General features: G+C 48.4%; 1 protein-coding gene and 1 long non-coding RNA gene across 6 annotated transcripts; both read right to left on the minus strand.

The window, feature by feature from the left end:
- Positions 1–1,524: 1,524 nt before the first annotated feature.
- On the minus strand, positions 1,525–60,418 carry LOC149352528 (lewis-type alpha-(1,3)-fucosyltransferase-like). Of its 5 annotated transcripts, XR_016290804.1 has the most exons (6): positions 60,286–60,405; positions 26,183–26,372; positions 25,096–25,221; positions 4,387–4,447; positions 2,482–2,980; positions 1,525–2,388 (listed from the first exon to the last, which is right to left on the minus strand). XR_016290804.1 is itself a non-coding variant. In XM_089581707.1 (3 exons), exons 2-3 carry the CDS (start codon positions 40,127–40,129, stop codon positions 37,028–37,030), a joined length of 1,209 nt encoding a protein of 402 aa, XP_089437833.1. In that variant the 5' UTR covers positions 40,130–40,149; positions 60,286–60,418; the 3' UTR covers positions 34,429–37,027. The 5 variants fall into 5 exon arrangements, 4 of the variants coding, with proteins under 4 accessions (XP_089437833.1, XP_089437834.1, XP_089437835.1 ...); XM_089581707.1 differs by lacking the exons at positions 1,525–2,388; positions 2,482–2,980; positions 4,387–4,447; positions 25,096–25,221; positions 26,183–26,372 and adding exons at positions 34,429–38,078; positions 39,972–40,149 and having other exon boundaries at positions 60,286–60,418; XM_089581708.1 differs by lacking the exons at positions 1,525–2,388; positions 2,482–2,980; positions 4,387–4,447; ... (1 more) ...; positions 26,183–26,372; positions 60,286–60,405 and adding exons at positions 34,429–38,078; positions 39,972–40,149; positions 46,405–46,478.
- LOC149352529 (uncharacterized) lies at positions 9,045–19,972 on the minus strand. The gene is made up of 2 exons (XR_016290803.1): positions 10,844–19,972; positions 9,045–10,750 (listed from the first exon to the last, which is right to left on the minus strand). It is a non-coding gene; the product is annotated as an uncharacterized LOC149352529 (long non-coding RNA).
- Positions 60,419–70,195: the final 9,777 nt, after the last annotated feature.

The following is a 70,195-nucleotide window of genomic DNA, read 5'->3' on the forward strand; positions in this document are numbered from 1 at the left end:
AATGCCTCCCTGGGTCAGTGGACGCCTGAATTGTGCTTATAGGTACGTGGGGTGAGGAGGGAGAGATGTTGTCTGTAGGCATTGACAAAGTTGTGCCAGAACGCGGCGCTGAAGCCATAGGTCGTCGGTGTTCATTGTCTTCATGGCGTTGGCGTGGTCCACGTTTTACACTCCGATCATTTTAAGGAAAAGAAGCGAGTGCGCGCGGCGAGGCACGCCAGCTGTGCTCAATGACGTCACTTGCTCCTCGCGCATGCGCAGCACGGCTCTTCAGGAGCCACGCGAAACTGCTTAACTTCGCTCAGTGTACCTCAGGCTACAAAAAAATTTTAAGAGAAAAAGAAAGATGTAAAAAAAAATTCAAAAAAGAAAAGACGGAACAAAAGGCACATCACAATAAAAGTTACAGACACAGCCAGACAGCCAAAGCACAGCCTGAAGTCTGTGAAATAAATAAAAAAACAAGAAAACTAAATTCACAGTATACTCATGGTCACAGTAACAGTCAAAACAAAGCACCGAGTGCCAGCCACGACGAAAATCAGAGAAGTAAAAGCATAATCAAAACGAAACAAGAGAAAACCAAAGTCACACCATAGTCAAGGACACAGTCACATACAGTCGAAGCACAGTATACAGGCCAATGCTAAAGCGCCTATGACCAAAAAAGAAACACGCAGCCCTCCTTTGTGCTGAGCGTGGGAAAGAGAAATTAGAGGAAAGATAGAAATCAGTGTCAATAATGAGGAATTGGGTTACTTATGAGGTGAGCCAGTTGAAGGAGAAGAGCACAAGCACCAGGGCATCGAAATTAATATTTCTCACGTAACCGTTAACGTTCAAGGCAAGAGTTATGATATAACATCTATATCGTTCGCATTTATTTTTCACCAGAAAAGCAATCAAAAAGTGTTGTACAAATAAAATGTTAATAGAAAATTGTTTCTATTTTTTCTTTTGCTTTTTAATATACGGAAATCGGACACTCAGAAGGCATAGTTGAGTTTCTTGCTGCATTGGGCACAAAATACTTCGCAGACGACCAACAATACAAGGCACATACACTTTGCACATGCTAGTGCTTTGAGTGTGTGTACCTTGTTTTTGCCTCTGAAGGAATGGTGCACACCCGCAATGGGGGACTGGCCAGAGTTGTGGGCACCTTGATCGTATCTGTCCGTGTCTTGGTCGCGCTACTTGATTTACTTTGCACGAAGTGGCCCCGCCGAAGCAGAATGGAGGTACGAGGTGGTGTAGCGCGTACAACAAGACTACACGTACACCAAGGGACGAGGTCCACCTTTGAAGCTGTTCAGATAACCGGGCAAGTGGTGCGACGAAGGAGCAGACAATTTTATTGTCTCCGGAACTTTTTCTTTCATTTTCAGAGCAACAATGCAAAGATGATATACTATGACTTCGCTTGTTTCTTAATGCTGTGCCTTGAGAGAACACCCGTGCCCGCACGAATACATGGGGGCAGGGGTGACTGGAGAATAGGGAGAAGTCGCTTCGTAGACAGGATAGTTTTGTTGCATTTTATTGACACAAAATGTGAAAATACATCGTAGAGAACACGGAAGAAATTCGAAAACACAAAGTTAGACGCTAGTTGCTACGCTATAGTTGCTACACCGTGAAGCCCCGAGAAGCAGTGACAAAAAAAAAAAGTGGGAAGAGCGTGTACAGCAACGCCTGAGGCATGCAGGCAGTGAGAAAAAAAAATGTCCATAAAGCCTTAGAGAAACGATGCAAGACCAAAAAAAGTCATTAAGATAAGTGCGACGAAATGCTCATATGATCGAGCCTGGAAGTGGTGCAGCTGTCACCGATAACCACGAACAAAAGCACAAGTCCACCTGGAAGGAAAAGGCAAGCAAGAAGATGATTAAAGGTGCGGCGAGACACACTGTACCCTTCGCCTTGCTTACAGGCTGCTCCTTCACGGCCACGGCATTGTCCTTGCTGACACCACACACCGGCTGTCTTGAGCACAAAGGTCGCACTTATCAAAACTGTGCATAAGGAAATGCTTGATAACTCGTACACATAATCCCACCTCGGCATGCTTCCCGCGCAATGTTCGAGGAGGGAGAAAAAAAAGTCATACAAAAAGCGAAAAAATCGGAGTTCAACACACACGCGCTCCGAAAGCGTGTTTCCAGAAGTCTGGCGGCAGTATTCCGTCGTGGTTGCTGCGTCCTGCCCTCGTGCAGGCCGCTTCGGCGTAGCCGTGCTGTGAGGAGTGCTACCTCCCAGCTCTGCGCTGGAGCATCGCAGCACAGCTTGCAGCAACTGCGGTAGCCGCGGCTGGTCCGTCGCTGCCGCTTCCCTGACCAGCGTTCAAGAGCTAGGCGTGTGTAGCTGCTCGCTCCGTGCCTGGCAGCTCTGGATTGGACAACGAGGAGAATGCGTGAGCGGAGGCGAGGTTGACGAAAACGACGCGTCTGTTGCGCGCTCTAGTATTAATTCCCGGCTTACCAGAGGGTCCACTCCGCGACCGGGGTCAGATGCAGCAGGACCTCCATGGTGGTCGAGCGGGCGTCGGCCGGCACTTGGGGGAGGGCGCCGTCGACGCTCCGAGTGTGCACCGCTGCCTTTTCTCCCGGTTCGCGATGTAGCCGCCTTTTCCTCGGTGTTCCCCATAAGGGTGCTGCTGCTGGCGCAGGATGGGGCCTGGACGGGCTCGCGCAAGCAGATGAACAGCCGAGCTCCGCGGGGATCCACTGCCGGCCCAGGTAGCCGTTGACGTTGACCTGGGCCCTAGCGGTGGACAGCACGCTGCCCTGTCCGACGATGGCGGCCAGCCGAGGCGCACCCCGGAGCCGCGCCGAAGGCCGGCGGCGGAGGTGGTGTCGCCCCCACCTCCGCCGGCCCGGCTTCGAGTGCGGCGTCAGCGCCTCTGCGGATCGGCGGTGCGCGTGACCGCGATCAATGGCAACTTCTTTGTCGGCTCTACCAGTGTCGGCGCCAGTGTTGACTGAAAATGTAACAACGACAGTTTTGATCAGTGGGAATATAAATGAGTATAGGAGTGATCTCTTCGAGCGTGCTTGGGTTTCCATAATAGGTTTGGCGAGTTAACGGCGAACTCTAGGCTGAAATACGGGACAGGGGAAAAATATGGACAGACGAAAAGTTCATTCGAAGTAACGTTCTCACGGAATGAGATGGAACTGCCGAATGCTGTCACCTTTACGTCGCATTTAATAGTGCGTCGTCACATCGTAGTGATTCGCAAGCAATTCACGCACTCTCGGATCATGTCTGCTTTGAGATGGGGAACAACTATCGTGCAAGAGACTGACTTTAAACTGTCCACTTCATGCAGCAAATCCTGTGATACTGCGGCCTTGAAGCGCTTCCGAAAGGGAATAGTCTTAATCAGTTTGGGTATTTACCTGTGAGCTGCAGCAACCCTTACGCTTCTATCGTCTTGATCTTGTGCTCTGGAATCATCCGTTTCTTATTTGTTTGGTTACGAAATATTTTAGTATAAGTGATCATGAAGTTAATCCCGCCACTATTAATTTTTGGGAAACCAGAAAAATTAAAGTACGCATGCACTAAACATCTTTGCCTAACGTAAAATTGACTTGAATCTAATTACAAATGACATTCACTATTAGCAGAGCATAAATGGTACTCCATGTTTACGTGAATTAATAACCTATGGGTAGGGGTATGCGAATATACAGAAAATTTCTAATAGCAAAGTAGAATATTCTCTTATTCGATCTGAACGAATCAAATAGTGTATTTTCAAGATTATTTTAACCGGATCGAATATGTTTTCAAGTTTTCGAAGCATTTTCAAATATTGGCAGGAGGTTCGAAAGAGGCCCGGCGAATTTTTCTTCGACGAATGTTTCAAAAACCTCCGGCGCCGACGTTGCCAACCATCCTTCCGCGAAAAGTATGACGGAGGTGAAGATTTTGGTTTTTTATTTATGGCGTTTTTACGTCTCATAGTGACTCAGGTTATGAGGGACGCCGTAGTGAAGGACTCCGGAAATTTCTACCACCTGAGGTTCGTTAACGTGCACTGACAGCGCACAGTACACTGGCCTCTATAATTTCGCCACCATTGAAATTCGATCGACGCGGCCGGGATCGTACCCGCGTCTTTCCGCTGAGCAGCCGATCACCGTAACCGCTGAGACACAGCGGTGACGCAGGTGAAGGATTCAGCTACGCGAGGCAGTACATTTGTGTGGTGGTGTTCATGAGGCTCGCACATCGCCTCCAAGACTGGACGACGCGATAGGACTGCGGAAAAATTCTGGAAAACCCTGCCTTGACGCTCGACATGGGAGGCCACGGCTCATACATAGGTGCCACCAGTCTCATTTCCTACGGTTTGTTTTTAGTGCCGCCGGGTACCACCGGTTTTCTAGTAGGTACAAGGCTTCCTCCGGCTTGTGCTCGGCTCTTCTGGGGTGAAATGCTTGGAAAAAGAAATCATCATCATCATCAGCTTTACTACGTCTACCGCAGGGCAAAGGCCGCTCATATGTCTCCTCAATTAACCCGGTCTATTGCCAGTTGCGGCCACCGTGTCCCCGCAAGCTCCTTTATCTAATACGCCAACCTACCTTTCTGCCCCCCCCCCCCCCCCCCCCCCCCCCTGCTTCGCTTGCCTTCTCTAGGAATCCACTCCCTTACACCTAAGGACCATGGGAAAAGTCTCTTTGACCAAGCCAAGCAAAATGGCAATTTTCCTGGACAGATAACTTGATTACCTTGAAGTTAATAGAGAGATTTTTGTGTTCCGATCTGTTTTTGGAGATTAGTGTTTCTTATTAGTGTTGGGTATTTTGCCAGCTATAGATCTAACATAACTTTGAAACTTATAGCACGTGCAGTAGTGCCACAAAATTCGCTCAATGTTTCGCACAGTTGGTCGTTTTGGACGAATATTCGCATAAGCAGTGAATATCCGCGCTAATATTTGGTTAGTATTGGATTCAGTCCGATCACTATTCGAATGGTATTTGAACCAATTTTGAGCTAGACTATTTGCATTCGATCTGGATAGGAAAAAGTACTGTTCGCACACCCCTCCATCTGAGGTGGCTGATTTTGTTAATAAGGGACATGTAGGGATGGGAAAATTGATGATCTGCGCGATCGCAAATCGCGGAAGGAATAGCTGGTTTGCTTGAGGCGCGGCTCCAGCAACTCTGCTGTCGTTGTTTTAACTAAATGAAGGTTAGACTAATTTTTTTGCATCCCTTGAAAAAAAAAAAAGTTAATTGGCACATGCTGTATGGAAATAATGTGCCATCAAACAAGAAACGTTCGGTTGCCATTTCCTCTATAACAAATAACATACTACTGTCCCTGATGACGCTGATAAAGCGATGCTTATTAAGACATATTTCAAAGGAATAATTCCAGAACGCTACAAAACAACCTTCTCCTTATTATCCAGTTCCTTTTTCCACAAACGTTCGGTACTGTTATTTAGGAAAGATGACTGTTTTCTTAATTAAAGGCCTTCTGAAAGGGGCTGACAGTAAAGTTCCGGTATGTCTGGGAGGTTAAAGGATGCCACCTCGAAAATATCTATCCTGCAGCAAAAAGTTCTTTAAAGCGTTTTCTAGCAGCTGAGTTATATCCAGTTATACTTTGAATTAAAGCGTTTTCGCGCCTTTCTCTTTCCACTCGTTACTATTTGACCGCTGAAAGGTAGACTGTCCTCCGCCGACCCAAGCCACTCGGCGCAGCCGCGGGCTGCTGAAACGCACGGGAATTCACAGGAGAGGGAGCGTGGCCAGAGCTTCTTGTACCGCCGGTGCGACACTGGTGGCTGGCATCGGCCATGGTAACTACGTGACGTCTGAAAGAACAACCAATAGCCATCTCTCAGCTGACATATGTAGGTGCATGAAACGGAAGAGGGGGCGAGTATGAAAACGTCGTCGGAAAGGGTTCGGGAACTATCGCACGCGATAAGGGGCTCTCTGCAGCGTGTATTATTGTATTACTATTGTAGTATTTGCCTCAGCTGTATTCACAACAACACACTGTGGAGATTGGGCGAGTTTATGTATTCTCCTCAGAGTGTGTTTGAGGCCCTTAGAACGATTGAATCGGTCTGGAATGCAACAACCAGGAGCTATGTCTAACCGTGATTAAAAAAAATTGCCTGGTCTTTAAGGCTCTTCCTCGTATGGCGTAGAGGATTTTACATTTATTTTTGCCGTATCAGCTGAAGGGAAGGTATGGAATACATCCTTTATGTCCCACATAATGCTGTGATATTTTCACCCTATTTCTGAATCTTTCCCGCTTCCTCCCATAGAGTCGAGTCTTTTTTTATTCGGACTCGCCCGATCTCCAACGAGTAGCGGTCCTAAGGGGGGGTGTCGCCTGCGCCCTCCCCCCCCGCCCCCCCCCCCACCCCATATCCTTTGCACATCTTCCCGAACGTCCGTTTTCGGGCACTCACAGGGCGACATATGATTTTTGACGTAGAACTGGAAAGCTTTTGCGTCTGTGATGAGTGTAGTAGTCCCCTACTTTGTACGTTCACCGTGTTAGCGACTGTCTTATTTCAAACAATTCTACAATATACAGGTTATACGAGTAAAGTTCTTAGTTATTTAGTTATTGCCGAGGTATCAGGGTCCTGCCGTGCCCGCATCGTTGTCCTGCCTTAGCGCCGGCGCGGCGACGGCGGCGGGGGCGGCGGTGCCATTCAGCTGCGGTTGGGGCGGCCAGCAACCTCGTCGAGGCAGAAGGGAGCAACCCTTTCGTGTCTTTCTCCCACCATGGGCGAGCAGGCGGACTTGACTTCCCGCTTGCTCTTTGCCTGGTAGTGCTCGCGTGACATGAACGCTCCGTGGGTGCTACCTCGGACGGTCGCGGTCGGGCGCCCCAGCCAGGCCGCTCGTGCAGTGTGCCGCGCTCGCGGTCAGTTTGAGAGAGGACGCTACGTATACAATTTGTCGTTATCTGTAAATGATTGTGCACAGTGGCCGCTCGCGCGCTCGTATTTTCGGACAGAACCTGGACATTTGCGCGCGAGTGCCGCGAACTTGATTACTTTTTGTATTGTATAAGTAGTGTACAAAGCTCTTCCTTGTCCTTTGTTCCTAACGGTCCCCACTACACTTGTCCTCGCTATCCTCCCTTTCCCTTTCACCTCCGGCGGCTGCAGCTCGCTTGCTTAAGATATTAGATAGTGATTTCCGCGGTCGGCAACAACCTTTTCTCTCACCTTCTTTATTTTTTCTTTCAAAATAAACTATTACCACCTACTCCACCATGAAACACAGCGACAACAGCAAGGGGATCATCCCTTTTTGGTTTGACAAGGCGCGCCGACCAGCCGCCTTGCCCGGAGAGGACCAAGGGCGGAACAAAGCCCCTTCTCCAAACTGAGTAATGAAGGCCGCCAACCGCACCCGTGAAAAGCCCGGGCAGGTGCTTTGACCTTGCTGGACCCACCGTGACGGAATATCTCATCCGGCGACCTTTTAACCTTTTATTGCTCCTCTCAGAAAAGGCAAAAAAAAGCATAAAAGAAAGACAGAGGGTGCCCGGAGCGACAAAGCTTTGCCAGGCTTGACGCCAATTCAAGATAAATGAAAAAGAAGTAAATGCTCTAAAGAAAAAATAATTTGGCAGTGGCTTAGCTCTGCTATGCCAGTATATACGTAGCGTGAGGTGAGGGCGAGGTGTCCACATCTCGGTGGACACCTGAACCAGAGGGAACGCGCATAACTGCCCTCTAGGAACTGTGGACACCTCAACCGTCCTTTAAGCTAAGTGCCGGTAGTGACAGGTGTGCGCTGCATATGTTGGCATTGACAACGTTGTGCCAGAAACGAGGCGCTGAAGCCATAGGCCGTCGGCGTTTGTTGTGTTCATTGGCGTTTCCGTTGACAACGTTTTACACTCAGCTCATTTTAAGGAAAGGAAGTGCGCATAATGCCTCCCTGGGTCAGTGGACGCCTGAATCGTGCTTATAGGTACGTGGGGTGAGGAGAGAAAGATGTTGGCTGTAGGCATTGACAAAGTTGTGCCAGAAACGCGGCGCTGAAGCCATAGGTCGTCGGTGTTCATTGTGTTCATGGCGTTGGCGTTGTCAACGTTTTACACTCCGATCATTTTAAGGAAAGGAAGTGCGCATAATGCCTCCCTGGGTCAGTGGACGCCTGAATCGAGCTTATAGGTACGTGGGGTGAGGAGAGAAAGATGTTGGCTGTAGGCATTGACAAAGTTGTGCCAGAAACGCGGCGCTGAAGCCATAGGTCGTCGGTGTTCATTGTGTTCATGGCGTTGGCGTTGTCAACGTTTTAGACTACGATCATTTTAAGGAAAGGAAGTGCGCATAATGCCTCCCTGGGTCAGTGGACGCCTGAATCGTGCTTATAGGTACGTGGGGTGAGGAGAGAGAGAGATGTTGGCTGTAGGCATTGACAAAGTTGTGCCAGAAACGCGGCGCTGAAGCCATAGGTCGTCGGTGTTCATTGTGTTCATGGCGTTGGCGTTGTCAACGTTTTACACTCCGATCATTTTAAGGAAAAGAAGGCGAGTGCGCGCGGCGAGGCACGCCAGCTGTGCGTAGTGACGTCACTTGTTCCTCGCGCATGCGCAGCACGGCTCTCTAGGAGCCACGCGGAACTGCTTATCTTCGCTCAGTGTACCTCAGGCTACACAAAAAATTTTAAGAGAAAAAGACAGCTGTAAAAAAACAAAAAAATCAAAAAAGAAAAGACGGAACAAAAGGCACATCACAATCAAAGTTACAGACACAGCCAGACAGCCAAAGCACAGCGTGAAGTCCATGAAAGAAATAAAAAAAAAACAAGAAAACGAAATTCACAGTATACTCATGGTCACAGTAACAGTCAAAACAAAGCACCGAGTGCCAGCCACAACGAAAATCAGAGAAGTAAAAGCATAATCAAAACGAAACAAGAGAAAACCAAAGTCACAACATAGTCAAGGACACAGTCACATACAGTCGAAGCACAGTATACAGGCCACTGCTAAAGCGCCTGTGCCCAAAAAAGAAACAGGCAGCCCTCCTTTGTGCTGAGCGTGGGAAAGAGAAATTAGAGGAAAGATAGAAATCAGCGTGATAAATGTGGAATTGGGTTACTTATGAGGTGAGCCAGTTGAAGGAGAAGAGCACATGCAGCAGGGCATCGAAATTAATATTGCTCACGTAAAAGTTAACGTTCAAGGCAAGAGTTATGATATAACATCTATATCGTTCGCATTTATTTTTCACCAGAAAAACACTCAAAAAGTGTTGTACAAATAAAATGTTAATAGAAAATTGTTTCTATTTTTTCTTTTGCTTTTTAATATACGGAAATCGGACACTCAGCAGGCATAGTTGAGTTTCTTGCTGCATTGGGCACAAAATACTTCGCAGACGACCAACAATAGAAGGCACACACACTTTGCACATGCTAGTGCTTTGAGTGTGTGTACCTTGTTTTTGCCTCAAAGGAATGGTGCACACCCGCAATGGGGGACTGGCCAGAGTTGTGGGCACCTTGATCGTATCTGTCGGCGTCTTGGTCGCGCTACTTGATTTACTTTGCACGAAGTGGCCCCGCCGAAGCAGAATGGAGGTACGAGGTGGTGTAGCGCGTACAACAACACTACACATACACCAAGGGACGAGGTCCACCTTTGAAGCTGTTCAGATAACCGGGCAAGTGGTGCGACGAAGGAGCAGACAATTTTATTGTCTCCGGAACTTTTTCTTTTATTTTCAGAGCAACAATGCAAAGATGATGTACTATGACTTCGCTTGTTTCTTAATGCTGTGCCTTGAGAGAACACCCGTGCCCGCACGAATACATGGGGGCAGGGGTGACTGGAGAATAGGGAGAAGTCGCTTCGTAGACAACATGGTTTTCTTGCATTTTATTGGCACAAAATGTGAAAATACATCATAGAGAACACGGAAGAAATTCGAAAACACAAAGTTAGACGCTAGTTGCTACGCTATAGTTGCTACACCGTGAAGCCCCGAGAAGCAGTGACAAAAAAAAAAGTGGGAAGAGCGTGTACAGCAACGCCTGAGGCATGCAGGCAGTGAGAAAAAAAAATGTCCATAAAGCCTTAGAGAAACGATGCAAGTCCAAAAAAAGTCATTAAGATAAGTGCGACGAAATTCTCATATGATCGAGAATGGAAGTGGTGCAGCTGTCGCCGAAAACCACGAACAAAAGCACAAGTCCACCTGGAAGGAAAAGGCAAGCAAGAAATGAATAAAGGTGCGGCGAGACACACTGTACCCTTCGCCTTGCTTACAGGCTGCTCCTTCACGGCCACGGCATTGTCCTTGCTGACACCACACACCGTCTGTCTTGAGCACAAAGGTCGCGCTTATCAAAACAGTGCATAAGCAAATGCTTGATAACTCGTACACATAATCCCACCTCGGCATGCTTCCCGCGCAATGTTCGAGGAGGGAGAAAAAAATGTCACACATAAAGCGAAAAAGTCGGAGTTCAACACACACGCGCTCTGAAAGCGTGTTTCAACTGAATCCACAAGTCTGGCGGCAGTATTCCGCCGTGGTTGCTGCGTCCTGCCCTCGTGCAGGCCGCTTCGGCGTAGCCGTGCTGTGAGGAGTGCTACCTCCCAGCTCTGCGCTGGAGCATCACAGCACAGCTTGCAGCAGCTGCGGTAGCCGCGGCTGGTCCATCGCTGCCGCTTCCCTGACCAGCGTTCGAGAGCTAGGCGTGTGTAGCTTCTCGCTCCGTGCCTGGCAGTTCTGGATTGGAGAACGAGGAGAATGCGTGGGCGGAGGCGAGGTTGACGAAAACGACGCGTCTGTTGCGCGCTCTAGTATTAATTCCCGGTTTACCAGAGGGTCCACTCTGCGACCGGGGGCAGAGACAGCAGGACCTCCATGGTGTACGAGCGGGCGTCGGCCGGCGCTGGGGGGAGGGCGCCGTCGACGCTCCTGGTGTGCACCGCTGCCTCTGCTCCCGGTAGGCGATGTAGCCGCCTTTTCCTCCGCGTCCTCCATGAGGGTGCTGCTGCTGGCGCAGGATGGGGCCTGGACGGGCTCGCGCAAGCAGATGAACAGCCGAGCTCCGCGGTGATCCACTGCCGACCCAGGTAGCCGTTGACGTTGACCTGCGCCCGCGCGGTGGACAGCACGCTGCCCTCTCCGACGATGGCGGCCAGCCGAGGCGCACACCGGCGCCGCACCGGCGCCGCACCGAAGGCCTGCGGCGGAGGTGGTGTCGCCCCCACCTCCGCCGGCCCGGCTTCGAGTGCGGCGTCAGCGCCTCTGCGGATCGGCGATGCACGCGACCGAGATCTCCGGCAACTTCTTTGTCGGCGCTTCCAGTGTCACTGGCGACGCATGTCTGCTAAAGGCTCTCGGAGAAATGGATTTCATATCATACCACGCTGGATAACATGTCACATATCACGCTGGATTGAATTAATTTTCATGAAATAGTTGCCCGCGTAGTGATATTTTCCAGAGGAATAGCGTTCCATGATCTTGATAATTCGATAGTCGGATCAGAAATTTCCCACCGTTGAAGATATGCTAGGGCTCGGTCCCTCGCGAAAGCTTGCACCGACGTGCAGTTCCTTTTTTGCTTGACTATGCTCAGAAGAAAAAGGATGAATGTAACACTGAGTGAGATGCTGATTTGCCCTATCAGTTCTCTTGTTTTGTCATCTTTTTTAGTCCTTTTGACTTCCAAAGGACGTTATGGTATTGATTTACTGTACTATTATTGAGTCTAGTGGCGGATCGATTGCCTCAAGATGCCTTTGCTCACCTCTGGCGTGCAGTTGTGTGCCAATGTTGGCCGAAAAAGTAACGACGACAGTTTTGTTTAGTGGGAATATAAATGATCATAGGAGTGATCTCTTGGAGTGGAGTGGGGTTTCCTATAATGGGCTTGGTGAATTAACAGTGAGCTGCAGCGCCGAAATACGGCACAGGAGAAAAATATGGAGAGACGAATGAACTGAAAGTTCATTCGAAGTAGCGTTCTCACGGAATGAGATGGAACTGCCGAATGCTGTGACCTTTACATCACATTTTATTGTGCGTCGTCACATCGTAGTGATTCGCAAGCACTTCACGCACTCTCGGATCATATCGGCTTTGAGATGGGGAACAACTATCGTGTAAGAGACTGACTTTAAACTGTCCACTTCATGCAGCAAATCCTGTGTTACTGTGGCCTTGAAGCGCTTCCGAAAGGGAATAGTCTTAATCAGTTTGGGTATTTACCTGTGAGGTGCAGCAGCCCTTACGCTACGATCGTGTTGGTGTTGTGCTTTGCAATAATCCACCTCTTATTAGTTTTATTACGCAAATTTTTGGTTAACCTCCCTGCCTTTCCTCTTCTATATCCTCCTCCTCCTGTTATATTTTGTGAATCCAGAAAAATTAAAGAACGCATTTATTTAAGGTCTTTCTCTAATGTAAAAACAACTTCAATCGAATTACAAATTATCTTCACTTTGAGCAGAGCATAAAGGGTACTTTATATTTATGGCAATTAATAATGTCTGGGTACAGGTATTCGAATATTTGAAAATTTCGAATCTCGCATCGACTATCATTGTATTAGATTTCAACGAGTCAAATAGCGTATTTTCATGGTTATTTATGCGGATATAACATGTTCTCAAATTTTGTGTGGGCCTGCCAGAACGTGGTTTGAAAGCCCGAATCTTCCCTCACAACCTGGGCGACCTTCTAGAAGCAGCTCCTGGGTACGTTTACTATACGTAAGGAAAGAGCGGAGGTCCTGCTGCAGTCAAGAATTCAACGCCGAAAGGAGACCGTGACTGCGCACGTGGAAGATATAAAACGCCTTTTCAGGCGTGCGCCAACCCTGACATGAATGAAGGAAAAAAGCTCTCTTCCCTGATACGTGGCGTGAAGGAGCAACTGTTAGCCGGCCTGATCCGGGATCCTCCAAAAACCGTCGCCGAATTTGTAGCTGAAGCTTCAACCATCGAAAAGACCCTTGACGGCTGGACCCGTCACTACAACCGACCACTTTAAGTGCTGTCGGCAAGCCCTCTAGAAGGTACCTCTGCAAGCGAGGATAACCTTCGCGATCTAATACGCGAAATTGTTCGCGAAGAACTTCGCCGACTGCTGCCATCACAAACACAGCCGACGCAGGAGACTCAGGTGGCATCGCTCATGGACATTATCCGTGAAGAAGTACATCATGCACTTGGCTTCCTGTCACCAACAACATCTACGGAAGCTACAGCCATGACCTACGCTGCAGCACTACGCAGTCCTCCGCGTCGACGAGACTCCCCAAGCCCTCTTCGACGGGCACCAGCTCTACAAGAACGACGGCCCCTAGCTCCCGCACGCCCACATTACGAGCGACGCAACAGCTTCAGGAAATGCGACGAGTGGCGGACTTCCGACAACCGCCCACTCTGTTTCCATTGTGGCCACGCCGGGCACATACTTCGCCACTGCCCGTACAGACGCATCGGCCTGCGAGGTTTCGCCATCGACGCCCCACGACTGCTCTCTGGCCAGCCACCGCGGGAAATCGACGACTACCTGCGCAGAGTGGAGTGCATGTGTTCAAGCCGCCTTTCCCGCTCCCCGTCGCCGTCCACCGCACGTTTTGCATCACCGGGCCGCACCTAGCTACGCCGCCCGGCTGTCCGAAGAAGGTCCCCTAGCCCCCGTAGGAGAAACGAAACAAAGCAACCTGTGGAGGTAAGGTTGCTTGCCTAGGGAACGGCAAGCGACCACGCCGTATCCAGCGACCCCGCCGTATGAAGATGCCGCATCCACTACGCAGACGCCGCATACAACGACAACCTCGACCACGACGCGAACCACCTTCGAAACGCCGCCGCCATCAAGAAAAGCCTCTACCACACTCCCCACCTACGATTCACATACCCGACGAAGCCGTGACCCGACACCAAGGACGACATGCAGCTCCAGAGCCAGGACATCCGACTTAGAAGTGGTTATTGACGGCCGGTAAGTCACCGCTCTAGTCGACACAGGAGATTATTCGGTGATGAATGGACCATTCGCTGCGCAGCTGAGAAAAGTAACGACCGCTTGGGACGGCCCATAAATTCGCGCCACAGGGGGCCACCTCATCACGCCATTAGTACGATGCACAGCGCGAGTGACTCTCAAGGGACATACCTATCCCGCGACCTTCGTAGTGATCTTGGGCATGGTGATCTTGGTCATGGATTCCCTTATTGAGCATCAGGCGATCATCGACTTGCGATCAAAGCTGATCACACTTTCCACGGACGAGGCCATCCCGTCGATGAGAACTCCGGAACATCACGTTGCACTTAGTGTCCTGGAGGAACAAGTCAGTGTCCCACCCCGCTCAAGCGTCATCATCACCGTAGGCGCCACGGAAGCGACTAACACTGAAGCCATTATCGAGGGGAACATGCAGTTGCTTCTTGATCGAGGAATCGGCATCGCAAGAGGCACCACACATTTCCGCAAAGGACAAGCCGAAGTACGGCTGACTAACATCAGCGAAGTATACCGGCACGTTAACAGAGGAACGACGATTGCATCCCTCGACGAAATATCCGACGTACGAGACTTCTTCGCCCTCTCCGACCCATCCGTAGAAGATTCGCCTGACCAAGAGGACTCGCCTACTTTCGACATAAACCCAGCCCTGCCCCGGAACAGACAAGACCAGATCCGCAATCTCCTTCGAAGCTACAGCGAGTGCTTCTCGTCATCGCCGAAGGTCCGACAAAAGCTGATTGCCAAGCATCGCATTATAACCGGCCAGCACGCCCGACCTCTCCGCCAGAGCCCCTACCAAGTGTCGCCGCGAGAACGACAAGCCATCCGGGACCAAGTGGAAGAAATGCTGCGCGACGACGTTATTCAGCCTTCAAAGAGCCCCTGGGCGGCACCAGTTGTTCTTGTGAGAAAGAAAGACGGTGCACTTCGGTTCTGCGTTGATTACCGGCGCTTGAACAACATCACAAAGAAGGACGTCTGCCCCCTTCCCCGCATCGACGACACACTGGACCGGCTCTGCAACGCCAAGTATTTCTCATCGATAGACCTAAAGAGCGGCTACTGGCAAATTGAGCTCGATGAAAGAGATCGCGAGAAGACCGCATTCGTCACCCCAGATGGCCACTTCGAGTTCAAGGTGATGCCATTTGGTCTCTGTTCCGCACCAGCGACATTTCAGCGAGTAATGGATACAGTCCTGGCAGGCCTGAAGTGGCAGATTTGTCTGGTTTATTTAGATGACGTCGTTGTCTTCGCCTCTAACTTTGAGGAGCACCTAAAAAGGCTTCGAACAGTACTAGACGCAATCAAATCGACCGGCCTAATGTTGAAAGCAGAGAAGTGCCACTTTGCCTATGAAGAGCTGCTTTTTCTAGGCCACATTGTAAGCAAGGAGGGAGTACGGCCAGACCCGCAGAAAACAGCTGCTATCGTAATGTTTCCGCCACCAGCTGATAAGAAAGGTGTGCGCATATTCCTCGGACTGTGCGCGTATTACCGACGATTTGTCAAAAACTTCTCGCGCATCGCCGAGCCACTGACCCACCTGACAAAGACAGACGTGCCATTTAAAAGGGAAGCGCCTCAAGTGGAAGCCTTCAAGGAACTTCAGCGTCGTTTACAGTCCCCACCGATCCTCACGCACTTGGATGAAAATACCGAGACTGAAATTGATACCGACGCAAATAGTGTGGGCCTATAGGCGCTGTCCTCGTTAAAAAAAACTGACGGAGTGGAGAAGGTCATCGCATACGCTAGCCGTTCCCTGTCCAAAGCCGAGGCTAATTATTCGACAACCGAGAAGGAGTGCCTTGCCAACATCTGGACTACGTCGAAATTCCGCGCCTACCTGTACGGACGACCATTCAAGGTGGTCCGCGATCACCACGCGGTGTGCTGGCTTGCCAGTGTGAATGACCCCTCCGGCCGCCTCGCTCGATGGAGCCTACGCCTCCAGGAGTTTGACGTCATCGTCGTTTACAAGCCCGGACGCAAGCACTCTGACGCCGACTGCTTGTCACGAGCCCCTGTAGATGCAACGCCGCCGGACGACACGTACGACGATGAGGACGCCTTCCTGGGGCCCATCAGCTCGAGCTCTTTTGCACAACAGCAACGCTCGGACCCCGACCTAAAATACCTCATCGAGTACTTGGAAGGCAAGGTTTCTTCACCCCCGTCTCGTTCAAGAGAGGAGTGTCTTCGTTCTGTTTACAGAACGATGTCCTCGTGAAGAAGAACTTTGCAGCGAACAAGACAGCCTACCTCCTTGTTGTACCTACAAGTCGGCGCGGAGAAGTTCTTCAGGCCTCACGCGACGAGCGGACAGCTGTACATCTCGGGTTTTCTCGCACACTCCGCCGCATTCAAGACAAGTATTACTGGCCCCGACTGTCTGCCGATGTCACACATTGTGTGAAAACCTGCCGAGATTGTCAGCGACGAAAGACCCCTCCAACCCGACCAGCAGGATTTGTGAATCCCATTGAACCACCCTCAAGGCCCTTTCAGCAGATCGACATGGACTTGCTTGGCCCTTTCCCGAAGTCAACATCTGGAAATAAGTGTATCATTATAGCGACTGACTACCTGACCCGCTACGCCGAGGCAAAAGCCCTACCGAACGGAACAGCAGCAGAAGTCGCCAAATTTTTCGTGGAGTGCATTCTTCTGCGGCGCGGCGCCCCCGATGTGCTCATCACGGACAGAGGAACCGCATTCACGGCGGAACTGACTCAAGCCATCCTGCGTTACAGCCAAACCAGCCACCGGAGGACAACTGCATACCATCCGCAGATTAACGGACTGACCGAGCGCCTGAACAAAACCATCGCTGATATGCTCGTCATGTATGTCGATGCCTAACACAAGACCTGGGAAGTTATCCTGCCTTACATCATCTTCGCATACAACACGGCAGTACAGGAGACCACCCAGATGACGCATTTTAGGCTCGTCCATGGAAGGGAGGCCACGACCACGCTAGACGCCATGTTGCCTAATGTTACCGAAGAAGATAACGTCGACCTCGCCGCCTACCTTCAACGCGCAGAAGCCCGAAGACTTACCAGATTACGGAAGATCAGCATCGCACCGACGCCAGACACTACAACCTACGAAGACACAACGCGGAATACAAGCCAGGAGACCGAGTCTGGGTTTGGACGCCCATTCGCCGCCGCGGATTGAGTGAAAAACTTTTGCGCCGCTATTTCGCCCCTTACAAGGTTCTTCGTCGGCTAGGTGAACTGGACTATGAAGTCGCCACTGACGAAATGACTGCATCCCAGCGACTCCGCGTACGACCGTAAGTTGTCCATGTCGCCCGTCTAAAGCCCTATTATGCGCGCTAAAGCGCGTTGTGTCTACACCCTTGGTGTTTATTTTTACGCATTCCGTTTTAGTTGTTTGCGACCGCATTATGTACTAAAGCATCGGGTCGATGCTTCTTTGAGAGGGGAGCAATGCCGCGAATGTTTGTAGTGTTTGTTTATTCATTCTTCAAAGCTGCCGGCGCCCTGCTTTATCTCTTTGTTTATGACGCAAGACGTGCCTAGATTTATCTCGATTGATCACATCCAGGCGGAGCCGACTCTGCGTTGTTCCAGAGTGGTCTTGTAACTTTCCAAGCTTTATCTCGAAAGTTCGCTATCAGCTTTAAACAGAGTATGGCCGAGAGCGGCCGGCATTCCGTTCGATGACCGCTGAGCACGCTTGTTGCTACGCCGCCGCCGAGTGATTCAGTTCTTTGCGGGAGCAAGTCAGCCCAAATAAAGAGTTTCGTTTCGAAGACATTCTCGCTGTTTTTCTGTTCGCCGGACTGCAGTCGCCACTACGTGACAATAGCCACGCCTGCATGCCGAAGGCGTGATTAGAGAAGTGCAGTGAAAAAATTGGCAGTGGCTTAGCTCTGGTTAAGCCGGGATATACAAGCGAAAAGCTGCAGTTATGCTTTGTTTGACGTCATGGCTGCCGCAGTTCGCTCACAATGTACTGGGAGCACCACGGTAACGGTGTAGGCAAACGCGTTATATAGCCTTCCTTCCGGATGCGTAGTAACTGTGGTAAACCCGCGGCTGCAAGTAGCGTCATACGAGGAAGCCGAGCGCGCGCCGATGCACACTCGGTAAACACGCGCAGACCGCGTGAAGGACGGCGAAGGTCGACCGGAGAAGCCGCGCTCGGCGGCGGCTCCGCCGACCACGTGCGCCTCTCCAGTTACGTCGCGCGGCGAACTCGCGCATGCGCCGCTGTGGCTAAAATTGATCACGGCGCACGCCAGACACGGTGTTGACTAGCCTAGTGAAGCTTTTCGCTTCAAAAAAAAAAAATGTTCAGAAGGCCTTATAGAGCGTTTACAGCGCGCAGTTCTTCCATTTGAGACCAGATGGCGCCACGGCTGCACTCGGAACACGGCGTCATTACTTGCCTCGTAAGTCGCCGGCGTGTATGCCTCGACGCAGCAGTGGAAATGTGGAAAGAGAAAATACATGCTCTGTTGTGGATTGCAAGAATTGCGACAGACAGTTAAAGGGGCGGGATGCGATCGTCTGCGAGCTTCACCGAACCGAACTGCACAAGAACGTACTGCCCCTAGCTGTACGCGCCCGTTGGACATCCACCCTTTCCGAACGGGCGGACGCAACACACACGTTCGCCAGCGCTAGACAGTGAATATAGAAGGAAAGGTCTCGATCTTGGAAAATCTGCCAGGGTAAGCGCGCAACATAGCCGCATGAACAAGCTGTCCCGCCACCGAAACGCCACAAAAAAAAAAACAAAAAACGACACGCTCCTATACCGCTAGTGCATATTGTGGAGCGCATAGCCGTGCGAGCGGACAACGCTTACCGTCAGTTCGTCTATTACACACCGTCTTGGTGCTACTGTTGAACTTCGCTCCAAGTAGCGCGGTTTTTGTGGACCACAATCGGAATAAAGCATTTGTGTTACGGCTGCTGTGTTCTGCGGTTGTCACTTCCTCGCGGTCCTTGCGAGACAGTCACTAGAAGTGACTCCGGCTGATTACTTACAACCAGCGAGACCTCGAGCATTTTCATGTCCGCATATCGAGCATGGAGCGTACCACAATTTTATACTATGTGAGGCTGACATAATTGTGAACTTCTTGTAGTGAACGCTCTGCCATGCGCGCGTAACAATTATATCGCGGAATCCTTGTAAACGATTGCATGCAAACTTGTGAAGGTTGCTTGATGCATGGTACTACTTACATGATTGGGTAACATTTGTTTGTTTATTTATTTTTGTCGCCTTCCTTTCTTTAGCAAACCAACAGAAAATATTTTAGGCTTCCTAAGCACCTTTAACAAGTTGTAAACAAATGAGTACGATGTGCATGTGAGCGTTTTAGAGCAGTCTCCGCATGCATGTACACAATACGACAACGACTTGCGCAGTCGCAGGGTCATTAAACCTTGCTGTTTTAGATAATAACAATAAAAAAAAATAGTAAGCAAAACCTTCACCGGCATTCAGGCGATCCACCCCTTGCCTCCAACAGGCGGAGAGCTCAGCGGCTCTTCGCGACATGAAGCCCGATCACGTTTTCACGCCTAAAGTGATCAAATTAGGGTTTTCACATGTCCTTCGAAGCTTCGGACCAACCACAGTGTCGTCTTCCCACTCCTTTACAACCGTATCAGCCGGAACACTGCCTGTCGGAACCGAAACATCAGACGCAGCAGCCGTCGCGACGAGGCGCGCGCCGAGCGGTCAGGAGGCGAGTACGGTGGGCGGAGTCGACCAACGCGGGGAGTGCCTTTCACCCAGTCCCGTGGCGGCTTGCCGCTCTGCCATCGGCGGAGTAATACGTAGTAGTCCGTAGAAGCAAATAGTCCGCGCGTATTTTTATTTCTTAGGGCTTATTTTGCGGTTATATTATCTACAAATGAAACTATTTATTCACGGAAACCTAAAAAACAAAATGAAGCGAAAGCAAAGCCTCCACGGAGATGGCTGAAGGGCACTCCACGCGTTGGTCGACTCCGCCCACCGTACGAGGCAGAATTCAATAAAAAAAGGCGGGAACCGGACGTTAATTCGATATAATTAGGGAAATCGGCCACACAGGGTAATAAGTCGCAGTTTCTAAGATTGCTGGGAACGTGAGTTCCCGCGGCAAAAAGACGTGTTCAGATTCCTCTTCAGTGCACCTTTAAGCGCGACGAAAAGCCCATGTGATAGAGCCTGGAAGAGGTGCAGCTGTCGCCGAAAACCGCGAACAAATGCACAAGTGCACCTGGATGGAAAAGGCAAGAATGCAGAAGACGAATGAACGTGCGGCGAGACACTCTGCAGCCTTCGACTTGCTTACAGGCTGTATTTTCACGGTCACGGCATTGTATTTGCTCACACCAAACACAGGCTGCCTTGAACACAAAGGTCGCGCTTATCACCACAGCGCATATGGCCATCCCTGATCATTGTTTCACATAATCCTATCTCCGCATGTGTCCCGAGCAATGTTCGAGAAGCGAAAAAAATATCACACAAAAGTTTTCGGTCTATGCATAGCGCAGAAAGCGTAGTCCAACACACAGGCGTACTGTAAGGTTAAGGTGCAAGTGCATTCAGAAGATTTGGAGCTACGTTGCGTCGTGGGCCCAACGTCCTTCCCTTGTACAACGCAGCTCCGCTGGAGCCGTGCTGCGCGGCGTTGTACCTCCCACCTTTGCGTTGTAGCATCGCAGCTCACCTGGCAGCAGCTGCATCCGCAGCGGCTGGCCGCTTTCCTGACCAGCTCTCAGGTGGTATGCGTGAGGCGTTGTTCGCTCCGTATCTTGAAGTTCTTGTGCATGCAACACGGAGTACGCGCGTCGGTGGAGGCGATCTGACGGAAACGGTGCGTCTGTTACACGCTCAGGTAACCACTGCCGCCTCACCAGTCGGTACACTCCTCGACCGGGCGAGGTGAGAGGGAGCGGGCGTCGGCCACCGCTGGGAGGAGGCAGCCGCCGAAGCTCTGGCTGTTCACCGCTGCCTTTTCCCCCCGGACGCGATGCAGCCGCCTTTTCCGTAGTGTTCTGCATCAGGGATGGCTGCTGCTTGTGGTGCACGATCGGGCGTGGACGGGCTGTCGCAAGCCCGGATGGGCAACTGTGCTCCATGGTGATCGACTGCCGGCTCAAGTAGCTGTTGACGTTGACCTGCGACCGCGCCGCGGAATCCACGCTGCTCACGCACCCTAAGTGGGAAGCTTTAGCTCACCATGGCGAAGGCTGCCAGCGCCGCCCCGAACGCCAAGGGGGGGGGGGGGGTGCTGAATAATACCGGCGCCGAATAATACTCTTATACACACAGCAGAGCACCTATTAGCGCGTGCGAAAGTTGGAGAGCCCTTGCCGGTGACTTTTTCATACTCGCGACCTCCTCCGTTTCACGCTCCTGTGCATGTCGGTTAAGAGACCTGGCTATTCGATACTTTCAGACGTCACGCAGCTATGGCCGCGGCCACTCGGCCGCGTCGCTCCGGTGGATCAGGAAGCTCCGTCCTGCAGGAATTCCTCGGGCGAATTTCTCAGTGCTTTGTGCCGGCTTGTCAACAATGACGAACCACTACGCGGCCCATGTAACACGAACCATCAAGAGCCAGTGGGGTGTAGTGTTACGATGTGCCACTATCATGAGGGAAAACATATGTCGGGCAAACGGGCCGCTGTCTAAACACTAGACTACGCGAGCACGCCAGATTGCTAAGAACAGGCACAGGCTGCAATCTAGTCGTATAGTGCAAGAACTGCCCTTTAAAAAATTGCACCCCTTTCCTGGACAGCACGCACCTTCCTAAAGAAATACAGAACTAAAAAAGCAAGGGCAGCCTTCAAAGAGCTAATCATTCAGCGGAGAGGCCAGAGTGGCGCCAGCAAGCCTTCCGTTAGTCTGCTTGACAAAGAAATAATTTCTCTCTTTTGACTGTGCAAAGCACCTGCACTAATTGCACCTTCTGCATCGGCGTTATCTATAATTTGTGTTTTTTTTTTATTTAGATGTTTTTCCGGCTGTCTATTTTGCTTCTGAAGGAATAAAAACTAGTTGTTATTCAGCGCGTTGTGCTGTCGTGTTCCTTCTGGCCCCGTGTTTCTGCGCTGTTTTGCCTGCTTTACCCCCTGAAGAGCCCGAGAATCTCGACTGGTCGCGATTCAAGCTTGGCTTAGTACTCACTCAAGGACAACTATTTTCTATTAAGCACCTACCGTGTCGATACCGCTTTTGTATTGCATTCACACTTGTTGAGGTTAGAGAAACGCCTTTGGTCCATCACCGGATTAATACCGCGGTGACCGTAGACCGAACCACATAATCCTTCGATTTATATCACCTGCCAAAAGGCGAGAAATTCAAGCTCACGTGAATGACATGCTGGAGCAAGGCGTTGTTGTCCCTTCGGCAAGTCTTCTCCTGGTGTGTCAGCGACCAACAGAGAGTTGACATTATTTTTTTGCGTGGACTACAGGAACCTGAACAACGTCACGAAGAGCGACGTTTATCCTTTACCAATACTAGAAGATGTCCTTGACAAGCTTTAGGGATCCCAATTTTTACTGCGTTGCACATGAGATCTGCCTACTGGCAAGTTTCATTATACAATGATTATGCCAAACAAAACTGCCTTCGTCATACCAGACGGCCGCTGCCATTTCACCCGCCTCCCTTTCGGTTCGTGCAACCGCCGTCCACGTTCCAAAGACTCATGTAGCCAGTATTCAGGCATATGAAGTCGTCAGTCACTCTCGCTTACCTAGAGAACATAGTCATCTACAGCCATGATCTCAGTGGGCACATCCACCGCCTTGACAGTGTTCTGAGTCCCTTATAGGACGTCATCTTCCAGTTGAAACCCAGCAAATGTTTCGGGCTTCAGCAAGGTAGTGACCTAGGACAGGTTGTCAGTAAGGACGGCATACGACACAACCCAGAAAGAAAAACGCACCCTTGAAGCCTATGCAACCCCTACTTGCTCCAAAAAATTGCGCAGCCTCAGGGCTTAGCGTACGACTTGGAAACATACGTTCCTCGTTTCGTTGCGCAGGTTGCTCCACTATGTGCTCTCCGGAAGAAAGCTCATTCCTGGAGTGTAGCTTGGTATTGACGGTATTGACTTGAAGGCTGTGCGCCTCCACCACTTTTGCGGCTCAGAGCCACCAGAGTGGGCTTTCTTGCCCCATTCAGGGATGGGAAGTTCTCAACAAAGGTGGAAATGATGAAGTCATGGACTGTGTTTACAATACACACAGTGCGAGTATTTACTCACTGCTCCATCTCCAGCTGCTTTGTGATGGCCCCGCGAAAATCCCCGGGGCCCGATATTTCATGATGTCATTGCATTGAAATTCGCTAATTGAGCACCGTTTTGAGATACGAAGTTCACTGTTGTGGTTCCGTATAGGTTTTAGCAACGAATGAGGACACCAGTTATTCTTTCTAGATTACAAATTGCTTTTAAACAGCTACATTGTTGTGAAACACAGTCCATCTCTCAGTTTACGACTAGGTACTTCGCAGTCTTGGGAAGGACTTTGCGCGAAAAAAAAAAAAAAGGAACACGGGTACGCAATTCGCGTCGTTGTTGATGCCCTGCAGGAAATGTGACTCTTCATCATCCTACAGCACGTGGCGACAGAAACACGCACTGATGTCTTGTTCATGACTGCTGCTCGCAATTAATGCATCATTTAGAGCTACCGGTAACAGCTACAGGCATATCGCATTTATGATGCCTCTTTTAGCGGTTTCGTGATCGCTCTCGTTGCTCTAGCCGCGCATTCGCGTCACCGTTGCTCCAAAAGTGGGAATAATTCGGTGCGTACGACGGCAGCTCTACTGTTCCGACAGAGGCTTGTTCTCCGTCATTACAGTATCGCCGAACTTGACTAGAGAGTGCATAGCAGGGTACGCCCAGGTATGAGTCCGGCCAGAAAGCCTGAAATAAAGGTAGGTCGGAATGCCCGTGACAGTCAACGACTAAAACTCTCATTTTTGAATTCACTGTGTATGTGCCGCCACCTACGGAGAACTGGGGATGCGGACGAAACGCGCAGAGCAAGCGATTTCCGCGAGATGGCGGCACACCAATCGGCCGAAGTAGTAGCACTCTCTAACGAGCCTTGGGACCCACGTTCACTGTACCCATGCCTGGGACCCTGGTATTCCTCCACTTCGCACTTGACCCCAATGACGGCGATATTTCGTTGTACTATGAGTTGAGGGGGCAGTAGAGACCGGACTGCTTATAGTAGGGATTCATTGCATTTATTCTGTACTGGGCTGCTGACACCATCTTTCCTCCATGGCTGACACACTACGTAACAGGCGTCGGCTGGACGCCATTGAACGGAATATTATGCGCTCTAACAGCGACATGTGTTAAAGGGGCCCAGAAACACAATCTTAGTTAACTGTTTTGCCTGTTGATTGCATACAGTGAGTTATAATGGTGCTATTAGCGTCGGTAACACCGCGTATATTCCGTTTTTTAATATTTTAATGTCCCCCCAAAAACAACTTCATGGCTCTGATGGTGTCGCCACACAGTGGCGGGTTTTTAGCAGCGGATATGACATCACCTGGCGCGAGCTTGATGACCGGACAAACAGTAAATATACTGCAAATTGTGTGAATAAATAGAGAAACATTTTGTCACCTGTCTGCGTTTTATATTATATCAACAAAGACAATTTGTTTGTCTTAGATAAAAGCCCTGCAAGGCAAGTAAAATAAAAATACACCACCAGGGGCGCTCTGGCATGGAAACAACTAGGGTGTACGGCGCAGCGCTGGGCATCGAGGCACCCTAGAAACAACGCTGCCAGTCTCACAGAGAGCAGGCAACCATGGAGTACAAACTTCCGCGACGTGCTCTGGCTGGCTGTTTTGATTGGTTGCGCCACGTGCCGTCATTGGGAGAGCGAAATAGGAGTGGGAAGCCCCGCCAAAATCGAGTTGAGGGCAGCGTTTTTTTGCTTGTATTTTCAAATTTCTTCATTGAATAACTCCCGTTCCTGTGCACCGATTCCTGTAATTCTTTTTGAGTCAGCATCTGTGTGACATAAAGAACCCACCTGAAGTATAGCCGGTATTCCCCCAGGCAGTGTTTCGCAGCCCCTTTAAGTGCCTGTTCCTTGGGCTTCGCGTCGGTGTAGTAGTAGCAGCAGTAGAAGTAGTCGACATAACCGGAGGGTGGTTACCTTGGAAGAAGGGTATGGTGAGAGCGCAAGAATGCACAACCGGTGGGTGACTGCCATGTGTGTGTGTATATGTGTGTATATATATATATATATATATATATATATATATATATATATATATATATATATATATATATATATATATATATATCTGCATGTCGCTCTCAGATTCTTTACCAAATTATATCGTTAAATGAAAATTCCTAAAGAGCTGTCGCTGCATAAGGCGTCACAAAGTGGTAACCGTCCTGTGTTTATCTTGTTCCTCCCCACTCCCAACATTCTTCCTTCCGTTTGCTCATGGGCTTATGCGAATGAAGTTTTTCTTACGCAAACTCACATGCACGGCTGAGGGGCACGATACCCACCCGCCACGAGCACTTTGTGCAGCCGGCGTCAACAGAGCTGCACAGCGTCCCAGAGGTATCACTATGGGGAGACGGGACACAACTTTTCATACTGTATTTCTTTCTAACATCAATCACTCTTTGTATGCATAACTACAAGTTTTGTATAAACATCATTCACAGCACTAACTAGCTTCTCATGGATTATATATCTGCTGGTTTGCTTTCTTTGCTTTATTTTCTTTCACGTTCGCAGTAACAGGAGGCCACGGTGGTGCAGCCATGAGCTTTAGGACCTTCTTTATTTTCACTTATGCAGCAAATTTCGATGCAAAATTAAGCACTTTGATGTATTGACTGAAGGACCGATAACCCATATGAGTAGAACTTTGGCTTCATTGTGAATAGCGGAAACCAGGGCGGTGGCCCGCGGCGCACACCCCTTCCCTTGAGGAGCACTGCATCCTATCGTATTTGCAGCTCAAAGTTGTTACGGTACACGTGGCATATCTAGCCTCCGTAAATAAAACATGATTAAGGAAACCATGTTTCCATTCATGGGTGACGATGCGCAGAAAATACTATATCATATTTTAATCAAAGCAGATACCCACCATTTCAGGCAAAGCGTAGCACAAGACTCTGCACTAGACAATGAGCGGCGATGATGGCCCCCTTCGTCTATTCGTCTACCTCTTCGTAGGCGGTGCAGGCGCCTTTCCTTGGTGATCGCGTGGTTGTATATGCCCGCCCGCACGGTGTGCGGTCGGCATGAACCCCGCCGACGTGGCATAACAGCTAGCGCTGTAAAAAAAATAAGCCCGAATGAAGAAACAAGCGCTAATATATGACTAATAAGAGCACCTGTGTCGAATAAGACTCTCGTGATTAGGTTACTGCCGGATTTTTAAAGGAGATTATGAGGTGACAGCTAACTAGACGAACAACTGGCATAATTCGGTGGTCATGAAGAAGTGTAGAGGCATCACGTGGAGCTGAAGGTTACAATGACAAGTATCAAAGCTTGCGGTACTCCTTTGTTAGGAAACCTAAAGTTGGAAGGTAGGCCAGAGATACACACAGCTGGTTGCCTGTCTAATAAGAAATTCCTGATCAGCGGTAAAGCTTTGTCCGCGATGTCTCAGCTTCAAGCCTGGCGAATTTTTTTTTCCTTAGTCGAGCCAAATGCTTTTGTTATGTCAATTATTACTCCTCCAGCAAAGCAACCTTGGTCAAGGGCGGTTTTAATCTTGTCAGTGAAGGCTACCAAAGCTAGATTAGTGAGTAACCAGCAAGAAAAACAAACTGGTGTTTAGACACAACATATTTTCTTAAGTTGTTTGTTAGGTGTCTCGAACATTTTTCCATAACCTTGCAAAAAAAGGATAAAATTGCTAGTGAGCGATAATTAGGTAAAAGAGATCGGTCCCCCTTCGTAAAAACTAAGATAGATTCGTTTTGAGATGAGACGGAAATAACCCGGTCATAAAAATTAGGTTAATAATTGCATGAGACGTTGAGCAGTGAGGTGTGCGGTTCACATTAAGTGAAGGAATGTTATCCAGGCCAGCGCTAGTTATTTTTAGTTCATGAATGAGAGCAAACACATCATCATTTGTTGCTGGAAATGAGAAAAAACGACTAGGATGACTGATTATAATATTGCTCTGGAATGACATCACGGCTGGATACGTTGGCACAGCAAAAAAATCGCGAAATGAGTTTGCAATGCCCGATGGGTGATTACAAAGCCCAATACACGATTTGCGCAGGTTCATGCTGGAGGCTCAAGTGCAGTTATGCTTAAGAATGAATTCGCTGTTTGCCATTTATTCTTAATATTACTGCCGTTTCGAATGAATTTAGATGCGTAATATTCTTTTGCCTATTTTAGTACACTGCTCAGCACATGTATGGAGCGTATCGCGATTGAAGTTTGGTATAAATGAACGGTGCTTTAAGTTTTTTATGAATATTTTCGTTCTTTCTCATGCTTGTGCGCAATGCTGTCGTCATTCGAAGGTTATGTGAAGCAGATAATGTCTTTTTACATCTAGCAGTGGTAGATTAATCATTTATACGTTTTTTATGTACGGTTGTCAAAAGCATCGGATGGATCAGGTAGCAGTTTCGCTGTTGACCAGTCTAGTTTAGCTATACGTGGGATACATTTATCCTTAATAATAACAGATTTTATGAAAGATTAAACAAGTTTAACCGACAAGTTGTCATGGCTGAAAAAAAACTGGGATAATGGTCAGTTGTTGAATATTCGTGGACCCCACAATCCTCAGATAAAAAAGAAATTTGGCAGAATATGGTCTTTGAATCTGCTCGTAGCTCCAGGTACACATCTAGTAGTTACGCCGATTGGTGATTTGAAACCGTAACCAAGAAAACAATTCGAGTATTCAGTGCAAACAGGACTACTTTAATTAAAAGGCTGATGTCGATGACTCCTATTAAAACATTTTTATTTTTCATATGTAAGCTTGTTCAGACTGAAAACTAAGAGAAAAAAATAAATTCTTTTATTGGTGAAAATGGCGAGATATAGATAGAGCCTAGAACTTCGTTAGTGTTCTCATTAGGCAGCTGTTTTATTTCTATCCAAACTGACTCGCAGTTTTCAACTCAAAGATTCAGGTCCTTCCTTCGCTCGTAAATTATGATTCGTGAAATTAAAATCGCAGCACCACCACGATTACTGGATAACCAATGGAAATATTCTGGCATATATGAAGGGATGCAGAAATTTTTATCGGTCGGACAGAGCCCTGTTTCCGTCATGTAGATAAAAGAAAAATGATTGTTAGCAGACGTCAGGAGTACATAAATTTCATCATAATGTTTTTTAGACTTGTAATTCCTGGTAAACAATGCAACGAAAAAATATTTAACCTTTGTTGCAGTAAAGAGCGAAGGAATAATGTGGGTACGGTTAAAGATCAGTTAGGTGTTGCCACGAAGGTGATGAAATTATTGGAAAAGTGACTGGTCGCCCTCAGAGGTGATGCGGTGGACCCGACTATCGTTATTATGACTGGGTTTACACTGTCAATTTTCAGTCCATAAGAACTGCCACCCTCTTTCCTTTTCCAATATGACAGCACATTGCCAAACAGCTTCTCGTTATCAGGCGTCCAGTGGTCGTTTGCTAGCAGCGTTGTATTCTTTTCCAGTGAAGTCAAGATTCTCAGTATTTAGCCTGGCCTTGCGTGCGTTTGTCGCGAATTCTTGTTTCTTTGGCTTTGACAAGAAATGTGCGATCACATTGTTGTTTTATCTAACATTGTTGGCACACGATTGGCAACTTCAATGTCAGAGTGAGTGATCGGGCAATCAGTTTTATCACCGATTGCTTTCATAATGGCCTTTAGGGAGATGACGAATAGCTCCAAGAGAGGTTTGACTTGTGTTAAAGTTGCGGGGTGCGTGAGCAATTTGACGGGTAAAAGGTCTCGCTTAGGTATTTTCATTCAAAATCTATGGAAATGCGAGTGTGCACATAATGCTACTACTACTACTACTACCACCAATGATAAATTCGCACACGACGGCCTGTTCATCTTCTAGCTTTCACAAGCGGGCGCCGCGTGTTCTCTTACTGGGCATGTTGCCTCGGGATTAATTTAGACCACCTGGTGTTGCTTAACACGCACTGACGTCGCACTAGAGTCCCTGGATAAGTTTTCAGAGTACCGCGTTTCTTTTCACCGCGCCCCTCGGCTTGAAAGAGATATGGCCGCCGCTGCCCAATGTTCCCATAACAGCAAACACTACGCTTTGCAAGGACTTTCCATAAAACGGCGGGCTTCCAAAGCCGCTGGGCTTCCCTCTAGGACCCCATACATGCGCAAGATGCTGCTTCAACGGGTTAAAAATAATAATTCCTTCCCATTTATTCTGAGTGTCCGTTCACGTTCTTTCCGAAATTAGCAGTACCATACGCAGACGTTTAATTTGTCACTTATTATAGCGAATTTGTGAAGGCGGATACACAGGGAACATGGATGTGATTGCTTGCTGGGAACATCAGTCAGGACCAGCCAAAAAGACTCCAAATCTGGTGGCGAGGAGAAGAGGTTCGTGATATTTTGAAAACTTAACCAGGGACTCTGCATCACACAGCCCACGGGCGCCCCCTATCCAAACGCAGCCACCGTGGCCGGGATTCGATCCCACGACATTGGGATCGCAGTCGAACATCATAGCTACTAAGCCACCGAGCAGGTCATCAAGATTCACTAATAAGGGTGAACTGAAAACAGTGTATAACCACATGCGTCGACGTCTATGGTCTCGTAGTAGCTTCAAACGTTTTTATTAACAGGAAGGAGCCAAGTGGGGTATCCGGGTGCGCGAGTGACTTGTAACGACTCGCAGAACCGTGCGTATGCCACAAAGTGTTCCGACGCAGAATTAGGCGTGTCACTTTTCGCGCACCAACGCACTCCATCGGCGATGCCGTGTCTATGTTACCGGTCGTTTCACCTGCGGCAGCTGTTAGGAGCAACCCAAGCAGGCATCCATAGAGCGAACGCAAACTTGGCCTTTTTTGCGTAATTGAATGCGTGTGTTGCGCTTTTGAAACCGAGACCATTTTTCGTATCTCTGCATCTGCTCAAAGCACGCTCTAATAAACGATTGCTGACTATCCCCGAAAATGACTCCCCTATATAGAATTAGTTATTTAGGCTGGAGGCACCAGACAAGCGGAAGCACAAACAGGCACCACGGTAGATCCTGCCGACAGCGAAGGCGCGACATGCCCACACCATTTAAATCGTGGAGGAAAAAAACTGAGGAGGGAGCGTCCGGCGACAACCTTGAAGCCTCGTCTTAACAAGTAAAGGTATAGCAAAAAAAAAGACAGTGTGCCCCCCCCCCCCCCCCCCCCCCCCCCCGTGATCGCACCACGTGATAGCGTGCGGTAAAGTCTAGCCCCGCTGCGCGCGCGCATGCGCCGATTAGCGCGGCAGACTAACTGTAGATCAACTTCCTTGCTGTAGACGCCCGCGCCGCGGGTCGCGCATACGCGCGCACTAAAACATACCGGAATCAAAACATAAAGGACCGGCTCGGAGAGCGAAAAACTGAGGGAGAAAACGACTTCAAAACACTCGGCTTGGGAACGCTGGCCGCGTGACGTCATGCTCCCTCCTTAGTTTTTTTTCCTCCATGATTTTAATAGGCCTAATAAAACGCGAAATGTAGTGTCTTGCAGCAGAGCTCAAGTTATGAAGGACGTCACATATGGAGAGAGAAGAGAGTGAACTCCATGGCGACAAAGTTCGGGCGGCGATACGTCGCGTGACTGCTGCATATCAGAATGTGCGCGTGCTGCGACCTGATTACGTGGCTGAAATCAACATGGAGCTCCATCTAGAGATTGACTTCCGCCCTCTAATAAGGTTCTGTAACGGACAGCCTGAAATATTGGTACACGTGTGTTTCGTTGTTCGTGCTCGGAAAAGAAAAAAAAAATTATTGCAAGCACAGCAACGAATGCGCCCCAAGCACCGAGCACTGCAGAGGGACTCTGTTTAGCTCCTGTGAGCTCTGTCCGCTGCTTGAGCACGCTTTAAACGATGGCTCAATAAATGTGAAAAATGAGGTGCCCGTTTGATTCTTGCAATACTTTAGTTTGAACCGGTTGGTTGTAATGAGACATATTTGCACAAACGGCCAACTGCCGCGACGACACGAGGATGAAAACACAGACAGGACTGGCGCCAATCCTGTCTGTGTGTTCGTCCTCGTGTCTTCGCGCCAGTTGGCATTAATTCATTTGTCTTTGATTCTTGTTCGCAATGGAAATATAACACGATCATCAGGTCATTTTTGTTTTCGACGCCACTTTAGAAGAGCGAAAATCGGTGGCGGGCATATCTCCGTCCATAAAACTAGCTCGAAGACTGCCTGTTGCGCTTGACACGACGAGAATAAGGTCGAGGATTGGCTTTTTGACTTGTACGAAAAAAAGATGCCATGAATAATGACGAATTTCTTTGTCACGCTGTATGTAATTCATGAATTAGATCAACTAGTCTGTCACTGTCGATAAAAACTTGGGCAAGTCAGCGACGAAGAATACTGAAAAATGTTTAGTTGCACCAGTGCACGCCGTCTTGCCTAGCGCTTGCGGCTAGTTTGCGAAGCAGTGCTGCTATCTCGCTCACTCTCTCCGCACTGCATACCTCGCGTGCAAGGAGCGAGCTTCCCGCAGCTGGTTCACGTTAATTCATAGCCACCTCAACTCCACATGCACCTGCATACCGCTGAAAGTAGCGCGTTGCTTGGATCGGAAACTTGTACTGCAAGCGCCTCGAACGTGGTCCGCGTTCATGTCAGCTGTGGAGTAACGTGGCGTTTATTTTTAGAGGCTGCCTCACTTTATCCTCCTGCTTTACTATTCGACATCTCCTGGGTATCGCGTGTCAGGCTGAATACAATGAGCATGAGCCTGCAAATGTCGAGGATAGGACTGGTTTATGCAGATACATCGGGCTTTTAGGGCTTCAGAATAACCAGGAAGCAGTCGATAAAAACGCAAAATTCTGGTGATGGGATGATCTTGGAGGGCGGCTTGAAGTGCCCGGCCGAAGTGGGCCAAGAAGAGATCGCTCAAGACCGAGGCCAAACATTATCCAACGCAAACGCCCTCTCTCTGCACGTAGACACCTCCGTTGAAGCTAAAAAACCGGGGACCCAGGTAGAAAGTCAAGTTCTGGGAAGCTGCTCACGCTGGCGCAACAGGAATTCTGGAACTTTTGGGCTCTAACAAGTCCACGCAAACGCTGACTGTATCACAGATAAGGTGTAATGGCAGCGACTAGTACAGCTCCTTGGTATCAAGAGAGGAGGCGTGAAGCCTTCCTGGACTCCTGGTTTCTTCCAGAAGCTCTGGAACAACCTGCGGACTTCTAGCAAGAAAGGGATCATCCACTTGCAAAAGAAAAAGCAAGTTCTGCAGGAATCTGCCGAGGTGGTGCTATTGTGCGCTTTGTTTCGAGACGATGATCCTAAACGGGCAACCATACTGCTGTGTCTTCACTGCAAGAAAGATTAGTAAGCATAGATCTTGGCTGTCCTTCACGGCGGAGGCCAATTTTGTCAAACGTTTAGAATCGCACATCTGGATAGCATTCTTTTTAATTTCGCTGGTCTTACTCCTTCTGTGATGCGAAAATGGTCAAAAATTGTTTGTTGCTACTTTAATTTGTAGTCTTCCGCAAAGAGGAAAGCGAACCCAGGACCTTCGGATTGTAAGATGGGCACGCAGCTCATTGGCCACCATGGAACTCTCATTGAAGCTGAATAAAGATGGACCTACTAAGTGAGTTGTGGTCTGAGTTGGTGCGGTTTCTTAGAGGCATGTACTAATAAGCACATGAGTAATTATGAGCATGCTAATTTGGAATAAGGTAATTATGCACAATTAAAATGGAATGTTGTGATGGTTCATTGTACTCGAACATTCCGATGCGTGTGTGTACGTGATATATGTGCCAGATGTTATTAATGTATTCCTTATTTTGTGTGTATGGCAACTGGCGCGAAATTTAATTGGGATGCGTAGTGTATATGCTGTGGTGATTGATTAGACTGAATTAAGGAATTACGTTACTGCGAAGCCTAAGCGTCCCTCAAGTTTTTCGCAATTTTTTAAGCGGAAAGATTTGATCGGCTCTATTGACCTGCTTTATTGTCTTTGCTGACCTGATCTGCTTTATTGGCCTCCACACTCCGAAGCCTCCGCCCAGCAGATGCCAACGCCGCAGCGGAATGAAAAAGTGACGGGGAAATCAAATTCAAATTAGAAATGGGAAGGTGGTCAATGTAAAAGCGAATGCAAAATCAATACTGCTAACGCAGGTTGCACCATATCGCATGATTGCCTGTGCCTTTTTATTGTAGAATTTTATTATGATGAGTATTTTACTCGATGCTAAAATACCCCTATGTTTTCCGCATTCATGCGAGGATTACTAGCCTTAATGCGCGTACTCTCCTGCCAGGCTGTTCTCAGCAGCAGATGACGTGACCTTCGTTCACCAGCGCATAAACTTACCAATCCTAACATTTCAGTACCACATACCACCTTCTCATAATTCCTCAAAATTCTTAAGCAATGCAGCTAAGCTACATCCCCGCCTGACATAGTTCTCGTGTTAATACTTGCCACGTTCAATTTCCCATGGCAGCCAGACCCGTGTAAAAAATTTCTTGCAACCTCTGCTGTCCCAACTTCGACCGCCGCGTAAGTCGGGTGTTTCACGGCCGCTGGGGATTGAGCACTAGTCATACCTGGGGGCAGCGAACTGCTACACCACGTTGTCCAAATAGTGTTCTGGTGAGGCAGCGCTTTTTTTTGTTCGTTCAGTGAGCTTTTATACTATGGTTGCAGCATGACCAGAATAGCCTCGCTGGTCATCGGAGTAGCTCGGCGGATAAGGCAGGAACCGGTACTTTTTTTTTTTAACGGGCCCCTGCATGGGTCACCGACATCGAATAGCAAGGAAAGATGCCTTGTCAGGGAACTATGAACGGTAACCCATACATTTGTATTCTTTGATAACGTAATATGCAGTCGTTCTTTTCGGATCGTTCCCGCATAGAATACGTAATTATGTCTCGCAAGTATGTCAGACTACTGGACGTATCAAGAAAGAGAAAAAAAAATGGAAGTCATCTGTTTCACTTCTCGTGCGCGATCACACCCACAGCGATACTGAGTGCTGCGCGCACAGGGATTTTAATTTTACTTACTTGCTTGCGGTTTCCAGTAGAACCACACACACACGAACACACGCACACAAACACACGCAGGAAAACAGAGGCAAAAACAACTAGGATATTAGAGCATCACCATAAAATATATTTTACTTTCAAGCTGACAGTTGTACAACTGTAGGCACGACACGGTTGAATTTAAGCACGTGATACCACAATTCAACAGGAGCACGGGCGAAACGTTGCTGTCACCGTCTGTAAGCCCTTCATGCCTAATAATCTATTACATTTTCTGAACCTTCGCTTCGCACCACCACCGGTAATCTGCGTGCCCACGTGAGCTTGGCTGTTTTGTGGAGCAAAAACACCTCCCACGTTGTCGTTCTTCAGCCACAGGACGCTCAGCACTTTTCATTTTATCTCTCAAAAACATAGCTGTTCCATTTTTTTTTCTCCAGATCTGGTTCTCCCAGAAAACTTTTGGTTACTGTGCATGAGTAATAATTCCTGTACTGATGAATAGCGGAATAAAATCAGGAGTCAATACTTGTGCAGCTCCAAATATGAAAAAAATGGGCGTAAGTGCCGGGCTGATCACAGTGGCTGTTAATGTATGCAAAGCACAAAACAAGTCTTCATGTCGAAAATGGTACTGCACTATGTGAAACACGGTATGCACATTGTTCAGATAGTAAGTAGTAAGTCAGTGTACGACATGCCTTAAAACAAGCAGAAAAAGAAGCTGCAAATGACTAGGGGGCACGCAAATGCCTGAAAAAAAAAATTACAACCATTTGAACTCTGGGGTGGCAATTTCTTTTCAATAAAATGAATGAAGCCTGATGTGAATAATAGAATGCGGTCTTGGTGATAAACCAGGCGAATTTGCTATAAATTAAAGAAGACTTGACGTCGTTATATTGTGTTAGCTATAACTGGTATTGCCACAGAAGTCCTACCTGTTTAACAATCTATCTCCCGAGAAACTATTCTGGACAAGCGTGCAGAAATTAAGAGATCATTTCGTGTGAGCGTTTCGCGCGAACTGTAACAACATCGGATTCAGTGGAACGCAGCATCTCGCTTGGCCAGAACTGGCCTAAATAAAGGAATGCTTCTTGTGTTAAAATAATTTATATTTATATGTGACCGGAAATCTGCAAAGTAAATATCATTCCTATGACACACCACTTTGAACTGGAAGCAAACTACATTTTTCGTGTAATTCGGAAATAGACTGTCTGTCGGAAGTTCCGCATTAATCACATCTCCCCTATTGAAATATGACCCGGAAAAGGAAACGACTGAATTCCTATTCAGAATGATTAAAATGCGCAGCTGCGCTACTAACGACTGCCTGAAAGGTGAGTGCCGGTTTTGAAGGCATTTCTGCGCGTTCCAGCGGAATATAAATGGAGCCTCGCAATTTTCCCTTTGGTTGCAATAGAAACTGTATTTGACCACTGTGCTACCGACAAGATCCTCTAAAAGGACTCTGTGCACACCCCCAGCTTACCTTGCAAAGTGTGCGTTTAAATGGCTTAACGTTCACAACATTCACTATCTTACGAAGGCACGCTTTAAGTTCACTTTACTTTATGCGACCTTGTGGGTTCTTATACCACTATGCTAAGTTTACTTCCACGCTTAAATCAGAAAGCATTGCGCAACAAGCGATTGGACATGCCTACGAGCAGTCGGTAAAAGCATCTCTTGCGCTTTGTAAAGAAGGCAGCAAAACTGGGTTGTGTAAAGGGTTATGCAGCCTGAAGCCACATCTGCGCGCACTTTTCCTCCCTGAACTTTAGTGACTAGCAACGAACCCTTCATTCTATTAGGTAGTCTGAAAAATCACAGTCTGTACCCGGCTCCTCACTCCGCTAGTCTCCAAGACGCCCGGTTGGCTCAGTGCTTAGGGCGCACGCCTACTCAGCCGGAGGACCCGGGCTCAATCCCGGCCGCGGCAGCCGTGTTTTGATGGAGGCGGAAAGCAGAAGGCGCCCGGGTGCTGCATGATGTCAGTGCACGTTAAAGAACCCCAGATGGTCTAAATTAATCTGGAGCCCTCTACTACGGCGCCTCTCATAGCCCACGTATCCCTTTGAGTAGCCAAACCCTCTAGTTAATTTACAATAACCAGCCTTTCACTCTTCGTGCACTGCTTAGCATTTATGCCATATAAAAATTTATTGTTTTTGTGCGCGTTCGTTCCCCTTGTGATTGAAAACAGTTAGGCAATGAACTGCGGTCAAAATTTTTCCCTGCGACATTAGCGTGACGTAAATTCTCCCAAAAAACGTTATACGCTGCGGCTTAAGTACGCAAGGCACTTGATATCAAGCACTTTCGAAAAAGAAGTGTATTAATATATTGTAGGGGTTGTGACGTAATCATGGCTGAGATGAGAGGGAAAAAAACTAGCAAAAAGTGTCGCCAAAAAAAAAAAGACCGCGATTCTTGCTTTGATGAGAAAAATTGTGTGCTTCCGCTTGTATGGAGCAGCAGTCCATCTGGTGGAAATTCTGCGAGTTCGCAATGATAAAAAACCCTGTAGTATGCCTTCTACATTCTCTCGGGGCCGGGAAGTTACACGATAAAACAAGCGATGTAAAAACTATCGATACCATCAATAAAATATCCTTTCTTATCATCAACGGATGATGTGTCGTCATATCTTATCCATAAATAATGCTTGCGTCTTCCCTTCCCTTCACTGAACCTAACTACTTATAAAGTTGTTTTGTCTCTCGATTCCACGCACGACAGTAAGAGGTCTCATTCCACCACCGCAGAATATTCGGGTACACAGATCTTTCACGAAAACTGTCACTGTGGAGTTTTGCGCAGAGTTTGCAGAATGTGTAATATGCCCACGGCTCCACGTTGTACTTGCCTTTCCACCTAAAATAGCTTTTGTACAACTCAAAGTTTCCTGCGACTTTCTTGAGGTAGTCAGCGAGGTCTTTGGGTGTCCTGAATTTCAAGGCGTCGATGTAAGAGCCCGGAGGCGCCATGGCTTCGTAGTCAGCGCCCCCAAACGTCACTGGAATGATGTCATAAAGCAGAGCCATGTACAGCTTCTCCGTGACGTAGTCCTTGCAGACTGTGTTTTCGAATGATAGAAGGAAGAAGTATTCGCGCGCGAACTTTCGGTAGCACGAAAAGCGCACGTCACGGGAACACGAAAGGTTGCCGCACTTGCCGTACACATCTACTTGGACATACCGGCGCAGATCGTCGACGAAATCTTCGCGTTTGCCGAACGTTTCGCAGTGGCTAACGGCCCAGACCGCCATTATCTTCTTGCGCTTCCAGGTCCACTTGAGGTCCTGCATTGAGTAGGACGCTGGTCTCTTGCGCCGAGTCACTTCGGCGTACCCGTCTAGAACGTCCGAGTCGCGTCTGTAGGTCATGGTCCAGTTGATGGCGCTCTTCATGGGAACCAGAGGTGACAGGGCGCAGTTGGTTGGCGCCTCGAGGGACCAGAGCACCCATTTCTGGCCCGGTGCCCTCTGGCTCGGCAAGTCGGAGGCGTTCAGGTCGCAGGCGTAGAAGACGACGGCGTCGCTGACGACCAAGGTGCGCCGGTCATTGGCGATGTAACAGCGGTCGGCGCAACCCCCGACTGGCTGCCAGTAGCGCACCTCCGCGGTTCCGTGCTTGCTTAGGCCCGAGTACCAGTCGCCGAACACTGTCGTCCAGAACAGAATCCGGGGCTTGTCGGGCCGCCCGAAGATGTCCGTCCGTTTGTAGAACGGCGCCCAACTGCGGTTTCTTGATAGAAAGACAAAAAAAGGAGAATAAAGAATCCAGTGCAATTCTGTTCTTCTGTTAAAAGCACTACGGTTAATGCGATCTGCCACCAAGAACATGAAGGGCGAAACTGGTGCCACTAAACCGTTTCAGTGACAAAATACGGCGAGCCTTGTGCGGCATGTGACACATCTTGTTCGTTATCCACAGCGCTACAATAATTGCCAGGGCGGTATGCAACGTGCCCTGACGCCATCATTGTGAACCCTTCTCTGTGCAGGACACGTTTTGACCGACGCCAAGTGTAGCCATATTTGCTCGCTCACAGGTACATCGGAAACGCACACTTATTTTCTCAGCAATGCTACAACAGCTTTACTTTTGTGCAGTTTGTGCGAGTGCTGGCGAACATGAGTCCGTGAATGTCTACATGTATGTATGTGGGTGACAGTACGAGATAGAAAATCGGCACTGCTATCGCATGCACTGCCATTCTCACTCTCTACTCCTGGCGTGTACACGTTTAGTGGGTAATAGCAGCGTGACGGCAGTGACAAAGCAGGACCAGATGCCCTCCTACATCTACTTGTTACGCTTACAGATGTCAGAAAAAAAAAACTTCAATTATTGGCAAAGGCGGTACACGCAGGGCAGCGATAAATACGCAACAAAATGGGAGACCGACCTCTTAAGGTAAATTTTTAGACTCTGGCCCCTTCAAACAGCCAAGATCCAAGGGTACTATTTCCACTTCTCATTGGTCTGGAAGGCCTACGAAGCATATTTTTGCTATATGGAGAGTATAACTTGAGTGGATTCCTATAGATTTGCTTGGGCTATTTTGTTTTTATCACGGCCTTTCCGACACAGTCCCTATGATTGTATTACTCTACCCTATTTCGTTTATGTATTCCCCTCCCCAAAGGCTGCAGGGCTATCAAGCACATTATGCGCGACTTTTCTTTTTTATACTCGCTACTTTTGGGTCCTATATTTGCGGGTTGCCAAAAATATTAATAATATGTGCCTCGTTTCCTTGGTTTTAGTATCAACCCTTTGCGGCCCGGAGTCTCCGATTATGCACGCGACCTTTCAAACGTTTTCGAAGCGTCTAGAGGCGTTTTCACGAATTCAGTGATGCCAGCTACATTTTAAAATACTGCTAGACAGAATGCAAGGGCAATTTTGTGCCTAGAAAAAAGAATCGCTTTTGAAAAGGGATAAATAGAAATGGACGTCGCGAAGTTTTAGTGTGCCTAAGATGTGCTGTCCGGTGCTATGACTTTGTTCTTCTCGCACGGGGTGGAGCGCTTTACTACAGGACAATGTAGTTGAGTTTTCGTTGTGGGAGCAGCTTTGGATGATGAAGAAAATAATTAATTGGGGGTATTAGTTTTTGAAGAATGGGGCTAAAATTACTTGACCGTGGAAACGTGGCGAGTGCATGAATCCCTAAAATTTTCGAGCCATTCATGTTATCTTTGGAAAATAGGGGGTTCCAAATGTACACGCACAAATGTACATATTTTTTTCGGTAGTGGAACATAATGCGAGTGTTAAAGTGTTAAGAAAACTTTCATATCGCAACGCGTTGTTCACAGAACCTATCAACCCTTAGTTAAATAAATAAGACAAATTAATAAACTAAGCAAGCACTTCAATGTCTCAACCCAACTAATAGCGAGATAATCATGACAAGGAAGTGACATTGCCTTTGCGAGCTTCCACTTACTCCCCAGCGAGTGCATATATCGTGCTATTGAGTTGCATACTGCGTCAACACGCGGCGAAGTGTGCCCGTCGTCTGTAGAGAGCGGTTTAAAACTCAGAGCAAACAGAGGTGACGCGATCGGGGAGTTTTTTTTTTTTTTTTCCCGGAAGAAGCAACGCAAGACCCACAACAAACGAACGCACTGATGCAGTCCGCCAGCAACGCTGATGTAGTCCGAGCCCCGCAGGTACGAGAACAGGTAGTCGTGGGTGACGGGCAGGCAGCTGTAGAACAGCAGGGAGAAGGCGGACAGGGAGAGAAGAATTGCGATTGCCGCTCGGTGCCTCCTGGGCACGCTCATCACATGCTCTCGGTGGGGCCCTGCGAATGGCGGGTAACAAGGGGATTAGGAGATGCGGCCGAAGGGGGAAATTACCTGCAGTCACAGGAGACAAGTCCTGTACTACTAAATCTGGTACTGACAAAACCCTGCGCGTGGCAAAAGAGAACAAAACAAAAAAAAAACATGCTGCGCTGTCAGAGGTCATTACTGTGTGTGAGCATTCCTATTTTTCACTAAATATTCGTTAATTCAGTCATCTTGAGATGGACTGGAGATACGAGAGAAGAGCAATTGTAAACCTATGTGTTCTTAATAGCGCTTCTCCCTTGAAAAATAACTTCGCATGGATGGTTTCTTTTCTGAATTGTTTGCGCGTCCCGAGCGCTGAAACACATGCGCCAAAACTAAAATATTCGTGGCACTACTGCTTCTTTATAACACGCAGCTCTTGACGGCGCATGCTATTGGCCAGCCATTCTTCGCGCTGCTCCGGTGCCTTTCTGCTTCTCACTTTTGCGTCTTTCCAGTACGCATGAATGAAGAAAACATGAGAAAGAATTTCAAGGTAAATATATCTTTTTACATACTTGCTCGAAGCAAGTAGTTACCTGCTAACGCGCCACGATTTTGTAAGAGGAAATGGCTGTACTTTCAGGCGACGCTTAGGGTGGGCCAGAGCTTGTAGCTGTTAATCTGTAGGCAAAATAAATCAAAAGAGAAAGAAAGCCCCCCAGGCCCGCCGGCTAGTCTACTCTATGAGGCCTCCTGCGGCACGCTTCGCGCTCCTGATTGGCCTAATGCAGACCCCAAGATGAATCGGGTGACATATCTTTATCCACGTAATCGCTAAGAGAATTTCAAAAATGGGCGTCTTCAATAATTATCGCCCACAACTTTGCTCTTCGAAAATCTCATCTTTTATGACAATTGTATGTGTACATGCCATGAGCATAGCCAGTAATGCAGCAGCAAGGAAGTGCAGCTATGCGTGCGAATTTTAAAGCAACAGCCAGAAAAATAAAAAGGAAAACTTGTGCAGTACACGGGGAATCAAGTTTTCACTACGCATTAGTTGCGTGAACTTTCAACTAAAAGTACAACAGTTCGTGTGGGATTCCGAAAGCATCCCATTTTTTCTCCTTTTTTCTCCCTCACAAAGCACGGGCCTGCATGCGCTTTCGTATATATAAAAAAAAAGAACAATATGCACTCCACTGCGCGCGCCCAAGTTTGGCTTCTCCCCGTGTTGTGGTGAAATTGGTTATGAGGAAAGGGAAGTTGCAGTAACTGTCACTTTGGGTGGGCGTTTGAAGCAAGCATTGAAAGAAGGGCTTAAGGAAGAAGTGAAAGAGGGAAGAGCGCAAGAGCGAAAGAGGAGCCTTAGTAAACGGCTCCGGATTAATTTCGACCACCTGAAGTTGCGTTTGCAGAGCTCCAAAGCTATGGAGAGTGAGGACAACTTACGTCATCACCTTCCCGTACGTTGGAAAGGCAAGACCACCACAGAGAAGCCCAGCGAAGAGCTCGGAGCCCGCGCCCGTCACGGCGTAGTATTACGCATATTTCTGCATACGATACACGTTAAAAATTCGGTGTTGTGAGGAAGAGTGCAAACCATTGCATACTAAATGCCAGGAGAAAATTTCCTTCCGTCATGTTTGGAGTGGTAGGTGGAAATAATGAGTCTAGCATATAGGCGCACCATGCCCAAACACTCGCCGAATGCACGCAACGTGTACTACTACACTGATAATTATTTGGCCGAGTTCGGAGGCTCGATTTTTGGCAACTGGTGTTTGGTAGACCTAATATAAAGCAGCGAAGTGGAGTTTGCGCGACATAGAATTCCTGTGTACGCACAGATACTTGATACGAAGTAATAAAAAACAGAAATTACGTTGTTTTAAACTTCAAGTTTCAGACTACGAACGAAGAAGACTAAAAAATACAGCATCTTGAGAATATAGAAATCAGTGTGGCAAAAATATTCTCCTCAGTGCAGTGCGAGCCCTTCGCAATCCTCTCCGACTACTGGCCATAAGTGCTGACGTCAGGGGTCGATCCGCGATTGTCTTCCTATCACGTAACGCCAGTGCTTTTCCGGGGGCTGCTAGGAGCGACAAGCACGCTCTCATGTCACCCAAATGGTGAGCGTGATGCGAGGAGGATGTCTGCACCGTGCACGACAATCAATTGTAACGTTTGATAAAAAAAACCGCCGCCTTCCAGTTTTGATAGTCTTCCGAATGCAGGCCAAGATAAAGGTTCGCTCTTCTTGAAATCTGGTCCCGCCCTATTTCGAAGATGGTGTCACTCACTTCCTCGCCCCAGCTTCTGCGCACATGCGAGGAAGGCCCTGGTAAAGCACGTCAAAGCCGTTTTAGCTACACAGCACCGTACGTTGTAAATGCTTCATAAAATACGTTTCCTTCCTGTCTCTATTCCTCACAAAAATGCTTTAAGAGTTTAAACTGACATTTAATCCAATCTGGTCAATAGAACCTTTTTGAAAAATAAATTGTCTCGGTATTGATATTATCTGTTGAGGTGCCATAACAAAGTGGTCACCGCGTTGAAACTGAAACACAATGCAGAGCGGCAACTGAGGCTCAGTTGAGCGCACTCGTTACTTTCTATCGAGTGAAATTGAACATCAACGTTACAAGAACGCTATAAAATTATTTCTCTGGCCAAAAAGTAATAATATAACTTGTCCGCCTAATACTAGATCCTTTTTGAAACGATATGCTTTTAAGCTTTCATGAAATCAACAACGTATGCGCAACTCCTCTCTCTTGCCAGCACTCTGGAAGCAGCAAGTTACAAGTTCCTGAAGGCAGCATAACAACACAGCATAAACATGCAACTTCAATACATCCACCTGCTTCAGACCTACGTGCTCGTGCTTATATACTCGCTTTGAAGTGTGAATGGGCGTGCCATTTAGTATTAATGGTAAGCGTTAATAGCTGCAAATTTTGAAAAGAATATCAGTGCCCTTGACGTAATCAGTGAACGGAACGAACAAAGAGGTTTAACAGTAAAGTTATTTATTGAAATGAGCCCTTCATTCAAGAACAGCAAAAAAAGAGCAAATCCATGATTGAAATCAAATCTTGATATAAACTTTTTGTCTGGAACGCTTTTTGTTTACCTCCTTGCAGCCATGCTTTAAAGTGTGGTTTGGTTTATTGGGGTTTAACGTCCCAAAGCGACTCAGGCTATGAGGGACGCTGTAGTGAAGGGCTCCGGAAATTTCGACCACCTGGAGTTCTTTAACGTGCACTGACATCGCACAGTACATGGGCCTCAAGAATTTCGCCTCCATCGAAATTCAGCCGCCGCGGCCGGGATCGAACCCGCGTCTTTCGGGCCAGCAGCCGAGCGCCGTAACCACTGAGCCACCGCGGCGGGTCCATGCTTTAAAGCTTCAATTGCTTCGCACAGAATTATCGTCCTGTTTTGAAGTCTTACACGTTACGCAAAATTACGAAAGCAAAATTGCCAACCGTTGTCCATGGGGCGCTTTGTTCCTGTGCTGCATTTATGCAATGTTGGTATTCAAGCGAAATGTGTTTCCTAGTTTGTACTCTAAACGGCAACATCTTATATGCACTTGTCCATCTTTCTCGCGATGGAGACACAGAATTCAGTACAAACCACACGACGACATGGCCACCCTAGCAGTCCAGATACGATTAAGCGCCGCAGTACAACATGCCATCGTGGCATACGGTAGTGAGGGCGGCCTACTACGAGTAGTGTAAAAGAGGTCGACAGACTTACGACGCGCAGCTCTGAAGGCTATGAACACTACCGGCTAGAAGTTCCCTTGGGCTTATTATTTTTCGTTCTTTTAAGGTTGCCCAAACCTGATGTATGTACCTACACACTAGCCCGTTGTGCCTTAGGCGTTGCGGGCTGGGTAACATTTTTCTTTCTTTTTATCTGCCCATACTAATATCAGCCGCCCACAGGCTTGACACGAATGACGTAATGCGTGGCCTGGACCGCCGTCAGCGCCATGAAGCGACAGTCATCGGGTGCGTGATAATGCTCTCGGAATGTTTGCGGTGTCTGACGATAGAAGGTGTGAACTGCGGCAGCATAGCGGGCAGTTCCTGGCTGCCGCGATAAGAAAACTGCAAAGAGCATTGCCGGGGCCGTGGAGGCCGAATTGGCGAGCAAAAAGCTCTGAAACGCCCCCTTGACGAGCGAGCTGTCCACGCGACGATCAGGCACAAGCGGAAAAGCAGTAAAAGCGAGCTGCGCACCAGCTATCGTCAGCCACCGCAAACGTACCGAGAGCATCGTCTCGCACCAATGACTATCGCTTTGTGGCGCTGACGGCAGTCCAGGCCACGCTTTCCGTCATTCGTGTTAAGTCTGCGGGCGGCTGTACCTACACACCCATCGCTCTTAATCCCCCAACAGCGGCCGAGAGCTACCAAGAGCCACCCCTCCATTGCAATAAAGGCTACATTCATTCATAGTAAACAGCGCATTAAAGCTGCTGAACTTTCACCATGGGGAGTCGGTGCTTCTCGTCTTCGTTTGAGCGCTTTTCTCCCTTGTTCACGGTCGATAAGGCGGCAGTGAAAACAGAAATATACCATTTGTCTACGCATCGTTTCTAAAATACGTAGTTAAAAGCAGACGTTACGACAAGACGAAGGCTATCGAACAACACCACAGTAAAATTAACTATACTTTTTCTTTGCTAGCAGTCTCTCACTGATGAAGCCACCGCCTCCGCAGTTTTCGTTGACTTTAATTTCAATAATTTCAAGCCAGCATTTCTGAATGTACCGAACGCCTGTGAGCATTCTGAAGCTGTTATGCAATCATTCCATAGTGCTAATCCGCAGGTTTGGTCTCTGCACTTAACATAAGCAATGAGCGGCAAAACATATAGATCGCGCAGATGGGGATCGTAAGTGTAGCGCTGCCGAACAAGGCCAGCGAACAAGCTACGGTGTACACCGCGACAAGCGACAGTAAAGAACTTTCGTCCATCCAATTTGATCATAAAACAAGTAAAAATAAGGCTGTACAAAAACGCGCAATTCACATCGATGCGGCAAGACTTACCGCGTGCAAAGCGATAGCAAGCGCATGTGGGAAATCACCGAGGAGCGCTGTACGCGTGACACGGAATTGGAAGTGGGCCGGCACTACGGATGACGAAGAACAATGCCTGACATCGCTAGCGAAGTACCAATGATTAAAATACCAATCTGTTCTGCCCAATGCACGCAACGTTAAGTCTCGGGACAACTTGCGCAGCGGTGGCGGCGATTTCCTTTCGCTCTGAACGCCCGCTTGTATTATGGCGACGTGTCCGTTTCTGGCATTGCATCCCGACTTTGCCTCGCTCTTCATGCAGCTAGGGCAAGGGCCAGTGGGAGTCAGCGACACGAACCAGCGAGAGTGTAGGGCAGCCTGAAATTCCCTGGAATTTAGCGACAGAAGAGGCGTTTTCGGGTGCACCCGAACATAGACTAAGTGCTACTTTGTGTACGTAGCTTATGCATGCGTAGTTCTTGAATAATTTGCGGCAAGAATTGTTTAGAAAGCTATGTTAGCGCACACCCTACCAAAGACACGGAGAATGGCGCATCATCACGTGGACTTGATGTCCCATGCAAGCCACACCGCTCTCTAGACGAAGGATTATACGCGACCATCGACTATAAAATCTCTTATCCGTGACAGAGGTAGCTCGGAGCAGGATATAAGGATTTGCTTAGCATTTTTATTCCACATTTATGAAGCGCGTGTTGTTTGCAATACATTAGTCAACGCCTGTACACTGCTCTCCTTGGTATCTCCGATAAGTTTGCTTTTAGGTTCTCCGCGGTTTCCGGACAACGTTGGCCTTAATTTGCTGAGAATGGTAGCTAAAAGCATTTCATGTTTAAAATAAAACAACGCTACCTCCCGTGATTTATCGTCCCTGAATGGCAAGTTATGCAGCGTAATCCAGAGAACCAGGCCGAATCACCAGAGGCGTTCGCACATTCCGACGATGTGCGGTTAGCCGACACTTCTGCCATCGTACACGCCGGAGTAACTCGTTTCCGAAATGCCGAGCAAGCCGCCGCCGTTTCCTGCAACGACATGCTTTCATAGTTGGGGCCCGATTCGCTGGCGGGAGCTGCAACTTCCTCTTGAGCGCCAGCGAATCGCGAGGTAGAGTACAGATGCAAGATACCCAATTCCGTAAGATAATGCACGCATTTCATGTATCCGCCAAGAAGCTACACCATTGTCTTATGAAGACAGAAGCTTACTCTGTTAGCTGCAAGGCATCCGCAGGCGTGAGCAACTTCATGTGAAGCCCTAAAGCACGTCTTGACACCGAGTGGTGGCCGGCGGCCAGCGGCCTGGCGTACGCACCGGTGGTGGCTCCCGACGACGCGGAACTTTGCTCCGAAGAAAAAAAAACACCCGCCGCGCTTTGCCGGCGTCTCCGGTAAGCGACGCGGCCATCTTGAAATAGCAGGAAGCAGTCGCGGGGTCTGGGAAGAGATACGGAGCGCGTGCCTGCTTCTTGTCTTTCGCGCTCCATCTGTCTCCACCTTCACCCTCCCGGCGCACCCTCAGGCGATCGGATGAGTTTCGTCTTCCGCCCCAGATCTTGTGCTTCCTCAGTCAGCAGCTTCCGCCACGCCGGTAGTTTGACACAGTCTGTGTTATCTTGTCCTCCAATTTCTTTTGTAAACCAATATCAGGGCCATACGCTTGTTTTTAGGCAAGGACCAAACTTAGGCTGAGATAATTAGAAGTAAGATTTCCTGACTAACTTTAAAATGGAATGTATAGCGGCGAAGCGAGAGGCAGCGCTTGCTTGCTTATGCATTTTCTCCGTACAATTTCACGTTATTTTGAAACGAAGCAGAAAGGTAAGAGAGAGAGCAGACATACATGGCCATGTTATGTGCGGTGGTCTTCCAGCGAGAAGCACCGCCGCGCAGAACTGTCCGCGCGCTTTGGCGCAGCCGAATACTTTTCTAACGCCGTGCAAATGCATTCCTTATGGCGCGCGGCTAATTCTTAGTCTATTCATTAAGATGAAAGGTCACGATAAGTGCCACAGCGCAAATGCAATTGGCGCGATAAACAGACACCAGGGCGTCGAGAAAGAAGTGCTGTGCCTGCACTTTCATTGGGAGATCAAAAAAAGAAAAACTAATAACCTGTTGAAAGAGGTTCTCGCTTTATGCGTTCTTTATTAAAAAGAGATCAAAAGCTTGCATGCGTTGCTTCAAGATTGGTGGTGTAAGTTCCAACTGTTAGCACAGACTACAATAACAAGAAAAAAAGCCCATCCCAGTCACAGGGGACTTGCGTGAGTCTGCATGGGCACAAGTCGGTCAAGCCTGGGGCGTAGGGACTACAGTACTCCCGTGTCATTGTGACAGGCTTGGACGCCCCTCTCTGTGCCACGTGTTAAATATTTCAGGGGCCATTTATTACTACGATTTGAAGAAAATATTTTCCCGCCTAAATATAATATAGTATACCTGGGTGGCAAGAAAGCCAATCTCTCAGTTTTTCGCATGAAAAACCAATGGGTATTTTTAAGGCGTGCACAAAACTTTGTGCAAATATTTCTCAGTGATCGGAAATCGTCACACTTAAATAGCAGTATTGATCAAATGAACGCACGAAGGACCATGAAATCACTTTCCGCTTTGAAGATGAACATCACGCTGGAAATCTAGCAAGAAAGCGATAATACTACTGGCGGCAAAATTTGTCTGCATGAAAATGGCGGATGACGTGCACTGTGGAAGCATCGTATTTGGGACATGAAGGACGCTAAATTCTCCTGAAACAAAGAAATCAGTGCTAGATGTACTACAACTTTCAGAAAAAGCTATGAGTTCGCAATGCACACAATTGTTGATATAGCGAGTATGTGGTGTCTGCCTGCTCACATGCATCATACTTTGGAGACCGCGTGCGAGACAGATGCCATCCTTTGGAGCCTTTATGAAAGCTGTCTGAGTTCGACACCATGTATCATGGTGTTCACCATGTTCAACATGTATCGGACACCGCGTCTAACGCTCAATAAATATACGACCCGAGCTGCAAAGGCACCGCATATCTTAGGTAATGTCACCATTCTCTCCTATTTCCAATTTCCTTTGCTTAGTATCATCTAGGATGTCGGAGGCATGTTCCTCCGGCAGTCCTCTTCTCCCTTTACCGCACTGAGACTCTTAACTCGCTCGGCAGTTCTACGGGTTGTTACCCTCGCAAGAAGCCGCCTGTATCAAACAAAGGAGTTCCCGCAGCGCACTCCGGAGTTCGTGCCGATCTCGTGCGGACGCAGTATAGCAGAGTGGCTTCAATTTGGATGAGACCTTAGGTGACGCACGGCTGATTCCATGGGGGGCCGAAAAAGCGAAAGTGGTCCATGATCTCTCATTTTAAAACAAGCAGCATTGTGCGGCGCTTCCAACGTTGACCTCAGCGTGGGCGCTTTACAAGGAAATCTAACTGAATCTTCATTACCTTAAATATCAACATGCGAGGGGAGCCATTCAAAATGAACACTGAAACTAAGGGCGCGCAGCTGTTTGGACGCAGATAGTGAACGCTTTCATTGAATTCCAAGGAGAAAAACCCCGAAAAGCTGCCCGTGAGACTCAGCACACTTGCGTAGTGACTCTCTACTTTACGATTTTTGAAAATAAGCCGCATTGCTCACTCCACTTGTATAGTAGGAAGAGATGAAACCGCGTTCCTACGCGCGGTGACGAATTCGTGCAGAGCATTTACCTTTCTCGCCGCTTCCTTTCGGGCTAGGCCGGTGGAGGTCTAAAGACGCTCAGAGGTGCAATACCGAACAACATCCTACGATTTCTTCATTCAGCCTTTACTGCTGCCGACTGACTGCCGAACGACGATTCGGTGAGTCTTCCAGCAGCCCCTTTTCGTGGCTGGTAGTGCGTGCTGTGTTGCTGGTTTGCCAGCTCCGTCTCCGCCGGTCGCCTATCTTTGTCAGCGTCCGGCACACCTCACGCCGGATGTAGGTTTCCGTAGAAAGCCGAAAAGGCTCTTCACCGACTTGTTTTGGCTGCCATCACTTCTGTCAAATGGTCGTCGATCGACCACGCGGCGCCCTTTGCACTGATACTTCCCATTGGCGGCTTCAGGAGTTAGAATTCGCTTTGACATTGCAATAAAACTCTCTCGAGAGTGTGAGTAGCGTGTAATGCGGTGTCCCTTCACCATACTTCTACCTCGGGACCTGTGCACTTAGCATACAGTGGGGGTTGCCAGACTTCATTTGAAGACGGCGATTTGGCTGCTCCTATGGACAACAGACCGCGCACATGACACCCTATCACATCCGTTGCGCACGCATCGTTACAGTTGCCGCAATGCGTTCGGCGATTAGAGGCAACGGTAGGTTAATTATGCCCTCGCCTTCGAGCCTAGACCAGAAACATGGATCGATGAGGTGGCTGCGTTCGGCACGGTTAGGCTACGAACAACACTCAGCTGCTTTGCATACATGCATGGAGACCAACTTTATTGGAGTTTCTGCGCGCGAACAAAGTGGAGACGAAGGAAAAGGGGGCAGCCTCAAACGTTCATTTCCAGCCGATTTATATACGGCACTGGAGGTAATCGTATTCGCCTGTGCCAGACACTTAAACAACGCTCAAAAAGCACACAAGGGGAAAGTGAATGAATCCGCATGACAGCTATAACCGCGAATTCTCATGAGTCCCCATTTCGGCAGGCACTCTGAATCCACAGACGAAAGCCTTATACTTAGATATTCTGGGAGAAAATGTGACTGCACCAGTGAGGGTATAATCGGTCCGACAATGTCCACTGCAAATTCTGGCAAGGACGACGGGAAAGCGAATTATATGTCTCGTGTATTTTTTCGCATTACAATCTTCAAACAGGCAGAAAGCGGCGTCTATTGTTGTGACCATTTTGTCGGTATTGTCGTTAACGGAATGCCACAATTGGTCTCGCGCACGGTCAAGGGACAGGCTGTGGGCTATAATGCGGCAACGGAAAGCAAGTGCATCGAGAGATCGTTTGAGCTGCAGCGCTTTGCATACATCGTGCTCAGATTGCACGTTAATCGTCGGTATTCACTGCACCAATTGAACCCGCAAGAAAGTAGATCACGTAATTTGCGTAGATTCGTCCTGTTGTACTAATGGAGCATATCTAGTAACTGTTGCTTAACTGGCTGCACAAGCCGCGTATTGGGCTTGAAGTGGCTGCTTTTCCCAACCTGGACTAGGCAAAGGCGGTACTACATTGAAATTCCCGTATTTGCTTCTCCGACCTGCCACCCTTGTTTTTGTTCCCTTCGCTGTTAACCTTCTCTTCGCTGGCTACGTAGAGATAAACGCGGAACCCAACACAGTTGATAAACCGCAATCATGCCTAAACTCTTATATTGCTCAAGGATCCGCCTTTCAAAGCGCAACTACGTCGCCGATAGGTAACATTGCCAAAAGAAGTAAAACCCTAAAAACTCGCGTGGCCTGCCTCGAGGAAACGGCAACAAATCGTTCATCGCAAGATGATGGCCTTCGCCAGCATATTTTTTCTGCGCAGACCCATACTTTCCCGTTGGCTAGCAAAATGGTCGACCTAGGCAATAGGTTACGGAGCAATAACTTAGTGCTCAAAGGACTACCGGAACAACCTAATTAGAACTGGGACGATATAGCAGCCCTTATTTCTGACAAATTTCCAGTACACCATGCAGCTCCGAAGCACTATAGCAGGGGATAGGTACAACGGAATGAGGAGCAGTGAAATAAAATCACATGAAATAAAAGGAAGGGAGGACTGTATGCGAATTAAGCTTCAGGTCGATCCTAGTGCATTTGAAAGGACGCATAGGTTACCTGATCCCTCTTGTCCCGGCTCACACAGGACTACCATCGTGAAGTTTTTCGTCACCAGAAAAAAAAAATGTCCGGAAATCCGCCTACAAACTTAATTTTATTGTTTATCCTAACTTCTAGCTAGAGGAAGATGTCTCGCCTAGAGTCCAGACGTGCAGAAGGCGCCTTTGTTATTTCGTAAAGCGCTTCAGAGAGCAAGGAGTTCGAACTAAGCTTTCATATGATAAGTTAAAAGTGAATAATGAAACCTATGTGTTTGATAGTGCGCATTATGATATCGTCTTGTTGAACAAGAGAGAAAATCATCCAGCCCACTGACCCGCCAAGCAACGTTCAAAGGCAGTGCCGACCGCTAGGCATCATTGCCCTGTTTTTGCTTATTTTTATCCAGTTCACAACATCCGCTCCCGAAGCAAGACTACCGCTTGACTACAACTCGCTCAGTACAAGCAGACATGGTACCAATTACTGAGACGTGGCCTTCCTCAAATATCTCAATCAATGAAATAGCCCTTTCTAAAGACTATGCCATTTATCGGAAAGACAAACAATAGGATGGGTGGCAGCACACTTGTAGCTATAAACAAACCAGTAGTCTCTGCACAATGTTCTGTCCGAGGTGACTTGGAAAAACTGGGCGAGCATAAATTATAGGCATACATTTGTTACTGTGGGATGTTATTGCAGGCCTCCGAACAGTAGTGGTGATTTTTGCGATAGCTCGTTCAATTTTGTGTGGAATATGCCCAGACCAAATCTTCTGATTCTCATGCGTTTCTCGGCGGCGGCCTTAATTTTCCTGTGTTCTGTAATAAAACTGTTCAAAATAACTATCTGAACCTCACTGTTTCTTCGAACAGTTAGTGTGCTGTCCCTCCCATAAGTTATCCGAAAGCCCACTCGAGATGACTCAATTCTGGATATCTTTTTCACAAATAACCCCGAGACTGTTTCTTCTGGTAATTTTCTTGAACTTAAAAAAACGATAAGATGGTTATAAAAGAGCGTTCCCTCAGAATTCATCGTGATCCTCTCACGCTTAAACATAGGGCAAACCGCAATCAGATCAACACGGCCATAGAAGCATTTTTGCCTTCCTGCCTTGAAAATTTCCTCCACCGCTCAGTTGAACAATACTGGGAAGCTCTAAAGGAAAAGATTCACGAACTGACTGAGGGTTTTGTGCCAAAGATTTCAATAAAGAACATGTGAGCCATACGTGGTTAAGCTCTAATACGAAAAGATTAATAAGAGGAAACAACTCTACCACAGCGCCAATAAATCGGGTTTAAACAAAGCATCGGTTATATATGCCTATACTAAAGATACCAAAACAAAACATTAGGCTAGCTAAATCTTATTACTTTGACAAACATCTACCAACCTCATAAAAATTAATCAAATTTCTGCTTTGCGGACGACCAGGGTAGCCCTTGCGGCATGCTATTCTTGCAAACCGATTGAATTTATTTTTGGCACTGTTTTTCCTGTTGAAAATTGCTCTGCCCTGCACTTTCAGCCTCCTCGTAGCTCTGTACCTGTCATGAAGCCAATTGAAGACTCGCCTGAAGGTGTTCTCTCAGTGATTGAGTAGCTGCCCTGCTCCTCAGTACCTAGGCCTTATCAAACCCCTGTGCACTGTCTGAAGATAGCTATGCACTCGTTAGGACTTATTCTGACAAACAAGTTTAATCAAACACTTATTCACGAGTCTTCCAGCAAACTAGGAAATCGCCACAATGGTTCATATGTCTAAAAATGGGGATCCTGATTTATTACCCGACTACCGCCCTGTCGTTCTAACAAGTACAATTAGTAGGGTTATGGAATACGGTTTGGTTTATGGTTTATGGTGATTTAACGTCCCAATGCGACTCGGGCTATAAGGGACGCCGTATTGAAGGGCTCCAAAAATTTCGACCACCTGGGGTTCTTTAACATGCACTGACATCGCACAGTAAACGAGCCTCTAAAATTTCGCCTCCATCGAAATTCGACCACTGCGGCTGGTATCGATGCCGCGTCTTACGGGTTAGCAGCCAAGCGTCATAACCACTGAGCAACCGCGGCGGACAGGTTACGGAATACATTACCTACTCAAACGTTATGAATCACACTGATTATAACGATCTTATATTTGTAAACCAGAATGGATTTCGCAGTAATTCATCTTGTGAGACTCAATTATTTCATTACTGACATTCACTCCAATCTGCACTTTTAACTTCATTAGTGCGCTACTCATGGGAACGAACAATACTGGACGCAAAAACTACTCACACAGACAGGGCGCACTGTCTGTGGGGGTTTTTGCGTCCAGTATTGTTCGTTCCCATGAGTAGCGCTCTAATTAAGGTAAATATGAACCAACTAGGCCCATTTGCAGCTTTAATCTGCACTCCTCCAAAGACACTCCTGCTGTATTGATTTTAAGAAAGCACCTGATAAGGTACCTTATTGCCGCTTGCTTCTTGAACTCAGAGCTCTCAATATGTCACTTGATTATCAGCTCGATATAAATTTTTTTGTCGACCATATGTCAGTACCTTAAAATAGACGAGTGCTAATCCTTAACTGGTTTAGTTCATTCAGGCGTTCCTCAAGGAAGTGTACTGGGGTCCCTACTATTCCTTCTTTAGGTTAATAACTTGCCCTCCCAGCTTTCCTCATCAAAAACTATGGGGGTACTTTGGCAACCTAAAAAGCGCTAGGCGAAAGCCTTTGTCGCGCTACTTCGACTGCCAGTGACTGCTTATGTTTGTTACGGCTGCACCGCTTGGGAGCCATCCTCCTCCACTAGCTGCCGCACACCGACTGACAACGGAGCAGCGCTCGACGCCGCCGCGCCGACAGCTCCACCTGTCGACGAAGATGACGTCACCTTTTGGCAGCTGCACACGTCGATGAGTCACCCCATGCGCTGTATGTAACGCCGGACGGACGGACGGGAGAATGAGCCATTAAAGGCTTTCGCCTTAATAAGTCTTCTTGCGGACGATTGCGTCTTATATAAAACTGAAAGGTGCCTCAGATTGCAAGGGTATTCAGAAAACTGCGATAAGTTTCTCTGTGGTTTGTGAATCGCTGATGGATGTTTTTACTTCGAAGAGCATGCACATGATCTTTTCGACTGGCACAGTTGCTGTTGCATAGAACTATTCTGTCGCCGGCGAGTGCCTGAAGATATCTCAATATAAGCAATTGGGGGTGCACCTAATTTCCACTATTGTGGGACGTGCATATCGACAGTGTATTGTCGGCTAGCCGTACCTTCAGTTTTCTCCGCCGGTCTTTACGTTCTTCTAGCACAAACACTAAGCTCATTGCCTACAAAGCCCTCGTGTGCCCCAAACTAGAACATGCCTCTTTAATTTCGAGCCTTCGTTCTCAAGCTGTGACTAACCACCTCTAGTTCCTACAGAATAAAGCAGCCCATTATATCGTATCCAATTACAACCGAACACCTAGCGTGTGTGACATTAAGAGAACGTCATCTTTCTCCTCTGACAGAGACGTAATATTCAACGCGTAATGCTTTTTCACTAAATAATTTATCTCACAAAAAACGCATTTGCATGCGCCCTTTCCATGTATATCTCGTGTTTCTACTGCGTTGTAGTCGTAAGTGTGAATACCTAATTGGCCTGCCATTACGTACTTGCCTTCTACCCATATTTCTGTTAGAACCGATAACCCTGGCAAAGTTTGCCTTTATTGTTGTTGCTTGGAGCTATTAGATCGTGAAACAAGTTTTCTGACTCAGCTGTTCCCTCGACTAATAATGAAAATTTTTGCTCTGTGCCACTGACCTTTTTTAAGTTTTACAATGTTTGTGGTCTATTGTCACTACTATGTATTTTCTGCGGTGGACGATATTCTTGAACCTTTGTGGTTGTGTTTTTTCTCCTCATATTTCTCATATTTGCGCGCTTACAACTGCGTGACGATGGGTGACGTTCGTGTATCATGTGTTTTATATCGTCAGCCGTTTGTAATGCCCTCTAGGCCTATAAGCGTATAATGAATGATGATGACGGTGATTATAGGAGGCTTTTAAACTTTAGGGCCCTTTAGATGTGCCCTTACCGACGCATATCTCAACCGCTAAAGGCCTTGTCTGGTTGGTATGTCTGGTGCGGGGGAGGTAAGAGCAGAACTACTGCGGAAACAGCACAGTAAAATTTCATAATAACCGGCTGTCTTCTGCAATATGCAGCATTCATTCAGCGAGACATGCCAGCCATATTAAGCTTTAATGCCGCAACAACGGCGAACCGACGTTTCGAAGAACCCGCGAGCCACGCACCCCCGACTCCCCTCCACGGCCTACCTGCCGTCAATGTGGCGTCGCCTGTCTGTATTTATAAAAACCGCTGGCCTGCGCGCTTGCTGCATAGGTTTTCATGCATATCAGGGTAAACACTTGTGTTCGCGGAGTGCAGTCGCACTTTAAGTTCGCAAGGCACCGTTGCGGGGGAGCCGCTCGAAGGGAACCCCGCTCACACGTGCACGAATTTGCTTTCAATTGCAGTTTCGCGATAGGGGCAGAGAACGCGTTCAGCCCCTTCGAACTGCTACAGTGCATTACCTAAGCACCATTTACCGACGTATATTTAAAAACCATCAATCAGTGTTGAATGACTTTTTTTTTTTGGAACTGTGGCTCATGACCGAAATCATCTATCATATATACATTTAACCTGTCATTACCATGTTGACCAACTGAAGCCGCCTAAATAAAACTTTTCAGGAATACTGGCGTAAAAAAAAAAGAATTCGCTGGAAATAAGGTTATCACAATGAGTACCTGCTTGACGGACATGTAAAATAGCGGTAAAATCAGTTTAGTCAGCAGATGAGTGCTCTGCTGTATTGCAAGTGGAAAATTAAAAGCAAATTAAAAGCAAATATTAAAAAAAAGAAAATGCACGAAAAACCTGCACAGGACACAGGTGTTGCGCAGTATCAGTCAGCGCATCATCACGGCGAAGTACGAGGTCTGTTAGAAAAGTATCCGACTTTATTTGTTTTTACGAACACCTGATGGATTTGAAACAAGCACGCTTGCACCAGCCTACCTTGAACCTTCGTACGCATTCACAAATTTTTTCTCGCCTGCCGATAGCTTCAGTCACTGGCACGCAGCGTTTAAGTGAGGCAGTGCGCAGTGCTCTCGTCGGTTTTTTATTGCAAGGAAAATGGCGGAGCGACAGGAGCAGCGCTACTTCAACAAATTTTGCCAGAAACTAGGCGACAGCCAAGTGGAAACCATTCGGAATATTCAGACGGCTTTCGGTGACAATGCTATGAGCAGCACACAGATTAAGCAGTGGTACAATTGGTTTAAAGACGGCCGCACATCGGTGCAGAGAGAGCCACGCTCCGGTCGGCCGTCAACATGCCGAAATGACCAGGTCATTGCCGAAGTGAACGCTGTGTTGACGCGGGACCATCATGTGACTATCCGAGAAATTGTGGAAGAGGTGGACATCACCAATTTTTCTGCATATTCCATTATCACCAAAAATTTGGCCATGGAGAAAGATGCGGCGAAATTCGCGCCGAAGCTGCTCACGGTGGAGCAAAAGCAGCTTCGTGTTGAAGTCTCACAGGATATGCTGGATTCCACAAACAGTGAACCCGACTTCATGAACACCATAATCGCTGGTGACGAGTCTTGGGTGTACAGCTACGACCCGGAAACCAAATCCCAGTCGTCACAATGGCAGCATTCCACGTCACCAAGACCAAGAAGGCCCGCCAAGTGCGCAGCAATGTCAGAGTGATGCTGACTGCTTTCTTTGACTCCATCTGTGTGGCACACCACGCGTACGCACCCCACAAAGTAAACATTGACCAAAATAATATTACAGGGATGTCCTCCGTCGCCTGCGTGATGCTGTGCGGCGCAAGAGGCCGAAGTTGAGGTCAACAGGAAATTGGCGCATCCATCATGACAATGCTCGTGCACATTCCTCGCACTAAATTCACACTTTTTTCGCGAAAAACCAGACTGCTGTAGTTCAACAGACTCCTTACTCTCCTGATATGGCCTCCTGTGACTTCTGGCTGTTTCCCAAAATCAAGAGGTCATTGAAAGGAGCGCGATTTCAGACAAGAGAGGACATTATGGCTGCAACGACAGCTGAGCTAAACTCCATTCCCAAAGGGGCCTTTTCGGAATACTTCCAACAATGGCAGCACCACTGGGAGAAGTATGTGGAGTGACTACTTTGAAGGTGATTAGGTTTCCAACGCTCCAGTTATGCCAGTTTTTTTTCTTCGGCAAAAGGTCGGATACTTTTCTAACAGACCTCGTATAGAGCCGCAACTGCTTGCGCTTGAAGCTTTCGCATCTAATAGGTGCACATGGAGGACGGAGGGGTAAAGAGATTGTCATTCTCAAGCCAACAAATTTCCAGAAACTTTTCAGTCCTTCTGGGCATTATTTATCGCCAAACATACGTGCAAGTCCGTGGACAGTGTTCAACTGCCTTCAAAAACCGCATTGTGCATGCTTCTCGAATGAAATATTGTCTTACCTTTACTGGCCTCTTGTACGACTGCTTAAATTAAACGCTGGTTCTGAATTCAAGACCGTAATATGCTGCGTCCGAAAGCTGCTGGCATTCTGCCTGTGGCCCGATGCGGACCGGCTGGCAAGCAATGTTCTCATTTTTTGTGTGCTTGCTTCTTTGTATTTTATTTTTAACCGCCTGAAATTTAAGTGCCACATGTTGCATCTGTCTTTTTTTTTTTCTTCCTATTTCTGCGCACATGTCCTGTCTGTCTTCTCTCCCTCTATGGCCTCCAACGGAAACGAGGCTGTGATGAGCGAGGACGTGAGAAAGCGAGGTCGTGCCGGTCTCCGTGTTCGCTTCCCAGCCCCTAAAAGCCTATTAAACCAGCGAGCGCATCATTAACGCGCACCAAGCGCCTGTGTATGGCAGTTAGGCTGCACTAAATCTATTCCCTTTTGTCTCATCTCCTTTTTCTGACTCCTCATTTTTCACCTCATGATTTCATCTGGCTTTCTGTATTCTTTTCTGCGCAGTACAGCCGAGCGGGGGCTATGTTCGGGTAATTTCCAGTGCAGGAGCCCGCGAGCTGCTTACGAGAAGGGCGGTTTCGCCTTCGACGCAACAGTTTCACAATAGGGTGATACTATCGGTTAGGGGAATAAGGAAATGAGGAGCCAGTACGCATGAGCATGCGCATAACGCAAACGTCGAAATAACACTGCCCCCCTAGCCCCGGAGAGGCTCAAGCAACAAACGACGTCCGCCGGAGCAGGGGCCACTCTCCCTACCACCAATTCGTTGTCGCCGCTTCAATGTGCATTCCGCTCGTGCAAAATGAATGGTGTATGACGTAAAGGAGTGCAGGATGCTCAGACAGGTTGGTGTTTTTCGTTTAAAAATGAGGCTACAAACAATGTAATTTCACTACAGACATTGTTTTTATTTTTTATTACTGCTTCTTGCTTGTCTTGATGTAAACAGAAGTGCAAACAGAAATAAAGCTCAGAAATTTACATACAGGCGTTTGAATTTTCAGCCGAAAGTAGGCTGCCAGAGCCTAAGGAATCCAGATGCTGCTGCCCTCCTAAAGATCTCGCGAGGACACACCCCAAGGCCACCGTATGTAGATTGAACAAGAAGCTCCTCAGCTTGGTTCGCTGATTCAAAAACTAATTATGCTATGCGCGTGAGAGAGGTTCCGCTGTGCCAGGTTTAATCGGTAACACACAGCGCATCGGGAAAGAATTATCCTGCTATGTTGCAGATGGTGCCGTCATAATTTCTGATAGCGAATTTCGTTTCTTGTGACACTACGCCGTTTTCACTTCACGGCCTTCGAGTTAGTGCGGCCAGCGCTGAGGCCGCAAAGCGCAGAAAAAAAAATTCACCTATTAATTGCAGTTACTGCAATAGTAGAGATGATGTATTATCTATTTTATGTTATCTGTCATTTTAGGTTTTTTCAACCTTTCCAAACAAAGCACCTTGTGCATCTAGGGCCTCTGCTGAAAATAAGTTTGAATGGTTAGAGAGCTGAGTAGTTCAGGGAACAAATACGTGTTGAGGACACCCTAGTCGAAGTCAAGAACAAATGGGAGTGGGCAGGGCATGTAATGCGATGGCAGAATGACAGATTATCTTTAACGGCAACGGACTGGATTCCAAGAGAAGGCAAGCGTAGCATTTTTAACAAGGAAACGCGGGCTCGTTGGTGGTTTGAACTAGGATGCATAATGGATCCGTGCAAACGATGAGAGGGACGTAGGAAGCAAACAAACAGGAAAGAGCTTTGTCCTGTTTGTTTCCTTCCTAGCCTCTGTTCGTCTGCGCGGCTTCATTATGCAAGCGTATAGCAGGGGGCGACAGGAAGTTAGGTGGGCGGATGAAATGAGGAGGCTTGCGGGGATAAGGCAGCCGCGACTGGCACTGGACAGGTTTAAGTGGAGAGATACGGAAGAGGCCTTTGTCCCGCAGTGGGCATGGTTAGGCTGCTGCTGCTGATGATGGCTGCAACTGTCGGAACCTAATCTGACTACTGTAGGTTGAACGTTGATCCCGCGGCAACGAGGCATTCGTGTTACGTTCCAAAAAGACACGTAATTTTCTCAGTAGCCTGTTACCTATCTCAGAGCCCGCAGAAAAAAAAAAATTATATCTGAAGACAAATCGCACACGGCTCTGCCCCGCAGCTTCCTAGTGACACTAATATAGACAGCAAAGGCGAGTTACTCGCGAAAAACATTCAAAAGTGCTAGTCAGGAAATCTTAACCATAAATACACTGTTAGTTCGCATTGAACTCCTTCCTTCTCATTCAGACTATCTATCTTTGCTGCAATCTTCCACCTAATTTTTCATTGCGCGCCTTTCCCGACCAGGTGCACTGGTAAAACATGTTTAACTCTCACATCCAATGCTGCGTCGTATCGTGAACGAGAGTCGTTGAAAATGGTTTTAAGCTGCGTAACATTATTGTGCACCAGACGAAGGTAGCAAAAACTGCGCCCACTTCATTCTGCCAGAAGTCGAAGAAAGGTGCAAATTCTGCCGGATGCCAACACTCCGATGACGCTTCGGCATTTTCTTTTTGTGTGTGGTTGTGAAACCTTGGCATCGGATTGAGCTTCAATCCCTGTTTAGGCTTTTGTAATTTCACCGACGGCTCAGTTCATATATGCTTAAACGGCCCGGCTCAATGTAAACAGTTCAACTACAATTGATGATCGTAATTTCTTCCATTCCCCATCACTCACCCGATGCGCAGGCAGCTTTCTTGCGCCGGATCCCTTGGCAGTAGTGCTTCCGAGAAGTACACAAAAGTCAGTGTCGAAACGCGGAGCGTCGCGCTAGCGTGTTCGTCCCAGATGACTGTGCTTCCGTACCAAAACAAAGGCGTTGCCTCCCGCCGCCGGACACGAGGAAAGGCTGCCGCAGCAGAGTCACTTTCGCGCGGCTCTCCGCCGTTCCCTCCAGCCGCACCGAGGAGGCAAGCGAAGGGAAGTGGCAGATGCCACGGGATAATGAGACACCGGACAACCGGTTCTGAAGGCCGCAAAGCGGGTCGTTTTTGCGTGGTCTTCTTAAGCTGTTTTTGTGGCCGCGAGAAAGTTTAAGTAGCGGTTGTTTTCGGGCGTATACGCTAGAAGAGTAGGTGCCTCGTTTATGTGGCCCTCAGTGCATGGTTGAGGACATTTTTATGCTGCGGAGCAACCGGGAGAGACTCCGGCACCCGCGAAAACACGTACGCTTCCAACGTGCGCTGCAGTACGACGATGCGGGCCTCTATTCACACAGGAGCACCTGTACAGGAGCTAACTGCGCTCTGGAAGGATGAGGAGCGCAAACGCTATTTGAGACCACTTGACGATGATACACTCTACGCAGCACACTACTTTGTCACAAATGCATGTGAACACCGCATTATTATTTGCTCCTTAGGCCATTTTTTTTTTTTAGAGCATCAGTGAAAATAAAACCACTGCACCCCAACCTCACCGTGAGGGCGATTTTATATATATAGGTTTGGTTTTGTGGGGTTTAACGTCCCAAAGCGACTAAGGCTATGAGAGACGCCGTAGTGGAGGGCTCCGGAAATTTCGACCACCTGGGGTTCTTTAACGTGCACTGACATCGCACAGTACACGGGTCTCTAGAATTTCTCCTCCAAAGAAATTTTAGCCGCCGCGGCCGGGATCGAACCTGCGTCTTTTCGGTCAGCAGCCGAGCACCATAGCCACTGAGCCACCGCGGCGGCATTTATATATATATATATATATATATATATATATATATATATATATATATATATATATATACATTGATTTCTTGGCAGCTGATTCATCAATATAAGATAAAGTGACCAGAAATTTAAAAACATAACAATTTAAATCACGACGTTCCAGCCGCAACGTCGTGAATTAAATCCTGTTATTTTTTCAATTTCTGGTCACTTTATCATATATATATAATGGATGGATGGGGGGGAGTGAGTAGTACAAAAATAGGGCTGCTTCAAAAGTTACTCTCCTGAAGCTAGTGTGTGGGCAAATTACTTTTCCGTAATTTTCGGTATACAGTCCGCGCCCAGTATATAGACCGCAACGCTCAATTCTGGCTGAAAATTAATTACTTATTTTCTGCTGCCGATTCTTTGCGTCACGAGCATAGCCTACATGAGCCGGTGTGTAACTCGCGAATAAAAACGCGTGAGTACGCAGAGCGCAAGCATCACAAAACCACCGAACAGAATAAGCATTGGGAATTTTATGCCGTCTCCGGTGATTTTGATTTTTAAATGTACATTACAGTCCGAGCCTAAAAACTACCCGCCAAAACACGAGACCGAAAACCGCTGTTTATTCACAAATGACAGCGTGAATGCAGCAATACTGATGTTATTTGTGTCTTCATTATTGCCTGTTATCTTTGCGAGCGGGCGGGGGGGGGGGGGGGGACGACCCAGTTAAGCGGGATAGAGTAGGCAAAGAATGTCTCGGGATGAAAAAAACTAACAAAGAAAGGCACAATTAGCTGACAACTTGCGGTTGTGCTGAGCTAATCGCACTGGTCCTCAAGTATGCACTGACAGTTCTCCAGGCCGCGATCCGCATTTCCAGGCTCAGCCGATTCCTTCAATTGACGAAGCCTCTACCTATGGCGCTTCAGTGCTTCGAAGGCTGACCGTATACAAGTGGCAGTCGCGCGTGCCATGGCTGCTAACACCGTGCGGGAAATGCGGCACTGTAAACTTCGCCTGCTATCCTGCAAATGAAAGGGCGTCGACCGGGCGGGCTTTCCTTGCCCTCATGCACCTGGCGCTGATTTTCGCTCTCTCCGTTGGTGTCTCCGTCATGCGGTCGCCGGAGATTCTCAGTCAAGCCTTCCGTTACAGTTGCCTAAGCGAACGTACGCGACGACAGAGTATGCACGCTCGACAATTTCTCGATCTGTTCTGTTGTTGCCTGAAGTGCAACGATGTCTTAGTCCTAATAGGACCAATAGACTTTCAGAGCTGTAAGGCAGTTATATTATAGTTTTAGCAGTCACTCGCCCAATAGTGCAAATATTGCCACCTGGTGTTCTCAGGTGGCGCTTGACGAGGAGGACGTTGAAGTGTCTCGCGCTGGCTGGCTGCCGTGTTCTGCTGGTTAGCGACTTGTCGCCCTATCTTCCGTGACATATTTTGGTGGAGGCGCTGGGTACTGTTCCCTGTCTATGTCTCATACTCCTCCGGATACCCTGGGCTCCAGTCCTTCGCTAGTGGACACCCCTGTGCACCGTGCTAGCCGGAGAAACCAAGGCCTACCTCTCGAACACGGGCCTTTGTAGTCTGCCAGAGCACCCGCCCATCGACCTGTCATGCCAGCTGCAGCCTACTATACCTTGCAGAATCCGCGACTGCCCAAACCATTCCATGGCAGTCAGCTCGAAGACGTCGAAGACTGGCTTGTCGAGTCTGAACGCGTCGCCTCGTTCAACCAGTGGGACGACGCCGCCAAGCTTCGAAACGTCTTCTATGGCATTGCTTCTATCCGTGCTTCCCGTCCAGTATCAAAACCTGTGTTGGTTCGGCGGCTAGCACTGGACTGGAGCACCGGTGTTTCCACTTCCTGTGCAGCACACGCCGTCAGGTATTACAAATGAAACAAACAAGTGTGTTCGGAGCGGTGCACATGCCCTGACTCATCACAGTTGTTCCCACCAGACGCCATGCAACTGTGAGTTCGCCGCACCCATTGCAATATATACCATGCGGCAGGAAGAGAGCTGAATAATAGAACAGTTCGCAGTAACCGCCGTCCCTCCGAGGGCACGCAATGGTAGGCGGAGACAGCGAGAGCCGTCACGAAAGCAACAGTCGCTAAAAAGCTGACACTGTAGACACCAGTGGGGCCTACAGCATAAAGACGTAATTGAGGGCCTAATTCATGCCGCCAGTCCGTGCTCTAGACGCACTCTCGCCGACTCTCTTGGTACGCTGTGAGCAACGCCTCAATGCCTTTCACTTTCGACGTGCTGTTAAAACCGGTTTAATGCAAAAATACACCTATATTCTGCAGACATTTCTTCTGTGACCATGAAAAGCAGTGGCTATTTTTCTCTTATATAGTTCCTAGTTTGGCGGACATGTGAATCACGTGAGCGGATGGTTTCAATTAGTGCAAGAAGTATTAAGGGCAAGAACAAAGACAAAACAGGACAGCCTTACGAAATACAGCAATGACTTAGAAATCCGCAGTGGTATCCCTACAAGGCACTCCTTTCGCAGTAAACGGCGTTGGCATCCGGACGCCGTAGTATCTCGTAGCCAAAAACGCTATAATTTCCCCTCTGTGGACAGTGACAATCATTTTCAGGTGAGCTGCGGAGTGGACCGATCCTTCCTGCCGGCACTCATAATGTGAGGAGTAGGGGCCCCAGTGCAGCGATCATTATTAGCCCCAGTGAAGAATCGAATGACTGTAGGCCTTTCGTGTGCGTTCGATATCACTGTCTTTGTCCGCTACTTCACCATCACGGCTACGTTCCGGGCGTTCCGTCAGCGTTTCGATGGTGAACGTTAGTCGACATCATCTTCCACTGAGCATCGTCTGCGGAATCTCAGGCTAACGTGAGGCTGGGCCAGACTGCTGTTAAGAGTGGACAACGTGGTCCTGGAGCCGGGTGTGACTCATCGCAAAGCAAGGGATATGACGAGGCCTGGCGCCGGCGGCAGAAGCATAGACGACGACGGCCGGGGCTGTTGCTCTCCAAATCACCGAACCTCCGAACCGATCGAAGGAGGCTGTGTCCCACGGACCTGGGAGAAATTACTGTCAAACGAGTGTCGTCGTTAGGCAGAGATGCGGCGAGAACTTGTGACAGCAGCAGCAACGCTGGAAGCAGAGATGCACAAGAAGCAGCTGTATACAGCGGTATACGTTGGCCGAGTCGGCCTTCGGGTCACCGAACGGGATGACGCTACGCAAAGTCACGCTGAGCGAGGCTGCTAATTGAAAGACGCTGTGTCAAATGGGTCTCGTGCTTCGGCCATCCGGCGGGGGAGTTCGAGAAGGTTCAACCACCTGCGAGGAGACTGCGGGATTCTGCTTTCCCACGGAGGCAACGCACAGAACACTTGCGGCAGTGGTCAAGGTGACGCATCTGTGTTTGATGACTGTCTTCCCCTTCTCATCCCCCGAGCTGTGAGAGAGCGAGAGAGCTTCAGCACCGCCCCGTGCCGTGGGTGGTACCGCCAGCGTCATCAATGGCCCATCCGATTGGACAACGTGATTCGAACTAAGTTCCCCAGTCAGGGATCTAGGGAACGCGAACCGTATTTAACGGGATGTTGTTGTGTGATCGGAGCATTGCATTGCATATTGCATTCGATTCGATTCTCATCTGTAAATATGTAGAATAAACCCTTCTGTACAGTTTCCTCGATAACGCAGTCCGACATCGTCATTCGGAGCCGGTACCTGTGAGGCTAAACGAGTTAGTCATCTCCAGGACCCCTCCGTCTTCAACTCTGGTTCCAGCAGCGGGTGTGCGGCTCCGTTCCTAACACTGGTTGGCAGCAGCTGGGATGGACCGTGCGACATCGTGCTTTCTCCACGGGTGAGCATTTTGGCTTTTGCTATGGGATTCGCCAGGCTTTAGATTCAGAGAAAAATCTTGACTGGGAATCAAGGGTTTGTCATTTGAGAAGGGTTATTCTCAAGGCATTTTTTTTGAGTTAGCAGAGCCAAAGCGGAGAAAGCGTCACAATGGACCTAATGAGATTGTTGAAGTCGGACTTGCTATTGATATGCGAGGAACTGTCAGTGGAAGTTCAGAACAAAGTAACGAAAATTGAACTGGGCGAAATCATTCTTAAACACGTCAAGGATAACGATCACCTAGAAGTTACATGGAACTTGATACAGGAGGAAAAAGCCCGTAAAGAAAAAACAAAAGCCGAACAGAAGGAAAAAGCCCGTAAAGAAAAAGCCGAACAGGAGGAAAAAGCGCGCACAGAGAAAAAAGCGCGTAAAGAGGAAGCTGATCGGGAGTGGGAAAAAGAGAAAGAAAGACAAAAATGGGAAGCTGAAAAGGCTGAAAGGGATCTAAAGCGTATACAGCTTGAAAACGAACTGCGAAGAAAAGGCGGTATTGTGAGAGCCGGAACTCCTGAAAGAGCAAGCGATGCTTATGAAATAGGTCCGCAGGCAAGACCCGCAAAGTCTGTGACCGTAGCCGAGTTGGTAAATCGCGACACCACGAGGGAAGTGGCAGAGAACGTGTGCAACTGGTACGGTAGTCCAAGGAAAGCCGCAGAATCCGAGACCGTGTCCAGTGTAGTTGGACGTAATGCTAAGAGAGAGCATTCCGAGATAGCGTCTCAACGACACGAGTGCGAGGATTCTCCTCCAAGTGAGGTAGGAGTGGCAATGGACAGCTTTGTCGGGACAGTTACGAGCGCGACCCTTTCAGTAGAGACGATACAGGCGTCAAACCGGCAGGACCGCGAAAAGGGAGGTTTACCTATCGGGAAGGGTTTCCAAGTTGAAACAGCGGAAACCCCTTTTGAGAGTAACACCCGCGGTAAGATCGAGTTGAGATGTCACAGTGGCTTCAGTGACAAAGGCTCGGAAGAGGCTACCTTGGCAAAGCTGGCGCAAGAAGAATGCGAGGCTGCCGAACATAAAGATAGAAGTAAGAGCCAGACTTCTAGACAAAGAGAGAATGGCGCGCAGAGCGACAGCCAGGCGGTCTCAGTTGTGGCTGAGCACTGCAATGTAGACAATGGCGCGCAGAGCGACAGCCAGGCGGGCTCAGTTGTAGCTGAGCACTGCAATGTAGACAATGGCGCGCAGAGCGACAGCCAGGCGGGCTCAGTTGTAGCTGAGCACTGCAATGTAGACAATGGCGCGCAGAGCGACAGCCAGGCGGGCTCAGTTGTGGCTGAGCACTGCAATGCAGAGAATGGCGCGCAGAGCGACAGGCCAGCTGGAGAGGACAACTCCCGAGAGAATGAGCTGGGGATCTCAGGGGCAGTTTCATGCCCGTCTGTCAGCTGCGTGGATCTGGCACTCTGCTGCGAAGGCACAGAGGCCAGTTTGGAATTTGAGGAAAATTTCCGAGGTGCGACAGAAAGACTAGAGATAGCTAGTTGTCATCAGGAGACGCACGCGACACAGTCTAGGCGCAGAAAAAGAACAAGGGCAAGAACCAAGAGAAAACGAATCAAATTCAAAGCCCTAGATTCGGTTGCGCGCACAGGTGCGAAAGAAAGAAATGCGATGGAAGGAAAGGCGAAGCCTTCCCGCGTTGCGCCTCATAGACTTGCAACTGCAGTTAATGATCTGGCGACATGTGCAGCTCGTTCGAGGGTTGACTGCAGCAACGGAAAAGGAAGTGTGCGTTTTCCGAACAGAACAGGCGCGAAGTGCTTCAAGGGGCATCGGCCTGTAAGAAAGCCTAGACGGGACAAAAAGCCAGTTAGAAAAAAAGCAAAGCGGCCCAAGAGATCAGAAAGCGCAAGGTTGCGCGGTACTCGGCGTATGCGAACGCAGGCGTCGAACAACCGAGACGACACATGCAGGCGTGTTCGGCGGGCGCACTTAAAAAGGAATCGTCCTTCACATTGGGCACCGCATTCTAGGAAGCGCGCATCGCGAATGGGTAGTCGAGCTTCCTGCTTGGGGCGAGAGAAAGAGGTACCTTCTCGCGCTGGTCACTGCTCCTCGTCCAGAGCCAGAGTCGGTTATCGACATTGTAGGCGCGACCAAGGTTTTCGGAGAGCCTCGAGGGGGCGCGGTAACGACAGTGAGAGTCGGGGATCGTTTTTTTCTGCAGCCTTTTGTCACGAGTTGACCGCAGTACAATCAGTCAAAGCGCGACCCCGGCGGGCGCGTCTGAAAGACTAATCCTTTCAACTCGGCGGCGGGGAGTCAGCTTTCCCCCCCGCGTGGCGACTCGAAGTAGCTGTTTCGTTTTTTTTTTATTCCTCTTTTTTTTCTGTGTGTGTTTATGAAATCAGGCAGGGAAAAGCTACTTTTGAGTTAAAACAAGTTGATCGGAGGTTACTGTTTTTTTTTCCTTACCTTAGACAAAGGCTATGGTGTCACTGAGTTAGAAATCACAGGTGTCGATTTCACATGCTACCAAGAGATAACGGCACTCACAGGAGTGCAGCTCGAGTAGAACGACGCTTAGAGTCGCGTAGACGGAGCGTTGATCCCTTGACGAAAGGGAGCCCCACTGACGTATACTGAGATGACCTAAGAGAAAACTCGTCTGGGGGAAGCGCTCGTGTCCAGACCTTTGCTTCAGACCACTTACTATGGTAAAGAGTTTTTAGTCCAGTGTGACGTCAATGATAGAGGAGTGGGTGCTATTTTAATTAAGTCAAGTTGGCGACGGCCACGAAGAGCACCATGTTCAGTACGTCAGCCGCAGGCTGACATGTAGAAAAGCGTTAAGCGCTTTAGACAAAGAGCGCGCGTTTGGTTTAGGCGGCACAGATGTTGTCGGGTTACCAGAGCTACTTGAACGGCGCAAAGTTCATATTTGAGACTGGCCCTCGTCTCAAACGTGCTTATGACAGTTTTGTCCCCCCCAAAAAAGGTCGCTTGCTTAGAAGGAGTCCTGCTCTCCAAAAACAGAATTTCTCGATGCGTTTCAGGAACGGAAAACCGCACGGAAATGCTGATGGATTCAGCCGATTGTTGTAGACAGGAGTACTTGGTAGGACCACCTACTGTGTGTGGGTTTTTGTTTTTAACCTTCATCCAAGCAGTCCGTCTTTGGCGATTTCAAAGGGGATATTTTGCGCTTTCTCGGCACCAAAATTGCGCCAAAATCCAATCATGTTTTAGTAAACATTTTTTGTCATTGTGGGAAGCCTGGTGGGTATTTGGCAAATTCCGAGCGCTTGCTTGTGGGTCAGTGCCCTGTCTCGTGGAACAGTCCACTGATGCCATTCTTTGTTGAATGTTCGAGCTTGGATGCCATTTCTGGAAACCAGCCCTTCCACCCGACTCCGGCCTCATCTCTTCCTGCCCAGCGGTCGTGAACGCTGGCCATTCGAGATTTTTCGGGCCGCGGACGAGCTGTTAAGAGTGGACAACGTGGTCCTGGAGCCGGGTGTGACTCATCGCAAAGCAAGGGATATGACGAGGCCTGGCGCCGGCGGCAGAAGCATAGACGACGACGGCCGGGGCTGTTGCTCTCCAAATCACCGAACCTCCGAACCGATCGAAGGAGGCTGTGTCCCACGGACCTGGGAGAAATTACTGTCAAACGAGTGTCGTCGTTAGGCAGAGATGCGGCGAGAACTTGTGACAGCAGCAGCAACGCTGGAAGCAGAGATGCACAAGAAGCAGCTGTATACAGCGGTATACGTTGGCCGAGTCGGCCTTCGGGTCACCGAACGGGATGACGCTACGCAAGGTCACGCTGAGCGAGGCTGCTAATTGAAAGACGCTGTGTCAAATGGGTCTCGTGCTTCGGCCATCCGGCGGGGGAGTTCGAGAAGGTTCAACCACCTGCGAGGAGACTGCGGGATTCTGCTTTCCCACGGAGGCAACGCACAGAACACTTGCGGCAGTGGTCAAGGTGACGCATCTGTGTTTGATGACTGTCTTCCCCTTCTCATCCCCCGAGCTGTGAGAGAGCGAGAGAGCTTCAGCACCGCCCCGTGCCGTGGGTGGTACCGCCAGCGTCATCAATGGCCCATCCGATTGGACAACGTGATTCGAACTAAGTTCCCCAGTCAGGGATCTAGGGAACGCGAACCGTATTTAACGGGATGTTGTTGTGTGATCGGAGCATTGCATTGCATATTGCATTCGATTCGATTCTCATCTGTAAATATGTAGAATAAACCCTTCTGTACAGTTTCCTCGATAACGCAGTCCGACATCGTCATTCGGAGCCGGTACCTGCGGGGCTAAACGAGTTAGTCATCTCCAGGACCCCTCCGTCTTCAACTCTGGTTCCAGCGGTGGGATAGAAGCCCCATCTTTAACACTGGTTCCAGCGGTGGGCTTGTGGGCCCCGTTCTCAACACTGGTGGCAGCGGTGGGCTGTGTGTGCCCCGTTCTTAACACTGCCAAGCAAGGCTGATGAATATAGCGCCTCGCCTCCCCGTCGCTCTCGGGTGTATGGGCAAACTGAAAGCGCTTGTTTTAACGCATCTCGTGCCACACCCTTCAACGCCAACCATGCAAACAAAAAATGCAAGCAATAGCGCTAATTACCAGCAATAAGAAACGTATTGCTTCATACCGAAGACAGAAAGGATGAGCGAAAAGTGCAGGGAGGACAGATCAAAGAGTTATTGTGAGCAACCTGTGGCTATCGCACAAGTATCAGTTACGATCACGTAGACCTCGAGTATGCGTAGGTCTTTATGGTCTCCTGGCATTCCCCTCAGATGGCGGACAAGCATACTTTTACAAGAAGATCATGAAGAAACATTACATACATTTCCGACACTCGATTCAGACGCTACCTACACCACTCCTCCAGCTTACCACTTCATGACTCACACGTTGAGATATGTAAAGCTTAACACGCTCATCTTATGGTGGAGCTAATTGGTGCATTCTTTAGGATACTGCAACAGTGAAAGAGAATGGGGGGACAAAAGTACACTGGCGATTGTACGATCTTATGTGATAAATCTGCGTTGTACAT

Source organism: Amblyomma mixtum, chromosome 3 (genome assembly GCF_055824585.1).
Source record: "Amblyomma mixtum isolate Tamu chromosome 3, ASM5582458v1, whole genome shotgun sequence".
Classification (NCBI taxonomy): Eukaryota; Metazoa; Arthropoda; class Arachnida; order Ixodida; family Ixodidae; genus Amblyomma; species Amblyomma mixtum.

What these genes read in the sequence shown, in the direction of transcription:
- LOC149352528 (XM_089581707.1), bottom strand. Translation starts at nt 40,129, where the DNA reads ATGAGCGTGCCCAGGAGGCACCGAGCGGCAATCGCAATTCTTCTCTCC. An exon ending in GTTGCTGGCGGACTGCATCA is followed by an intron (nt 38,079 to 39,971) that starts GTGCGTTCGTTT and finishes CTTTCTATCAAG; the next exon opens with AAACCGCAGTTGGGCGCCGT.